The sequence below is a fragment of the Protopterus annectens genome, chromosome 10.part0, assembly GCF_019279795.1.
Source record: "Protopterus annectens isolate FY-2018-M chromosome 10.part0, PAN1.0, whole genome shotgun sequence".
NCBI classification, from domain to species: domain Eukaryota; kingdom Metazoa; phylum Chordata; order Ceratodontiformes; family Protopteridae; genus Protopterus; species Protopterus annectens.
In genome coordinates this window covers 352734197-352806285 of record NC_056744.1, presented here as the reverse complement: position 1 = coordinate 352806285, position 72089 = coordinate 352734197, and the positions used below count along the sequence as shown (strand labels likewise).

The 72089-nt window shown below is 41.9% G+C and overlaps 1 protein-coding gene across 1 annotated transcript; it reads right to left on the bottom strand.

The window, feature by feature from the left end:
- Positions 1 to 55397: 55397 nt before the first annotated feature.
- On the bottom strand, positions 55398 to 56875 carry LOC122814148 (protein FAM78B). The gene is made up of 2 exons (XM_044086760.1): positions 56865 to 56875; positions 55398 to 56736 (listed from the first exon to the last, which is right to left on the bottom strand). Exons 1-2 carry the CDS (start codon positions 56873 to 56875, stop codon positions 56211 to 56213), a joined length of 537 nt encoding a protein of 178 aa, XP_043942695.1. The 3' UTR covers positions 55398 to 56210.
- Positions 56876 to 72089: the final 15214 nt, after the last annotated feature.

The window sequence follows — 72089 nt, the reverse complement described above, 5'->3', positions numbered from 1 at the left end:
CTGTTTCTTGAGCTTCTGTACTTTCCCTTTAGTAAAGAATAATACAACAGTGATATGGAAAGATCTAGTAAAGTTGGGTAAAATCTTACCATAGCAGTAGATGTCCTGCTCTTCACTGTTGCAGTATTCGCTCTCTCCAACCCCCTCTTGTTTGTTCTGTTTTTTGTTTTTGATTCCATTCTGGCTAAGGGTCTCCCCTTTTTTCTTCTGTGTTTTCCCCTTCTGGATGTGCATGGACTGCTTTGTCCTATGCAGATTTTCTATTGGGGCAATTCAGTTCTGTATAACTATGTCTGTACATTGCTTTTACACCCTACGTCCTGTGCAGGGAGTGTATGCATGACATTATGTGCATATAAGACCATAAGGCTTTGTAATACTGGTTGAACATCATGCTGCCCTGGGAAGGAGTTGCCTATAAAGAATATTGTGACATCTGCTGTTATGGTAAGATTTTACACAACTGAAGAAAGTATCTTTGCACAAAATGACAAACCATGGGAGTAATCTAACAATGCCTGCTAGTGAGTCTGTGGGCAGTTTGTTTAGCAGTTGTCCAAGATATTTGGAGTTGATTTTTTCTGAAGAAGAATGTTGGGATGAATATTGCAGACTAAGGGTCTAGGTAAACCATATGAAGTGGAGGGAGAGGGAAGGGAGGTCTGAGAATTCCTTCAGGAACTGTAGGTTATATAAATCACCTCAGCAGGAAAAGACACTCCCCCGGATTCACGAATCCTCCGTGTAAGACTTAATAAGTCTTACTAGGAGGCTGCAGTTGAATGGTATGATGTCAGCGTGCCATGAATATGCATGAGGGCATGCTGACTCAACGGTAAGTCTTACACAGACCGTGTAAGAAAGCAGGGGGCGTGTCCGACTGCCGAGCAGTCTAAATGTCCACGCCCCTGCAAGTGTTGAAAATAAAAGCAAATAAACAAGAGCGAGTCCGCTCAAATGTCCCTGCACCCAACACCTCACTATCTGATATTGTAAACCCCCATCACAGTTCTAAAACGCATAACATTCATTTATAAATTCCCAAAATAGCTGCCCGTATTTGCGCGTGTGTGCGTGGGTGTGCCCATTGCTTAGCTGGAGTTAGCAATTCTGACATGGAAGAGCATAAAAAAGAATGTTTATGCAAATCACACCAAATAGCAATAGCGTAATGGTAGAGAGTCCGCACAAAGAAGAGGCATTCATGGTTCGAGTCCCACAACTCCCCCTTCATATTTATTTTTTATCCCACCACTCCCCTTCGTGTTTATGTTTTAAATCAGTATATGAAATAATACTTGACAAATATGTTCAAACATTACTAAAAAGCAATGAAATGGCCAATGTATCAGTGAACAAAATAAATATTTTAAAGGATCCTGATATAAAATTGCCTGCAGTTAAGCAGCGCTTCACCCAGTGCAATAGAGTTGCCCATAGTTTAATAGCGCTTCACCCAGCGCAATAGAGTTGCCCATAGTTTAATAGCGCTTCACCCAGCGCAATAGAGTTGCCCATAGTTGAATAATGCTTTACCCAGCGCAATAGAGTTGCCCATAGTTTAATAGCACTTTACCCAGCACAATGTGTTTGCACGGACGTGAGCGCCGCGCCAACCAGGGCACCGAGGAGCAACGTAAAGCAAAGTTGCTTAAACCCTTGCCTGTCTGGATAGTATGAAAATAAAATATATGACAAGGTTCGAACCCAGGACTCTGTGCATCAGAAGCAAAGTACAGAACCACTAAGCCATGACAACATAGGGGAAACAGCCACTATTAACATTCATATACTTACAAATGGTAGTTTAACCATTACTAAGCAGGTCTGCAGTCAGCCGAGAATTTTACAAAATGGCCAATCACAAAAAAGTGTGGGAAATGCAGCATATTTAAGCCCCACAGGCGGGAATACATGCCATAACTGATTGTAGCTCACATCTGCAGTTAGAATGTCTGGTGTCGGAGAGGGAACACGCTTCCGAGCGCAACGTTGGGGCATCGAGGAGTCCAAATACCTTGTCCACCATCATGAGTCAAGACTCCTGCAGGGCCAGTTCCAAGGGACGGAGTACAAGGCAGAGGCTTGGAACCGGTTAGCTCGTGACCTCACCAGTGCCACAGGCGTTCCTCGGACTGGTGAGCAGGTCCGTCACCACCATGCAGACCTAAAGAGACGAAAGCAGGACTGCCTGAACCAATGGATACAGGAGGCCCGTGAGATGCGGGATGCCCCACAACTGAGTATGTAGCCATGAAATGCAGTATGTAAGAATTGATAATGGAGTATGTATAACAGATAGGTATGTCTCAATATCCCTTCATTTACTTTACAGCTGCAGGTGACTGTGCTACGAATCAGCAAGCCTATGCTGATAGGCTGCACCACCAGGCAGGTTAGTGATTATTCTGCATGTATTGTTATATAAAATATGGGAGAGAGCATGAAAGAAAGTGTTGTAGTTCAATAATACAGCCATAAAATTGCCTGAATAAGTCTTCTGCATGTACTGTCAGACAAAAACGTCAGAGAGGCAGAAAAAGAGTGTAGTAACCCATTAAGAAAGGTAATATATGTCTGGAATAATATCTCTGCAGGCACTGTCATATAACATAAGTGAGTGATCCTGAAAAAAGATTGTTCTAACCTATTAATAAAGGTATAATATGTCTTGAATATGTCTGCCATATACACCATTAAAACAAATAAAGGAGTGAGCCTGTGGAAAAGTGTGTAATGTCATTAATAAAGGTCTAAAACCCAGAGTGTGTCTGTGTCACAGAGTCTGCAATGTTGTTGTACCCTTGCATTATACAAACAGTACTGTTTGAAAAGGTACTGGCAACCCAGAGTTATGCAGTCCCATATAAAGTGGGTGATGGAAGTGCTAGTAGCTGTGAAACATATATACAGTCCACAATAGTCAGTTACTGGCTGGCATGAATAAGTAAACCTGGCACACGTGTAGCATGTAATTTTTCCCCAGAAATGTGAGTGTGTGTCAAGAAATGCAGGGTTCTGTACAATTTGAAGTGAAAATGTCATGTGAAAACATCCCAGATATGTAGATAAAGAAGTATAAATGCAATCAAGAAATATGTAGCAGTAACATCTGCATCCTGGACAGTTAGTATGTCAGATATAGGTCAGGCATATATTGAACTAGCCAAACCCATTACACAACCTAATGTATGGTGGCAAGTGTAATAATACAGGTAGGGGATATACACTTGCAGTCACTAGGAATGTAATGTAGACTAAAAGGTCATTATAAGATGTTAACCGAGGTTTTTTCTACACCCTACTGTATGTGCATAAACCATGCAATTCCACACCTCAATGGGTATGTGTAATCTAAAATATTTGTAGGGACATATGTCCTATTGTTCTATAAATATTTGCATTCATGGTGATGCATGTGCCCTGTTTAAACACCACAATCATGGTGGCCTGTTGCTACCAAACATCCCTGCATGCTGTTGGAATAACCACTGTGGTTCATTATATGCATGTGTTATGCTTGCTGTTCAACTGTTGTACCCTCGGGGCTGTGAAGGTTCAGTGGTGACTGCCCATGGGTGGGGATCTCAGTTCCACTGTTACTATCTGTGGGCTCATGGGCTTGCGATTTCCAAACATCCGATCCCGTCAATTGTGTTCACCCACCCCATGTGTCATACACCACCCCTGTATGCGTCTTGTCTGTCTTGTCTGTGTACCTTCCCAACCTACCTCCCCGGACATACCTACTTCCTCTACCTCACTTCCCACTCTCACCTGACAAAAAAAAGGGCAATCTATACCCACAAAAAAATTATGCCCCATACATATCTGCCCATTTCGCACACATCTCCATTGGACAAACATGTAAGCTGATAATTAGAATTGGCAGTTCAACATACTTTGTTGTCCTCACCCCTCTCCCAGGGGTGGAAGGTTTCAAATTTCACTCCAAATTCATTGCATATGCACAGCTGTTGCTGTTAAAGAAATGGGCAGCTATGGACCTTCCCTACACCCGTCCTGCACATCCCGATCTTGTTTACTTACTGTGTGTCCCTCTTTGTGCCCCCTTTTTCACCACTTTCCTATCTCCCCATTTTCTTTTCTTTAAAAGAAATTAGCATGGGGGTTAGCGGGAGTAAGCACTTTTAAGCAGTAGTAAGCGGGAGTAAGCAAGTGTGTGCATGTGTGTGCTTAGCTAAGCATCGCTAAGCATCGTGCAAACCTACGCAGACCCGCTTACAACTGCTTAAAAGTGCCTTAGTCACTCTATGGCAGGGCCCTTGTTCTGCTGAGCAGCAAAAGAAAAAACCTCTGCCAATCTCGAACCCCAGACTATTGACACAATAGACTGCATGAATTACCACTAAGCCACAGCAGATATACAAATAACTTGGTTCTGAAATAAATATATCATGCATTACAATGAGGGGATGTAAATGGAAATTAGGAATGGTATAACACAAATCCTTTTCTGTGGGTCTTTACCAGCAGTGGTTGTGGAATTGCATTACATGACTGTGAAAGGAGAACCAGCCATCCTAGTAGGGAATAATGTTACAGTAGCACCTTTCAAACACCACACAGTATCAGACCAGGATTAATACTGGCCACAGGAATACAGCGCAATAGCCACATTTGTATGGCAGTTAATTGTGTAAGTGAGAAAAAAGTATATACTCCCATGTATCCTGTGTTAGCATTTGGAGGGGTGTGTACATGTCTTCACTGAGATGTGTGTACTGGAAGCAGCAACATTCAGGTTTCAGTACAACATGCATATAACTGGCTACAACCCTACCATCACATAAGAGACATATACCAACCTTCAGACTGACACAACGGTGTCCAGATCATACAAGCATGGGCCCCACCTTGAAAATCTGAAAGGGCTACGCCTACCTAACCTAGCATTTTATAGCAGTGGGCTGCAATCAAAGTGAGTAATGCAATCACCAAACAGCAGGCTGCATGTAATTACTGAATGATGGGCAGCAATTGGTGCAGAGGCTGTCACATGCACAAGTGCAGATACCTAGAAAAGCAGGCTGTACCTGCAGTCCACACATGCAATTATATCATTGCAGGTGCTGTGAGATAGAGAGAGGGAGAGCGAGAGAGAGACACAGACACAGACTGAGACAGAGACAGAGACAGAATAGAACAGAGTGAGAAACAGAGACAGAACGTTGAATACAGGGTGAAAACCAAAAGAAAAACACCAATAAAAAAAAAAAAAAAACTACAAAACAGTAACACACGGAGCAGGGAAATACTAAGGTAAGGTATGTAACTCACATGTATGTGCTGGCATGTTGTAGATGTTCCTGAAGAGTACTCTACACACTGCAAATCATCCGTGTGTAGCAGCAGTATGTATCTATCTGTATCTGCACAGGGACATACTGCAACTGTTAGTGAAGGGTGGACAGATATCGGTTAGTGAAGGTTGATATGTGCATATATCCATGTAGTTCATAGTGTGTGGCTTAGAAAACAACATGCAGTGCGCAGGAGCGGCCGTAGGTCAACTGGTGCCCTAGGCAAAAGGGCTCCACGGCACCCCCTACCACACTTCCTGGTACCCCCATCCTTGTCTTACTACACCACATAAATTGTGGAAAAGCACCCCTGCTACAGCGGTGCCCTAGGCGGCCGCCCAGTTGGCCTATGCCTAAGGCTGGCTATGGTAGTATTGATATATGTCATGTGGTGGTTAAATGCTGTGGGACAGATTTGTCAGATCTGCTGAGGCCTGCCAATGCTACAAGGGCTGCGGACACCCACATGCATTCTGCACAACACTGTGCAATTTAATCACATACCTGTACATCCCACAACTGTCGCATAAGTGATATCCCCACCATGAAAGGTGGACTGTACATGTGCCTATATGTACATCCATGTGTACAGCAATGGATGTGTACATGTATGTGTACAGATATGCATGTATATCATATATATATATATATATATATATATATATATATATATATATATAGATATATATATACATATAGAGTGAGAGAGAGAGAGAGACAGAGAGACACAGGTTCATATGTACCGCAACAGGTGTGACAAGTGTTGATACTGCAGTGCCATTCCACCTTCCCAAAACAGTGTACCCATTAACTACCACATAGGTGGAGATCTACCGAACAGTGAAGGTGTGATAAGGGAACATGGGACACAGGTGGACAGTAGCCTTCACTTTGATGAAGACAGTGCCACACTACACCTGTAATCTGTCTGTGTGGTATGTGTCATGACAACAGGTGTGTCAGCTATGGAAGTATAGGGTAGAGTTCCCCTCTACTCATCACAATGTCCTGTGTGGTATGTACTTCACATGACAACTACACCAGGTGAACAGGCCACAGACAGACCCCCCCAGAGTGTAATACTGGCTGCAAACAGATGCCCTATGCAGACTACTACACTGTATTGCATACTGGCCACACAGAGGTGACCTCTGCCAGACATACAGAGGTATGTCACGCCCATAGCTGGGTGACAACCACCATGGCAACATATGACAATCCCTCCAGGATACACGCTCTAGGGCCCTAAACCTTGTCAGCTCACTAAATGGCACATGCTGGAGGGACAGGTTCCCATCTCAGAGATATGCCATACACCGGAATAGACCACATAGCAATAGCAAACAAGGCTCCTCCTTAGCAGTTGTTATGAATATCCCTGATGATTGTGTGGGAGATTGGTAATACACCCCAGGAAACACCTCTGTGGTTCAGGTTGGCAGGGGCAAGTGAAATCAAAGTACATGTGTGTCAAAGGCCAGGGTAGCATATGGCTAGGCTGCCATAGGCCCTAGGGCCAATATCATATTACCTACCTATGACACTATGCACTCACACATGTACTTAATGCAATAGCTGCTATGTGAGGTTGCATAAGTGTAACGCTGAATGTGTGCAAGGTCTGTAAAGGTGTGATAGCTTAGTGTGATGTTGTATCTGACATGGTAGTGCCTATCCTAACTGTGAGGACAGCAACTGATGTGTAATGTACTGTTAGGCAGACATAGTAGTACGGCAGATGATGTGATGTAGTTCTCCGTTGACGAATGTGGTGTCTCATTGTAGGCTAAAGCAATACATGTATGCTTAGTGAGTGGTACTGCTGGTGAATCCATCACCAATATGAACTGTAGTACTACCTGAAGCTGTAGGCCTAAACAGCACAGTATGGTGTGTGTTCACATTGCTTAGAAACACTGTCATGTGTGTTTCCTGTAGTCTCCACAAAGGACAGAATGCAGACATAAGGGTGTGTAAGTAGTGGCACACAGTACCGTATGGTACACAGGTAATTCTCATCTGTGTTGGCATACAGTGGTGCATTGTATGTTTGCCTCATGTGTGTGTGATTATGCCTGTACAATGGCTGCAATCATATGTATGTTACAGGGTTAATGTGTGTATCCAGCAACATATATAGTCTGTTACAGCAGTATGCCACCTATAGTAACAACTGGACACATCTGTTAGGCAGGGCTATGGCATCAATGACTAGGGTGGTTGATTGATACTATTGTACCTGTACTATACATCCATTGCAATGGATGACATCTCTGTTCCTGCATTGGTGTGATATACACCCTTGTCTTGAGGTTGTCCAATGTGTCACAAACAGTGTGTCGGGTACTGTTGTATAGTGGTGTGATATATAGAGTCTGCCAGGCAGTGTTAGTTAGTTGTGGCCTGAGAACCAATAAGTGGTATTGAATGTGTGAAACCTCTGACAGACAATAGGATGGTATATATGGCAGTAAAGTGATATCTGTGGGTAAAGGTGTAAAGTGTGACACAGAACACTCTCACACATATTGTTCATATCTTTTTCATCCAGATGGACCACCACCACAACCCAGCGTATACAGCAGATGCAGAAGAGGTGATACTCGACAGCCTATTGCAGTGGTACACAATGCTCTTCTCCAGAAGCAGCCAGCACCAGCAGGAGAGGACTGCACTGTGGCAGGAACTTGTTAGTCGGGTAAATGACATTGGCATGCATAACCGGACATATGAGCAGGTACACCATCACTGCAGTGATTTAATTAGACAAGTCCGGCGGCATGCGTTTGATATCCAAAGACAGCAGCTTGCCACAGGTGGAGGGGTGGCCATTCATCCCCCCCTCACCAGAGCGGAGGAGCTGCTCCTAAGCGTGGTGGCTCCTGGACAACAGCTACAGCAACCACTGACATGTGTTGTAATGGAGGCCGGAGCCACCCAGCACATCCACCTGGAGCAAGCAGGTAACATGCCCAATCTGTAGACTACAGTTAACTGTATTGTTAGATTATGTGTACGTGAGATGTGTACTGTGTGTTTAGCAGTTCAGCTGCCTAGTGTTGTGCAATACGGATAGTTTGAATGATATCACTACACCTGTGACTGTTGACTGTTGTTGTACTGCAGTTTAGCATACCCACTGTAGCATTGCCACAGTTGTGGCCACTGACGAACCCTCCCATATTCTTGTAGGTCCCTCTGGTATGACAGCAGGGCAGCCGATCCATGCTGGTGAGTGTGTTATACCTGCAATGTTGGTAATGAAATATGCATATCATATGTGAGGTGTAGGCCATGTACACGTAACACACCTACGCATAATGCATGCCGTGCATGTTTGCTGTGAGACGTTGCACAGCTCAGTAATGTCAGTAGCTGCCTCACTGACATGCAATACACAGAGCATGACACACAGTTGTGGCAACCCCATACTGCACATTGGATAGGCATAGTTGCAACACCTGTACACAACATAACACATTTATCACATGCAGTACACAAACTCATGCTACATATGGCGTAACCACACACCCGCTGTAAGGTCACACTTCAGTATCCCACATGTCATCCACACACACATGACGTACCTCGGGGGTAGAGGCCTATCATGGGGCTGTGCAACACCCTTCAACACATAACACAGTCATGTGAGGCAATGCTCCCTACTAGGCACCTCATACACTCATGTACAAAGTGGCTGTGTAATAGTGAACATATCCATGGCACTGCATTTCAGGTACAGCATGCTAGGCGGTGGTCTGTCACACAGTAGTAGCCGTGAGTGACCACAAGATGCATGATGATGGCACATGGTACTACACCCCATCCGGTTACAGTGACCACAGTACTACACATAGCAGTCTTTGCTTTGCACCTCATTGTTCTGTGTGTGCAAACATATGCACCTATACACACCATGCATAGCATGTTGTGTGTGTGCTTACATATGCTAGTATACACATTCTGCACATCAATCGCCATCTGTACAAAGAGTCACATATATGTCCTGGAAAGCTATTGGGTGTATAAGTCACATGACACACATTGGGTATGTGTGGTGTTAATGTTGCAGTCATGTAGCATGCCATGTCGTGGCTGGCACTGACATATCTGCAATATGTCCCACACTCACCATAACCACTGTACAATGTCCATGTCGAGCATTGGGATTCCTTCACATCTACATGCACCACTCATCCCATGTCTGTACATTGCATGCATTCGCTACACCTGTGCCCACTATTATGTGCTATGGACACAGACACTGTCATCAGACATGGCAATCTATGTGTCACACAGATAACACATGCAGCCATGGTATGTATACCATTGAGTGATGGTGCACATGACATTGCAGAGCAGATAATACTTGCACAGCAATGTTGTGTCCATGTACACACTCTGTTCCAGGGTGTACCCAATCACTGAACAACTACACACATGCATCAAAGCCATGTATAATGTCATTAGATAGGGCTGTCTACACTTGCACTGCATCGTCTTCAGCAACACATATTCTGCATGCTGACACGTGTGTGGTGACTGTTTGCCTTGTGATACTGTCACCCACCATCACCCACTATTGTGTATGTGTTGGATTGCTGGTGTGTGTGTGTGTATGTGATGTGGTGAGCAGTGTATTTATGTGCATGTGTGCATGTGTTCATGAGTTCATGTGTGCATGTGTTCATGTGTGAATGTGTGCATGTCTTCATGTGTGCATGTGTTCATGTGTGCATGTGTGCATGTGTTCATGTGTTCATGTGTGCATGTGTTCATGTGTTCATGTGTGCATGTGTTCATGTGTGCATGTGTTCATGTGTTTATGTGCGCATGTGTGCTAAAATCACGTACAGATTGTAAAGTGTGTTTCCTGTCTTCCTTCCACAGGTGCTGAGTTAGGGGTGGCTGAATGCAGCAGGGAAACTGATGTCACCACCACTGATAGTGGAGATGATGAGACATGTATTGTGGAACAGGAAGGTCTGACAGGGTCTGTCGTTGGTCCACCAATCGACACTACACAGCGGTCAACCCCATCTATGCGCACACTCATACTGCCAATACATCCCTCGTCACCAAGGGAGAGTGTGGTACCTATGGCACGTGCATCCCCTCACAGCAGCCATAGCCAGATTACTGGAATGGTAACACATAGGCGGATGTCCAGGGGTTCTCGGGGGAGCACCATTGGTCGTATTGCCCCTGGCAGATGTGCCCCCAGAGGTATTACAACCTCCAATATGTTCTGGGCTGTAATGCAGGCACAGGCACGTATGGAACGGTACACCCGACAGGGATTAAGGGCGCAGAGGGCCCATTACACTGCTATCAATGACAGCATCTGTGACCTTGCCGGTGCCATCCGGAATTACACCGAGGTCATTGATAGCCATTGGAGGGAGACATTAGATGTCCTCCATGATGTGTTAGCCATGAGCCAGGACCGTCCGGGACAGATGGGAAGCCGACGTGGATGCATGCCAGCAACAGCATCAGCTGGCAGTCGTCGCGGATGGACCATGGATCACAGCCGCTCCCATAGTGGCAGTACCAGCCCTAGCAATGCTGGGGCTGGTCTGTCCATTGACCATCCTACTAGACCAAGTGCACGTGGCACTGACCAGTCCCAGCAGGGACATGGGTCCAGTCATCATACCTCTGCCTCTGATGACAGCACCCAGTCAGGGTTGTTACCTGATACTGCCCGTAGCACCCCTGCTAGGCACAGGTACCGTGTCTGTGGCCGGAGACAGTGATCTGTATGGCCTAGTAGGTACAGTCTGTGGCTGTCCCACAACTGCCCGTATATGGCAGCCACATGGTGGAGTTGTGTGCATGCAAACACACACACATTTACCATACAACTAGGGCTCACACATACACACACACATTACATCAACATTGGCCCATGCAGTACTGTTGTCCCTCACACACACACGCACACACAGACATGCCGATTGGATGGGTCAATGTCGGGCTCTGGCAAACCTACAACACACCCTGTGCATATGACACCTGTGCCACCTCCTGTCATCTGTAACATTGATGCAGGAACAGGCTAACATGGTTCTGATGCACAGGGTGACATTATAGCAGTGTAGCAATAGTAGCAAGTTGACAACAGGGAAATGTAATGATATCCTTGTAGGTATACCTGAGCAGGCATTATGCATCACAGCTGTGATAGTCATTGTAGCATTGTTTACACCAGGGTTAGTCCTGAGTATGTAATGTCCACCCATGTGCCACTTGGCTGAAGTGTACAGTGTTGCCAGCATGTGTTAGTGAGTGGACAGTACGTGTGTGATGTGTGCATTACAAATTAGCGGGTGTACATCTGTGAACATGGTGTGTGCGCACTGTCTGCATGTACGTGCATAGTGGACACCGGGAATCTGTGACATACCCTGTTCTACACATTGTTAACATCTCATGGTATCTTTCGATGGCCAGTATGCATTCTACTACAGATATGTACTAACATGGGTACACATGTGTGTATGACATGGGTTGGCACTATGCTGTGGGTGATACTGTTGATATCTGTCAATGATCTGCAGTCTGGTAGTATGTACCATCTCAACAGCATGACTATAACCAATCATTAGATGATGTCCTGACAAATGACTCACAGTTGTAGGGAACTCAGTAATAGTTGGATCCTTCCAGTACTATACAATAACAGTAACTAGGGGTATTGACCGCCACACATTCCTGGGACCACACCTGTGTGGCATATAGCCCTCTTAGGTACATGCAAATACACTAGGGATATGCCCATCAACATCTGGAAATGCATGCATTGGCCTACACTGCATTCCCTGGATGGGACGCATATCCTACACAAGGGTATCATACAGACAGATACCTGTTGTCCAATACATGCTGTATAGCAGTAAGCCATCTATGGCATATTCATCCACAATTACTATACATACTATCCCGACAGTACCACATAGGTGGTAGCCCTCAACATGTATGTTGGGTACCAATGTGTACAGACAGACACGTGCTATGTCATCTGTCCCTTGGTATCCACATATCCATAGGTATTGTGGGGTCCCTCAGTGTTTCACATCACACATTAGGGGCCTGCATGCATATCCACAGGGCTGGTGTACACCTATAATGACTGTCCGTTATTGCCAGTCGTTGTTGTGTATGAACATGTCTGACATATACCCTGGCAATTACCCTCACTCACAGTACACTATAGTATGTGTCATGGGTGTGTGTGGCAGAGATGTCCTTGGCCACGGATCACTACATTGGCCGGGCTTGACACAGACATACATATGTGACCTATGATTTGTGAAGCAGCGGCATAATCTGTCGAAGGTTACAAATGTATTCATGTCGTATGCAGGCCTCATACCTATGTACTGATTGAGGTCACATGTACACATATTTATTTGACACGCAGATACCCGATGTGTGCAATGCACATACTGTTTGAAACATATGTCATACCGTAGTAAAAGCAAAACCCACACTGCATTGACCACCTGAGGCACACACACACACACACACACACACACACACACACACACACACACTTGGCGTTTGCAGGACCCAAACCCCTACCTAACTATGTTATGATACTAGAGAGATACGCATTAACATGGCGCGCTATATGCATTACTGGGTGGTTTATGTTCTCCTTGAATATTTGTAGGATGCTGACATCATCAGACTTTCCAAAGAGGGATGTACCTCTTTTAATGTGTTTTCCCAGTCTCCAAAAAGGCTACTCCTCTCAAGGGAAAATACATGCATACATACACACTTGGCATTTGCAGGACTCAAACCCCTACCTATGTTATGATACTAGAGAGATACGCATTAACATGGCATACTATATGCATTACTGGGTGGTTTATGTTCTCTTTGAATATTTGTAGGATGCTGACATCATCAGACTTTCCAAAGAGGGATGCACATCTTTTAATGTGTTTTCCCAGTCTCTAAAAAGGCTACTCCTCTCAAAGGAAACCACACACATACACCCCCCCCACACACTTGGCATTTGCAGGACTCAAACCCCTACCTAACTATGTTATGATATTAGAGAGATACGCATTAACACGGCACGCTATATGCATTACTGGGTGGTTTATGTTCTCCTTGAATATTTGTAGGATGCTGACATCATCAGACTTTCCAAAGAGGGATGTACCTCTTTTAATGTGTTTTCCCAGTCTCCAAAAAGGCTACTCCTCTCAAAGGAAAGCACACACACACTCGGTGTTTGCAGGACTCAAACCCCTACCTAACTATGTTATGATACTACAGAGATACGCATTAACACTGCACACTATATGCTTTACTGGGTGATTTCTGTTCTCCTGGTATATTTGTAGGATGATGACATCATCAGACTGAACATGGTAATGTGTGTACACATTGTTTTGCAATCCCAGGAATGATCCATGTAGGTTGGCATGTATCAACAGCTTGTACAGAACCCTGTGAGTCTCACCTTGTGTGATCTATCTATGGACACATTGACATCCCTTCATATGTCAATACATATCTATGCACAGATTTTTGATTTTGTGAATACGACATGTGTCTGTGATGTTGATGAAGAGCTGTTCAAAGTCTATGTGGGACATGTGTAGCTCTGTTCCATGATGTATGTCCTGGGTGGCTGCCTTGCAGACAGTGTAGCATGCTTGGGAAGCATGATCTGCACATGAACATACCACAGTTGGTAGGGTTGTGTGTTTGTCGGTTTCCAATAGCTCTGTTTATCACGTCTGCCATGATGCACTCCATAGCCTTGCAGATCAGACTTTATAGGCTTACTGGACTATACTTCCCATGGTGTGTTGTGCACCCACACATGTGGGGAGTGCCTTATGTTGCTGTAACACATTCAATGGTTCCAGGTCCTGTGGAGTGGGTGCGGCTCAACAGACTGCTCAGGTGCAGGGTCTGTTTGTTCTGTAGTGCATGCATGACACATATTGGGAAACAGTGTAATCCAATTTCTGCCATGCTTTTGGCTTTGGCGGGAGCTGTTCAGCCATTCTACACGTGATATCTCCTGGTATGATGTCAGGGACTATCGTCTGTGGGAGGTGGGTATGTATACATGGGCCTGTCTGATAGGATGTTGACAATGCCAGTAAGGTACAGTTGTCCCTGACTCAGCACATATATGTGTGTACATTACTATTTATTACATAGCTGAAGGACATGTCATGATTCTCAGTCTGGACTCCTTCTCAGCTACTCTTTACAAAACACCAACAAACCTGAGCACTAATCCCGGTTATACTCTTTTACACACTTAACACCCTACTGATCCTTTGTGCTCAGGCTACAGAGTATGTCATCATAATACACTGGCATGTCCAGAGGTTGGTTTAATGTGTACTCTCCAGTCCAGCTAGTGAATATTGTGGTTATGACACAATGTCACATCTGCCTCATGTACACAGACAACCCTCTCCTCCTCACATCAGACTCACATATATGTGGGAGATGTAACAATATTGACATAAAGGACGCTGAGCTCTCCATGACTGGCATAGTCTATCAGGTGGTGAGGGTGAGCACACGCACCACATATCAGTCTCACATACACCGATAGTGACAGCACACAAACCACATTATCACACATACACATATTCGGAGGCTCTACATACACTCTGCCTAAGCAGCAGAGACCTCCACAGCAGACACACATACAACTGCTACCCCACTACAATGCTCACATGTCACACAGTTCACAATGTCAGTGTGCCACACAGTCACTGCCCTTTGGGCTAAACAACACACCTAATACACTTGTTATAGGTGACACTTACTGTAAAACATACTGTCATCCCACTCACCAGGCCAAACAAGGGAACAGTCACTTTGAGCTGTCTCTCAGGTGCCAGGATCCGCCACATAACACATGCACTCAGGTCACTCCAAAGCAAGTCCAGGACTGGCTCCATCATTGTCCAAGCTGGTGTGTACAACCTCAGATGTTCCTCCCTGGACCACATGACATGAAACATAGAGGAACTCTGTGATCATGTAGCCCAGCCCAGTATTACCCTGACCTTGTCTAGCATCTTACACTCACCAAGTATGATGTCACAGTATACCAACACACTGATCACGTTTAACAGTTGGCTAACATATTGGTGTTATTCAATGGGGATACAGTGTCTGTCACCCTGGGGTGACATGCTCGACATGCCATGTAGCTTCCCTATGGATAGCTTGCACCTGTCACCCTTGGACCTTTGAATACTGGCTAGGGCACTTGCTGCCACCATAGTGCCTTATTTAAGCGGAGCTCAAAGGACAGAACCACCTCCATAGACATTTAAGAGTACATGACACTGAGGGTAATGCTGCTCAACACCAGATGTATTACCCTCAAATTGCGCCCACTCAGGAATCTCCTCAGTATGGAGGATAGCAATATCTGTGCACTAACAGACACATGGTTCAGGCTCCCACATGCACACCAGCACTACCAGGTTGTATTTTGTACCATGCTTTCAGACCGCATAACACGGAATGGCCAACATAAATAGGGGGTGTATCCATATACATCACAGATACACATACCTCCGGGTTGGTAGCACTGCACAAAGCATCACAGACCATACATATGCACCTAACATTGTGCAAATCGGCAGTTTGGTTTGTTGCCTGCTACAGACCACACTCCCCAACTCAGCAACCCCACTCAGCTTTCCTGGGAACATTGGACAATATGAAGGTCTCCCCAAACACCATTATATTGGGTGACGTCAAATACCCACACATTGAATGTGGATAGTACGCAGGCCACAACACCCTCGATCAACAGTTGCTACTATTTCTACACTCATATGCTATGGCACAACCGGTCACCACACCCACACGAGGGGACAACATATCGGACATGATCATCACCGACATGGGGACTCTATGTTCCACACCTGCGATATACCCCTCATTGCTAAGGGCATAACATACTTTATCTCACTGGACATCCATATCCCATCCCCACACCCTTCCTGGGTAATGTTGATGAACCTCCCATAGGAAAACGTCACACTCCTCCAAACCATGGTGGTATCCTTCAGAAACGCTGGGTCAGTGGTAAGTATGGCTCAGACTGCTGTATCCTTTACATACACATTCTATGGACACCTAGTGGACCGCATGGATTGTTACATCCAAAATAACAACTGGACTCATTCCTGCAATGGCAGTGGACCTGTGTGGTAGACCCCAGCCATTCATATGCTTTACAACAAATGGAGGAAGCTACTACATGATAGAGCACAATCCCTGACAGGGAAGGCATCTGTGATCTGTACTAGCAGACAGCTACAATCACTTGGGTAATTGCACCAGACACGTCGGACACTCACAAGGCCTTCTTCAATCGATTCGGGTACCTGGCTGGACACTCACTGATATGCTGTGTGTTACTGCATACTGACTAAACATATCCTGAACCCACTGACATTGCCATCATCCTGGCAAACAGGTTCAGTGCAGATGTGTCTCCCACATCTCCCCTAAGGTGGTACTGTCCATACCAACAGAGTGTAACCTCCCAGACATCACGAGTAAACAGGTGAGTGCTGCCCTCCCCACAGCAGACAACACAGCATCAATGGGACCAGACGGTGTCCCAGCCTGTGTCGTACACAGCCTTCATGACAGACATAACACTCACATTACTTCACTGTTCGACATAGAAGTTACTGCAGCATATGTACTCACGGAATGGCGTACAGCGATAGTGGTCCCACTCCACTGAATACTACCACAACAGATCACAGGCAATATTGGCCTAAAAGGCTAATTAGCCTGTTCTGCAAAGCTATGGGGTGTATTGTAATGGGACTCATGCACATAGACATGGGAAACCTACAGACACTGGGTCCTACACATTACAGCATTGTTGTGGGCAGATCCTGCCTGTTGGACCTGTTCATATTCTTTCAATAGTTACCAGGTCCATCAGTGTTGGGACGGTTGTCCACACAGCCTGCCTGGACCTTGCACAACCCTTCAACACAATACCCCACTCGGCCATTATGCATAGGCTCCCCAGCATCAATATCGACACATATCTGACACGATGGATTGTTACCTGGATCAGGGATAGCACCCACATGCTCAGTGTTGCAGGTGCCATGTCTGACTATACACCAATTACACATGGCATCCCACAAGGTTCAGTCCTGGGACCTCTCTTGTTCAGTATATATTTGTGTGATGTACAGGCTATCACAGGAAGGTTATGGCTGCCCATGTTCGCAGATGACTGCAAACTGGGTGCCATAATCAGCTCTCCTGCTGGCACATGCATACTCATACAGGGTCTCACAGAGATAGGTTGAATGATGCCTGAGCCATGGCCCACGGCTACATGCCATTAGTTGCATAGTCATCCCCTTTGAGGATGACAAACTGCCCACACATTACCACATAGGTTGTAATCCATTACATACAGTAGTGGTTGTTACGGTTTTGGAGACACAACCTGTTCGTACTCTCGCCTTTGACAATCCTATTGCCATAGTGGTTAGACAGTACATCTACATAGCCCACCATATCCCACATGGTTTCACATGTTGATCACGTGTGGTCATTGTGCCCCTATACTCTTCACAACCATGCTTGGTTACTATGCCACAGTTGGGATGTACCTTACCTGACACCTGCAGCAACTGTAATGGCCACACATGTTACTCATCGAGCAGATGTAGGGACTCACACAGATGCCCTGCACAGTTTCAATACAGTAACTCCAGCTATACTCAGTCACTTATCACCTACATGGATGTGTTGTGTGCCTGTAGTTGCAAACAATATCTGACCCAGACTTACTGGACATGCTCCACCTCAGGATATCCGACTCCCTTGGAGCTACACACTCCAGGGACATATACCTCAGCACTGATGTTAAAAGGGCATGCTGGAGGGACAGATTATTATCAGAAAGCCTCCACTCACTCTGGAGTGTAGTCCTGGTTTTGCATAGGCAGAGCCACCCACTGACCACCTACAGGTGACATCTTGACATGTGGATGGGTGATCACATGTTTACCCATGGGATATCTTCTGGGTCCCTGCTAGACAGAGGCACAATACACTCAACATGAATGGGCTATCTTGTGTGACCTACTATTCAGAGGCACAGTGTTCTGATTAGACTGGGTTGCAGAAGCCAAACACACTCTGGCTATGCTTGTACATGCCCTAGGGCAGATAGCCTAGTATCAACCTCTGCACCTATGATAATTTTCATGATGCACAATGTTTATTGCTGATACTGTTTGCAGGTTTTTATCATCTTTACTTTCACACTTTCTATGAACCGTTTAGGTATCGGCAGAACATATTTGCTTATGGCAGGGTTCCACTATATTATTTACGTGTCTGTTGTCATATCAGTGTGTGCACAGGGCAGATTGCTGGGAAGTGAGAGGTTCCTGGGTTAACACATGCAACTGTCTGCTATGTGTGGCCCAATGCTGTACTCCAACATGGCCTAAGTGTGTGAGCATGCCCAGTTCAGACTGTCAGTGTGCTCTGTTGCCTGACATTTGTCTCATGTATTCAAGTGTGTGAGCATTCCCAGTGTGACCTTTCAGTATGTTGCTGTTTGAGGTCCACTACATTTGTTGATGTATGTCTACATGTTCAATATTAACATGTGTACTGTGTGTGTTGAAAGTCAGGTTCTATTCTTACTGCAGGACTCACCTTTGTGTCATAACTCGACAGGGATTATGCTGTGCCTGCAGGGTTTCCATGAAATACTTTGCATAGACTTATCGACATTTCTTCATACAGGCTAACCACTGCAATACTGTCATGGTTTAGTGGCTCAGCACTATGACTGTAGTGCACAGTATCCTGGGTTCGAGGCCCATCGCCACTTATATTTTCATACTGAGCAGACCAGACTGCTTAGGGGCCAGTAGAGCAAATATGAGCATGTTGGCTTTTGTTCAGCTATGCCCTACCTAGACCCAGCTTGTCCAATGTTGCTCAATATTAACCATCATTGCTGGACATTGGCCAATATTACTCTACATTGACCACATTTGTAGTAGTTGGTGTGTGCGAGTTTCTTTACATATACTTCATGATGGTAAATGCTGTTTAGCACTGCTTTATTTTGCTTAACACATGGCAATCATGCCTTAGGTGTTGATGCACGGCTGCCTATGTCGGATGCACATACTACACTCCCTATACATGTTTGAAAGCAGGTAGTGTCAACGTAGGCATCCCTTTTACTATATGTGCGGGTCAGAGAGAGGTATCATTTCCAGAGTTCCTACTGAGCCAGTGTATGTGCTATGTGTTGCCTCTTTGCCAAGGCCAAAGCATACTGGGCACGCCTCCTTCAGCCTACTGGGGCAGGCTCAGGTTGTTCCTCCTCCGAGTCATGCTCTGCCTGTGATGGCCTTGGCAATGGTGGGGGGCTGTTTGGCCCAGGCCTATGCTGGTCCTGCTGCAGCTGTTTTTGCAGGATCATATTATGTAGCATAGCACATACCATGACAATTTGGGTACATGTAGTTGGTGAGTACTGCAAGGCTCCACCAGATGTGTCCAGGCACCGGAACCATGACTTGAGCAGCCCAAACACATGCTCGATTACATTTCGTGTTTGTACGTGTGTCTCATTATAGCGTTCCTGTTCAGGTGTGTGTGCGTTTCTGATGGGTGTCATCAGCCACGGCTCCAGTGCATAGCCAGCATCCCCACTAGGTGACCATGTGGGATGTCCCCATTGGCAAATGTCTGGTACAGCTGCGTCAGATGCCAGATATGGGAATCATGGTAGCTTCCAGGGCAGCCAGCACACACATTCAGTATTATGCCCTGGGCATCACACATGACCTGGCAGTTGATGGAGGGGAAGCCCTTGTGGTTGAAGTAGACCCTACCCCGCTCACTGGCTGGTGCTTTGATGCATATGTGCGTGCAGTCTATTGCACTTACTACCTCAGGGTATTCCACTATTTGCTGGAAGAGACGCATATTGCTGGCCAATACCTCACGGGAACTGGGGAAATATACATGATCACCGACATGTGCTGACATGGCATCCAGGAACTGGTGCAGTACCCTGGATGCTGATACCTGTGATATCCCCATCATATCACCAGTTGGTCTCTGGAAGGTACCTGTTGCTAATATTCTTAGGCCAACACATACCTTAGTTTCCACTGGGATGGGCTCCCCTCTGTTGGTTCTGTGTGTGAGGCGTGGCCTGCACAGCTCAACAATTTGCTGCAAGAGGTCTCTGTCCACTCTATAGCGCTCCACTATCTCCAGCTCATGGAGCCCCTGGTAGGTAACCCTGGGCCTGTACACTCTTCTCCGTCTCCTCACTGTGGGTTGTCCAGCAGCATTTGCATTATTACCTCCCTCAGCATGTTGCATATGTCGCCTTATAACAGCAATGGCAGCCCCTAACATTTTTTGTCTCAGTGAAGCTTTTTCAGTTTTCACTTCTATTAGCTTACTGCAGTGTTGCAGTGTCTCTTAAGAGCAACATAATGGACTGTTGTTTGCAGAGTTTTAAGTGCTGGGCTGGGCTTGTGTTCTGCCTGCTTAATTGCCTGTTCTGATTGTTTTCACCTGCTAGCTCTGCTAGTACTCCCTGGTAACTTCCCACTATTTGGTGTGTTTCCTTTTTCCTTTCTGTTTCCTCAGGGGGGGGAGCGCCGCGCACACAAGTGCAAACACGTGCACAGCAGCTAACACACGCTCACACATGCTTACACGGACTAAAACTTGCTTATTCTTGTTCAAACACGCACACACCAGTGCAAACACGCTAACAACTGTTTACACAGCCTTACATATGCTTACTCATGCCTACACGCACGCACACACGGTTACACGTGCGCACACTGTCTTACTCGGGTTTACTGGCGCGCGCATGAATGCTCAGCAAGAAACTTTGGTGTTATCCATGCATACACCTTCGATTTCTTGACTTTACCTGGCCTACCTGTTGACACACCTCTTTCACTATTATGTGAATGTAAGCTGACACATGACACTCTGCTCCAATGAGCTTCACTCCTTTCATACATACCCCCCCTCATGATGTCACCTATCTTCTACTCTGTTACTCTCCTTATCCTACTCCTACACTCCACTGACTGTGCTCATTTGCTATGTAAACTTGCGATTCACTATCCTAACTCTCATTTGCATAGGATTGCCTACTTATGCTTAGTTACATCTCTTAGACTGAGCTTCACCCCTTAGCAACCTCTACTCGGTGGCCATGTTGTCTTCAGCCTGCCATTTCCTTGCATTGTAAATTCTTTTTAGCTATAAAATCCACATTTGTGGATCTTAATTATTAATTTTCTGCTTTTTAGGGCACATCACGTTTGCGTGGCGCTGTGCTATGGTTAAACCCCGGAGACTGGGATAAAAAAAGTTATTTTATTTTTAATTTGCATCCCTTCCTGTTGCCAATGGCCATATTTTTGGCCATTGGCATGCTTCCTCCTGTACATTCATGCTTTATTTCCAGCTGACACGGCTCCGTTTTGCTATTTGCAGAACCATACTCAGTTATCAACTGAGTACGTTTCTGCAAGTAACACTACTCCTACTCGGACAGGTTCGGGTTTCCTGGATCGCAAATTTACCTCATTTGCATAGCTTTCGCCTGCAATTGAGGTAATTTGCATATGCCAGTCCTGTCAGTGTAGGACTAGTTTAGAGATCTCAGTTGCACGCCCCTACCGGCTGTTCCTGGATCGCTCGGCGGACATGTTGGCTGCATGGAGTCTTACTCTACTCTAAGACTCCGTGCAAGCCTTCGTGAATCCGGCCCACTATCTTGTTGTTGGATATTGATTTAGTGGAGTATCCTGTTAAGTGCTTAAAAGTTTTCATAGTTGTTTTGGGAAATGAATGACTTTTGGGATTTTCAGAAGGAATATAATTTGCATGTCTTGGTGGCTTTTTGGCTAAGCTTCTTAGGATAATAATCAATGAAGCAATAATTTTTCCTTTTTGCCACGCTTTCTTCCTTTTTTTATATAGTGACTTTTAGTTCCTATGTGACCCAATGTCTATCATTAACTTTGAAGACCATAGTTATGACTGGGAAGTATCCTTTTTGTACATGACAAAGTGAGGTAGTGAGCGAGTTAGTGAAGACTTCAAGGTATGAGCTTTGAAGGAGGTGTAGCCATTTAACAATGGCAGCTCCCCAAAACGTTTGAAGAACCCGAGAAAATACATCATCTCTTTAGGCAAAAGGCAGCAGCAGACCCTGCTGTTTACTGTTTTCTGGTTGATGACAGATGATAATGCAAGTATGGCCAAATTACAGCAGGAGGGAAGACACAGCTAGCTGAGTATGTCAAAAAACATACGCAAAATGTTTTTCTGCAATGGAAATTTTGAAATTAATGGAAAATGCTGGAGGAGACTTCTTAAGTGGTGAATGTGTACCATTTTACATCTTGTGTAAACAGCTGGGGAGATCCAACCTTGGTGTTTACTTTTTTTCTATACAAAACAAAGTTCATGCAACAGCTTTGCCATGATAAAATTAAAGTAGGGCCCCTAGTGAGGCTTCTTTCAGTTTTGCTAGAGTACTGGAGCAATGTAACACATCCATCTGCAATTCTGGACTGGAGCGCAGACATACAAAATGTCTGCTTCAGTCTTGCTTCGTCTAATGACATGCAACATAATCGAGTTGCACCATGAAATGTTCATGCCCTGTAGTATCTGTCTACAAGTGACTAATACAGCATTCAAGTCCTCTGAATGCAGGAAGGTTTATCTTCGCCGGTAAATTACAATAAGATTCTGCATGCCATATTTATGTGCACTTAGGTAAAACAAACAGCAAGAGGCTTATAAAAATGAGTTTATTTTGGTGTTTAACAGTGATTTTTTATTGTTTTATTATAAACAAAAAAGTGCAAATGTTCATTCACAGACTGTCACGTAAACGCATGCAATGGAGCAAGATGCAGTATTCCTTTTCTAGTGGGCCCTGTTTGCTATACATTCACTACATTATTAATAAGCACATCTTGTAAAACATCCCTAAATAATTCTTTGTATTTTCAGGCAATCTGTCTTTTAGACAAGGCAGATTTTTCCTCAGCACACAGTAATAAATAAATAAATACGTACATACATATATAAATAGGATGAGGTTTACAACAACCTATACTTGCATGGCACTATCTCTGGCTACACACCTTTTATTCCATTATTCCATCTTTATAGCATTTTTTTCACTAAACATTTTTTTCTCATTTACACATTGCTTGAACAGCACAATGAAATTGTATGTTAAAATTCTTCAGCTTCTTAATGAAACTGATTGGTATTTGTTATAACTCATTTATTGTGCTTTTGTGTGTGCACCAGCTGAGCAGTGTCTGCTGTAATAACTTGTTTATTATCCTTTCTGAGGTTCAATGGACACATCAGCTGACTGGTGACATTTTTATTACAGACTTTGCTTCAGGAGTGAACCAGCTGTCGTTATTATTGTGCACTAGACAGCTGTCAGAAGTACTATTAAACATGAAGCAAAACTAATGATTTAAAAGGTCAAAAAAAGCATCATTAAATGCCAGTAACTAGAGATAAAAGACTGGGTATGTGTAAGTATAAAACCTGTGGATGTTTCAGACACATTCTGTGGTACCTCATGCCAGACATGTGTGGCAAATATTACTGCACATAACAGTCATATTCTTTTTCCACTAAATTTACTATCAGAGGCATCTATGTGTGTGTTAACTGCACAACTCCTGGGTCATAATGGACCTGGTACACTATCACTCAGCACCTAACAGGTATTTCCCTATCAAACATCTTCAGAGTGAAATACAACCAAGTTCATTTACCTCCCAATAAACATGAAAAAAAATCAAAACTGTAAGTCACCCACATAAGAAACAAGGGAAGGAGGTTTAGGCAATAATAGACAACATTGCAACTTGGTAGTATCCTTTGCATCTGTCAGAATGCTTCATTGGCATTGCAGTAACACTCTGACAGCTCCAGTGATTACACAGGAGCCAGTTTCCTAGCAACAAGCATCGTCAAAGTAACAGTGGCTATGTATACTGCAATGTGGTTTTAAGTTATTTCCATTTCTGAATGGAGGGCTGGGGCTTCCCTAAATCTCTCACAGTTTAAATGTTAAAAAAAGAAATATATCGATGCAGTGGGTTTACAGTTGAGTGACACCCCCTTACAAAATGGAACTAACTAAAAAGCAGATCACTTAATAATATGGCTCCTGCTCTTTTGACCACGTGAACACAAGTCAGTAGAAGCATCATGGCACTTACTAATCACCTGGTAGTCACAAGTCGTACTAGATTAAGGCAACAAAGACCTGTGTCAAAAATAAATAATTCATTAATTATGTTTAAGCTGATAAGTAAACATGGACATTAACACATCTTGAAATCTTTGCAGTCAAGAGTTGTAAAGCTCACATACTTTTGCTCAAATAAGTAGTGAGAGGAAAAATAACTGATGAGGTTACTGAGCTACAAGCCACTCTGCTCACGTAATTGTATCACCTGCTCTCATCAACTTGCACTTTCACAAGGTCAAGTGCACTCCATAATTAACAAAGTCTACACATTTAACACACTTTTCCTTCTTTAGAAGCAATTGTTAACTTTTTGTTACAGTCACTGGTTCACAGTTATTAAAACAATGACATTTCATTTTAAGAGGTGAAATTCCACTAAATATACCAGTAACTATCTCTGTAATTTCCACTTCTTTTGGTGGCTCCAACATAAGGTATCTAATATGTCATTATATAAGTGGAGTAAAAACACATTTCAAATACAAAACACTGAATATAGTAAGTTGACACAAGCAAAGCAAACACACAGAAAGCTAATTCTGGTGACTGAGTGAACAACGGAAAATGTTAAACACCATGAAATTCCTTGTTTTTGCTGGTACTCAGTCCAGCTTTCTGAATTTTGCTGGATTCTCTGGAAAAAACAGCAAAAAAGCAACAGCCGTCTAGATTATCTAGAAAATACATCTGATTCTCTTCAGCCTTGTTTGTAATGTGTTTTTACATTATCTAGAAAATACATCTGATTCTCTTCGGCCTTGTTTGTAATGTGTTTTTACATTATCTAGAAAATACATCTGATTCTCTTCGGCCTTGTTTGTAATGTGTTTTTACATTATCTAGAAAATACATCTGATTCTCTTCGGCCTTGTTTGTAATGTGTTTTTACATTATCTAGAAAACACGTTTGATTCTCTTCGGCCTTGTTTGTAACGTGTTTTTACATTATCTAGAAAACACGTTTGATTCTCTTCTGCCTTGTTTGTAATGTGTTTTTACATTATCTAGAAAATACATCTGATTCTCTTCGGCCTTGTTTTTAATGTGTTTTTTAGAATGTTATGCTAACGTATGTAGATTAACAATTGTCTACTTTGTAACTGTCATTTTACCAAGTTTATCACAATTCTTTTCAGAAAAGTATAGAATTTACTTAATACATTTTAGAACTATACAATTTCTTTCACTCTAGGAGTTAACTAATAATTACTTTTGGGTAACAAATTAACAAACCCGTGCAGAGTGTTACAAATCAGAACATTGTTTACAAAACCCTGTTTGCATGAATTTTATCCATTAAAAATTCTGTTAAAAAAATCATAAAACAATTCTGCCACATTTTATGGTATTTCAAAATTCTTAAAACAGAACAGACTGAAAGCTGTATTCCTTCTTAACAGAAGAAGCAACCTACACAAGTAGTTTACAAAATACTGTGCACTGAGATACATATTATGGGTAATTTCATGTGCCTCCCATGAGCTCCATGTTTGATATCAGATTCTTGTTATATGATTATTCTGAAAAATCATTAACATCTCTTTTAAGTTTACATTATTTAGTAGCCTTTAAATGATAAGCTTTTCACTTTTTACAGACACAAGACACAGGGTTTGAATCTGACATCAGGTTAATGGCTAAGTTTAAAATGGCCCTTCAGGACAGTTAGCCAAGTATTCACCTATGAACTTATGGGTTGGGGTCTGCATAATGGTTATGGTGTTCACCTCACAGACACATGATTCAGGTTTTGATTCTCAACTTTGAAAGGAAAATTGGCTAGGCTTAAAATGGCCCACTAATACTTACCTATGAACCTATGAGTAAAATGAATATGGGGCAATATGTAAAGGAAGAAGACACTTCTGCACATCTCCATGATGACTAACTTTTTATGCATTTTAGAAAACACAGTAATAACTGAAACACTAATGAATTCACTGAAGAATATTTTATTATAAAAGTTCCCTGTGATCCTACGTTTTTTAATTAAACTACTGACATAATAATGAATTAATATATATTACAAATATATAACAGCCCTGGTTTAGTCTGCAGCAGCCCAGTTAGAAAGTCATAACTACAGAAAAAAAGGTTAATTCTATAAATTATTAATAAGCTTTATCATATAGTCCTAGATTTCATTCTCACAGTTTCTGCTTGCATATTCTGTGACTCTAAGTCACTTAACCACTCAGACCTTCTGGGTCACCCCTGAAAACTGCCACCTTTACCAAGAGGGCTGACCTGATTAATTTAAGAAAAAGAATTATGTGCTAAAGCTAGTCTAGGTTGCTACATTGCCATCTTTCTGTCGATATGCTGTGACTGAGATGCTCATTGGTGTAATGGATACAGTAGGCTTGAGTACCTAATGTTAGAGCTTTGACTCTTGTCACAGTATATGTTTTTTTCCCACTATTGCTATTACATGGACATATGGACCCATTCGATAAAATGGCTGCAGTGCTGTGTAGGGACTGACTTTGTGCTGGACTTTTCATGCTGCACTTTGACTTTGTGCTTGAGAGGGACAAGTGTTTATTTTTTTATTTAAGATGAGAAAAATGTACTCATGCATTATTGTATGTGTTTATTGAAGTGATTGCCTATAGGTTCATACTAGGCTAACAACCACCAAGGCCTTTAAAAGCCTAGCCATGCAATGCGTGTTTATTAGGAAAGGGTATGTTAGTTATGGTTGTGCAGTGACGGAAACCTGGTTCAAGGCTCAAGAGAGCACCCCAGCATTGCCAGGTTATAATTCATATCATACCTTCCGGCCTCAGTTTCCGGATCGCAGTACAAAGGGCGGAGGTGTATCCATATTCATCAAGGATACCCATATCTCCAGGTTAGTAGCACAGCATGATGCCCCAGAGTTCATCCATGCACAACTATCAGCAGGCAAAACCACATTTCAAGTCGTAGCCGGTTATAGATCGCCCACCATATCCCAAGATGCTCACTCTGCATTCCTTGAGACATTGAAAAATATAAAGGTCCTACCCAACACCATAATCTTGGGTGATTTCAACTACCCTGGTATAGACTGGGTGAACTACCAATGTTCCAACTCCTATGGTCAGCGATTCATAGAATTTATAAATTCAAATGCCCTTGAACAACTAGTATGTTCCCCCACTAGAGGGGACAACATATTGAGTTTAATTGCCAAATTCGCCACAGGGGCATCCTACCATAGTCACCACTGTCTCTCACTTGTTGAACTGGGCTGGCTTGAACTCCCTCACCTCCTTCAATGGTATCAACTCTCACTCGCCCACAAACTAGTAAACCATCCACTAAATGTCCCATCCCTCCAGCATCTACTCCAACCCTATCGCACCACCAGACCACTAAGATCCAGCAACAAAAATCACTTGCAGATCACTAAAGCCAATAACTCTGCTGGTGAAGCACTATTCTCTTGCACCATAGCCAAATTATGGAACTCCCTCCCACCCACAATTACCTCCGTACCATCATGCACCCACTTCAAAACTTTACTAAAAGCGCACCTAAAAACATGTTGGCTATGCCCTTGCAACTCCCACTCTAATATCACCCACCCCATCCAACCACTACCTTTCTTTCCACTCCACTAACTACCTTGATTATAGCAAGCTCAGATGCTCATAAGTCTAGTACTTATACAGCAGGAACTTCTTATTTTAACATTTGTTAATGTCTGTTATGTATTTCACAGATAAAGATTCTAGTTGTCTACTAATGTACTATGTTCTTCATCTGTAAATATGTTGTAAGCAACTGCTATGTAAATTGTTAATCGCTATGCAATCCAATGTAACTACTGTCTGTTTATTTTAACTGTGGAGCTTTTCTCCCCGGGCCTCCACTGAAAATGGACCTGCGTCCAGTTGGACACTCCCGGTCAACAAATACAAATAAAATAAATAAATAAATAAATTTAATCATCACAAATATGGGTGCCCATTGTACCACACCCGTTATCACTCCCTCCTTGGTCAGATCCGCCCACAAACTGATAACCCTGAACATCCTCACCCCTCCACCTCCCCCAGTCAAAGAAACCATAGTCAAAAACCTTTCCAAAGCAAACTTCAAACTACCTGCATCAGAAGTGGAAAGCTTCACTATTCCCTTGCAGAAGGATAATGATATCCAGGATGCAGAATCCTACACCAAGGCACTTTATATACATCTTCAGGATTGCATGAACCGTGCTATCCCAAATAAAACCAAGACTCCTTCCTCAAGCAAGAAGAAACCAGTCTGGTGGACCCCGGCCATAAGCAAACTATACAATAAATGGAGGAGACTTATACAAAAAAAGGCCAAATCTCAAGTAGAAAAATCATCCCTGATCAGCATTAGTAAGAAATGGAGGGCCCTCATCAAGTCAACTAAAGCTAATTTTGAAAAGAAAGTTGCCAAGGATGCTAAGGATAACCATAAGGCCTTCTATGGCTATGTCAAAAACCTAAATGGCAATGCTCAGGTCTGTTCTGAGCTAGTACAAAATGGAACAAAATACACTGACCCTTCTGACATTGCCAACATCTTGAATGACAGGTTCAGTGCAAATCCCCCCCCCCCCTCACCACCTACAGGGCCTATTACCATTCCAGGGGATTGTGTAAGTCCAATTATTACTGATACGTTGGTTAACAAGGCTCTATCTAAAGCTAAAAACACTGCCTTCATGGGACCAGATGGTGTCCCAGGCTGTGTCATATGTGAGCTCCAAAAGGAATTAACCCCGCATCTTAATACCCTGTTCAGTCTCAGCCTCTCCACAGGATATGTGCCCACAGAATGGCGCACAGCAACGGTGGTCCCGCTACACAAGGGTGGGGCCACAACTGACCCTGGGAACTACCGACCAATAAGCCTGACCAGTCTGATCTGTAAGGCTATTGAGCAAATCATTATGAAACTCATAAATGGAGAGATTGGGAACCTCCAGTCACTGGACCCCACACAGTTCGGCTTCGTCAAGGGCAGATCATGCCTCCTGAACCTGGTGGATTTCTTTGAGACAGTTACTCAGGCTATAGATAAGGGAAAGGAGGTACACACGGCTTACCTTGACGTTGCTAAAGCATTTGACACCATTCCCCATTCAGGTATTATTGAAAAGCTCACCAGCCTGGGCATAAACCCTTACGTCACAAGATGGATCGCAAACTGCTCTCAGACAGATCCCATAAAGTAAGAGTAGCGGGATCTATGTCTGAATCCAGACCAGTAACAAGTGGTGTGCCTCAGGGCTCTGTTCTGGGGCCCCTCCTATTTGGCATATACTTCTCAGAAGTACAGGCAAGCATGGAAGGGCTGTGGCTGACTAAGTTTGCAGACGACTGCAAACTGGGTGCTATAATAGAGTCTCCGGCCGACATGGAGATCCTCCAGGAGGGCCTAAATGAGACTGATGCATGGTGTCAAAGCCATGGTCTCAAGCTAAATGCAAAAAAATGCGTAGTAATCCCCTTTGGAAAAAACAGAGTACCCACAAACTACAACATAGGAGGTAATCCCCTGAAATCTGAAGAAGAAATAAGGGATCTAGGGACCCAAGTAGATAGTCAGCCTTCCTTTGATAACCATGTTGCCAAAGTGGTTAGAAAATCCTTCTATGTGACCCATCTGATCACAAAAGGGTTTGCATCAAGATCTAAGGATGTAATGGTGCCCCCTCTACTCTTCCCACATCAAACCTATTATTGAGTACAATGCACCAATTGGAATGTACCTGGCTAGACATCTCCAGCAGCTGGAGAGACCACAGTGGTACCTAACCAAGAGTATTACTGGCCTCAAACAGTTGACTGTTCTCTGTTGCATACCGCTTTCTCAGGGTTGATCTCTAACGTACAGAGCCATGTCCAACCCAGAATTGTTGAACATGCTCCATCTTAGCAAAACCAAATCTACTAGAGCTACATGCTCTAGGGATATAAACCTCAACACAACAATGAATAGAACATGCTGGAGGGATAGATTCCCTTCGCAGAGACTTCCCTTACTATGGAACAGGGTCCCGATCTACATAAGACAGAGCCGCTCACTATCACTTTTCAAGAGGAACCTTGATGAGTGGATGGGTAACAGAAAGTTCACATCGGGGATCAGACCAACAGCACTACTAGATAGGGGCCAAGGGTACTAGCTGCTAGTATAAGGGTCTAGGGAACTACTAAAGGGCGATGAATACCACACAACGTGGCTGGGCTAATATATGCCTTCGGGCAGATAGCCCAGTGCCAACCTATGAACCTATGAAGTTACAGGTTTATAGGTATATGCTAGGCTAATTACCACCAGTTGTAGTTATTGTTGATGGTGTACTTATGTATTTATTTATTTATTGACATCTGACTACCAAGAAAGTCAGACTGGGTAGGAGCCCATTTTCAGCAGAGGCCCGGGAAGAAAATCTCTAAAGTATTACAAAACATTTTAAGAACAGAAATAATTTTACTGTCTTTAAAAATAATACAAAAACAAATATAGTTTAAATAATTATACAAAATTAGACATAACATTAAAACATTGATTAAGAATAGATACAAGTTATTTGACAATGATGTAAGTTAGATACATTTTTGTCAGTTTATAGAGAAATTAAAAGCTAGCATAATGCAAACAGGAATTGCAATACAAAGTGAGAGAAAAGCAGGCTTATGATACATTTAGAGAGAAATCCAGGGAAGAAAAATTGATAGAAATAAAGAAGTGACTGAAGAAAGGAGAGTATGGAGTTGTACGGTGTGAATAGGTATTTGTTCACATGCAGAGATATCGTTTAGCCTGATGTTGAGCAGAAACAGAGCAGGCTTTTTGCTAGGAAGTCTTTCAGGATGGTTTTGAAGGATGGGAGGGAGGGTATTCATCTGATGCATAAAGATAAGAGTTCCAGGTCTTAGCAACGTGGTAAGTGTACAGACAAGGTCCAGCAGATTTTATAGGTTTGTAGATATGGGATTTTGGCCATTGGATCATAATGACCGACTAGGAACATAGTTGTATAGCTTACATTCCTTCTACATGATTTTGTTGCCAAAGATTTGAACATTCGACTAATAGAATGATCGACGGTAGTTTCTTGCTTATAGTTGTGTAGGTTACATTGCTTCTACTTGATTTTGTTGCCAAAGATTTGAACATTCGACTAATAGAATGATCGACGGTAGTTTCTTGCTTATAGTTGTGTAGGTTACATTGCTTCTACTTGATTTTGTTGCCAAAGATTTGAACATTCGACTAATAGAATGATCGACGGTAGTTTCTTGCTTATAGTTGTGTAGGTTACATTGCTTCTACTTGATTTTGTTGCCAAAGATTTGAACATTCGACTAATAGAATGAACGACGGTAGTTACTTGCTTATAGTTGTGTAGCTTACATTGCTTCTACTTGATTTTGTTGCCAAAGATTTGAACATTCGACTAATAGAATGAACGACGGTAGTTACTTGCTTATAGTTGTGTAGCTTACATTCCTTCTACTTGATTTTGTTGCCAAAGATTTGAACCTTCGACTAATAGAATGATCGACGGTAGTTACTTGCTTATTTTCTACTTGACCTCCTATCACTCGAAAAGAAGTTAGGAAGCTATCATATCCATCTCTCTGAGCCATAGATTCCATTTCGTAGACTTCTGTGGCAAGGACTTTACTCATACTGCAAGAAGCTTCACATCGGGAGGAAAACAAATACAAAATATATCATGTCCTTTCTAGTTTGACTTAGAACTTATACAAATCTAAAAGCCCACTGTAAATGAAACACTCATCATTTTAGGAAGACAGTTTCTGCACTAACACTAGCCCTAGTTTTTATAAATAAGGGGAAGATCAGACTTTAATAATTTTTTTTTAATGGCATGTTAAACAGTTTTAATGAATGCAGCACCTTTCCATTTCTTCTCTTTTTAAATTGTTCACATTTGGTTAACAATTGTCAAAATCAGTGTCATACCTCTACTGACTATTTACCAATATATATATATATATATATATATATATATATATATATATATATATATATATATATACATATATATATACATATATATATATATAGGTTCATAGGTAGGTACTAGGCTATCGGCCCTAGGGCCTATACAAGCTTAGCTAAAAAGGTACCCTGGCTTTCACCACCCAAGAAAATTATTTTCCTGTGCCCCTGTCAAGCAGAGCCACAGAGGTGATCCTCGAGGAGAATTTTCTATTTCCCATCCAATCATCAAGATTTTTCTTGAAGAGTGCTAATGAGGAGCTTTCTTTGATATAGATAGGTAGCTTGTTCCAGAGTATGGGAAGTCTCTGGGACAGGAATCTTTCCCTCCAGCATGTTCTGTTTATTGTGGTGACAAGGTTTAGGTCCCTAGAGTGTGTAGCTCAGAGGGATTGGGGTTTCTTTAAGTGGAACAAGTCCAACAGCTCTGGGTTTGACATAGCTTTGTATGTTAGGCAGAGATCGTCTTTGAGTAGGCGATATGCAATGGAGTAAAGCTGGAGTATTTTGAGATCGTCCGTGTAGGGCATCTGTTTGAGGCCAGTAATCCTCTTTGTGAGGTATTTCTGCGGCCTTTTCAGTTGTTGTAGATGTCTTGTGAGGTACATGTCAAAAGGGGCATTGTACTCTATAATGGGTCTAATGAGTAACGAGTAGAGAGGAACAATGACCTCTTTTGCCCTGAATGAGAAACCTTTTGTGATGAGGTGTGCCACGTAGAAGGATTTCCTGACTACTGTGGCAATGTCATTATCAAGGAAGAGACTACTGTCCACCTGTGCATCACACCTTCAGTGTTAAGCAGACTACCACCTATGTGGCAGCTCATGGGTACAGAGTTTTTACCAAAGGGAATGACAATGCAATTTTTGCATGGAGCTTGAGGCCATGGCTTTGACACCAGGCATCTGTCTCAGGGAGGCCCTTTTGTAGGATGTCCACATTGTTAGGAGTTTTGATTATGGCTCCTAGTTTGCAGTCATCTGCGAACTTCATTAGCCAAAGACCTTCTGTGTTAGCCTGTACTTCAGAAAAGTAGATACCAAACAGGAGAGGACCCAGGACTGAACCCTGTGGTACTCCACTTGTCACTGGTCTGAAGCTGGATTTGCAGTCTGCTACTTTCACAGTGTGGGTTCTGTCAGTGAGCCAGTTGGCAATCCATCCTGTCACATAGGGATTTATACCTAGTTTGGTGAGTTTATCTATAATTCCAGAGTGGGGGATGGTGTCAAAAGCCTTGGCGAGATCTAGATACGTTGTGTGAACCTCCTTACCCTCGTCTACGGCTTTGGTGTCTGCTTCAAAGAAGTCTATCAGGTTTAGGAGACATGATCTACCTTTTACAAACCCGAACTGGGTGGGGGTCCAGAGTTTGGAGATTACCAATGTCTTTGTTTATAAGTTCCATGATGATATGTTCCATGGCTTTGCAGACCAGGCTCATTAGGCTAATGGGGTGGTAGTTCCCGAGGTCTGTGTTGGCTCCCCCTTTGTCGAGTGGGATAACTGTCACTGTGCACCATTCAGTGGGCACAAAGCCTGAGGTGAGGCTATGATTGAAAATGGTGTTTAGGTGGGGGTGACAATTCATTCTGTAGTTCACGTAGAATGCAGTCTGGGATGTTGTCAGGTCCCATGGATGCTGTGTTCTTGGCTTTGGAGGGTGTGGTTTTTACCTTTGTAGCCGTGATTACAGGAACTTTGCATTCTTCTGGTATAGAGATGGGACCTTTAGGGGTTGGGGTGGGGGTAAAGTTAGCAATGAACCTATCTGCCAGGATGTTGGCAATATCAGTTGATTCTGTATATTTAGTATCATTGTGCTGTAACTCAGAGCAGATCTGAGTGCTGCCATTGAGATTCTTGACATAGTTATAGAATGCTTTGTGGTTGTCTTTACAGTCAGTGGCAATTTTGTTTTCATAACTAGCTTTGGAGGATTTTATGAGGGATCTCAGCTTCTTACTGAGACTGACCAGGGAGTTCTTCCAGTCATGAGATTTAAGTCTTTTTTGCAACAGTTTCTTTTTTCTGTTGTAGAGTTTGTTTATGGCAGGGGACCACCAGATTAGCTTCCTTTTTTGGAGGATAGCATCTTGGTTCTGTTAGGGATAGCATGATCCAGGCACTTGTGTAAGTGCTTATAAAGTGCATTTGTGTAGGATTCAGCAGTTGTACCTCTACTGTCCATCTGCATGGGTGTTGTGAATTTGCCACTTCTGTCTTAAGAAGCAGGAAGATGGCATTGGAGAAATTTTTTACGGTGGTTTCCCTAATGGGGGTGGGGTGGGATGTGGATGTCTAGGCTAATTTGCTTGTGGTCAGATCTGACCAATGAGGAAATGACCTCTGTTGTGGAACACCAGTTACCAATGTTGGTAATGACCAGGTCTAGGATACTGCTGCCCCTGGTGGTGGTGTGGATAAGTTGACCCAAGATGTTGGAATGTATGAATTCCAAAAAACGTTGAGCAAAAGAGTTGGCACATGAGTAGTTTTCCCAGTTAATGGTGGGGTAGTTGAAATTTCCCATTATTAGGGTGTTGGGTTGTACCCTAATATTTTCCAGTGTATCAAGAAATGAGGAGTGGGAATCCTGGGGCATGGTGGGGGATGTGTAGCAAGTTACAATTTGGATTGCGGTCTTGCCCAGAGTTAGTTGCACTTGGATAATCTTGGATGCATTATGCTGAGCAACTAGCCTGGAGGTGTGGATATCCTTAATGAATATGGACACGCCTCAGCCTTTAGTGTTTCGGTCCAGGTTAGGTGGCCGAAAGGCGTGTTATGAATTACAGCCTGGTAATGCAGGGGTGCTCTCTGGAGTCTTGAACCAGGTCTCTGTCAGGGTACAGATGTCGATGTTCTCCATTTTAACGAGTACCTCGAGTGAATGCATTTTGAGGTTTAGACATTTAGCATTTAGTAGCATTAACCTCAGATTTTGCTTGCTTGTACCTGTTATGGTGGTGAATTTATCATTTGAATCTTGCCTAAAAAAGACACTATAGGGGTGATAAGAGCCTTAGCCAGTATCCAGAATCCCAACGGCAACAGGTGCAGGCCATCTCTGGCAAAGCATCGTGGTCTGTCAATCATGTCATCCCAGGCAGAGGGATACTGGATCCCCTTAGAATGACACCAGAAGCTTAGCCAGTTGTTGAATTGAATCATTTTGTCCTTGTACTGTGGTATCATTCTGGGTGATGGCAGGATGCTAATCAGGGCCAGGGTCATACCTGTCTGGGCTACAAGATCAGAGAGCTCCTCCATGTCTCTTTTCATGTAGTCCAGGGAGGTATGTCTCAGGTCATTCACACCAACATGGACAATGACAGAGTCATATTTGTACTTGTTGTGGAGTGACCTGAGTGTGTGTGTGTTATGTGGCGGATCCTGGCACCCGACCAGCAGCTGACAGTAACTTTCTCCTTGTTTAGCCTGGTGAGTGGAACATCAGTGTGCCTGATTATAGCGTCACCTATGACTAGAGTGTTGGGTACGTTGTTATGCCTTATGGGCTGTGGTTGAGTGGCACACTGAGTTTGTAGGCTATGTTTCATTTGGGTTGTGTTGGGGGGTGGAGGTTGCATGTGTTTCTGCTTTGGAGGTCTCTGTTGTTTGAGCAGATTTTTACTGAGAGCCTCCGCAAATGTAGGAGTGTGTTTTGTGTTGCTATGTGTGTGTTTTGGTGGCATAGGTTTTGAGGGACTATGTGATGAGTGTGGTGTGGTGCAAGTGTTTACCTTCTCCTCTTGACTGTCTAGTCCAGTCTTGGGTGAGGAGAGCTTTGCTTCCAGTTTGGCTATATAAGTGCATCTCTCCAAGGTTGTAGTGCTGGGTGGTAGGAAGAGAGGGTTGTCTGTGTACGAGGCAATTGCTGCATTGCCCCAAGATGCCCAGATTCATCATGTAGACAGGAGAAAACACCAGGAGCTGACCCTTAGACATGCCTGGATAGGTGCTTATTTATTAAGTACTAAAAACTGTTTTCCTCTAGACAAGTGAGGAAAGTTGAGTGCTGTAGTAATTTGTAGCTTATTTAGTGCTTACAACGAGTTCTGAACAAGTGCTGAGCACAAAGAAACAGATTTGAGTGCTAAAACTAAAAAAACTGGCTAGTTCTAAGGGAAAATTTGAAGAGCAGACTTTATGGGGCCAGGAATAGTTTAACCCTAGCTAAGCAGCGATGCATAAAGTGCATTTTTTTATATAACAGTAGCAAATGAGCAAACTGATTTAAACAAATTAACCAATAAAAAGCTAAAACCTGAGCTCTGTTCCAGCAGTCTTCGATCAGACAAGTTCTAACTGCACACTCCTGCCACTAGGGTGCAAGGGAACCTTCTCCAAAAAAGATGGTCTGGATTAGTGCTCAAGTTATCCAAACAAAGCTAGATTCAGCAGGTCTGAATTTAGTCTATATTACAGCAAACATGGCATACCAATTTCAGAAAGAAACAGTTCAAATAAGCAGGCACAATAAGCCTTTAACCAGAAACTCCCAGCTCAGAAGGGCAGAATCTACCTTCTCCTCCCACAAGAGTGCAGACCACACCTTCTTAATATAAAATAACTGGCCCAAAGCCCAAGTGCTTCAACCAGAACTAATACACTCTTAGAATAACAAACACTAAGCCTTCGGTCAGCAACTCCCAACTTGGAAGGATGTAAGCTACCTGTCCTGCCACAACAGTGCAGACCACAATCCTTAATGTAAAGCAACTGCTCTGAAGCCCAAGTGCTTCAACCAAAGGCTTAGAATAGCAGTTACAATTTAATTAGGCTACTAACAACCAGTAATAAATGCAGAAGAATAAATGCAATAAAGTAGGAAGAAACACAAATACAGTAAAACAGATGAATAAAGTGCAATTTTTTTATATAACAATAGAAAATGAGCAAACTGATTTAAACAAATGACCCAATTAACCAGTAAAAAAGCTCAAAACTGAGCCCTGTTCCAGCAGTTTTCAATCAGGCAAGTTCTAACTGCACACTCCTACCACTAGGGTGCAGGGGAACCTTCCCCAAAAAAGATGGCCTGGATTAGTGCTCAAGTTATACAAACAAAGCTAGATTCAGCATGACTGAATCTAGTCTATACTACAGCACACAAGGTGCACCAATTTCAGAAAGAAACAGTTCAAATAAGTAACCACAATAATTCTTTAACCAGAAATTCCCAGCTCAGAAAGGCAGAATCTAACCTTTCCTTCCACAAGAGTGCAGACCACAAACCTTCTCAGTGTGTGTGTGTGTGTGTGTGTGTGTGTGTGTGTGTGTGTGTGTGTGTGTGTGTGTGTGTGTGTGTGTGTATGTGTGTATATATATATATATATATATATATATATATATATATATATATATAATGAGAAAGCACTCTTTTTTTATTGCTGACTCGATACTTTTTATCACCTTTTTGACTGACTCATTGACCCCCCCTACCCTATCCCTGTTGTCACATTTGTTGGGACTACGTTCCTGGAATGAGCTCACCAAGGCCTCTCCATCTCAGCTCACACTGGACCTCTGGCCAGGCGAAGGTCCTACAAACCATTCAATTCCTGCCTTTCGGCTCACCAACTTTCCAATTTAAGGAACAGGTTGGAACCATCCCCTTTCTAAGGTGAGACCCATATGGTTGAGTTTGCCAGTCTTGTCCCTTCTGAGGGATTGGTGATAGGGAGCATATCAGTCCCGGTGATATGGGCTACCCCTTTCCTGGAGCTCCTAGCTCCTCTGAGCTGCAGTGTAGCTGACTAACCTCAGGGAAGGGTGGATGCCTTCATGAGCATGCCACTACCTGGGCTTGGTATGTGCAAAGCATCACAGAGTAGAGTATACTGAACAGGATCTTGCCTCAAGGGTATAATACCTAGAGCTCCTTGTAAATGTTACTCAAGTGACATTTCACAACTGCCTCCCTCCTCCCAGAATGGGCAAGCTGTCAATGGTTGCTAACTCCCATCCTCCCTAGCCTGCACCCTCCAGTGCCTGTGCTGCTAACTGAACATTGGTCATCTTGGCCACAGACAGGGCTTCATCTCTTTGCAATGGGGGGATGGCGGTTAGAAAAAACATGCATTTAAACAGGCTTGCATGTTGAATAACTTATATTTGAAGAATACTCCTGTTATTGTGTTTCATCTTAAAGTTACTTGATTTGTTTAATAAAAGTTTAAAACATATACACCTACAACCATTTTGTGAGAAAACTCATTTTACATGTGCACTGAGTCTTTTATGCAGCCGGTAGCCAATCAGACTGTTACAGCGTATTTCATACAGAGAAACATTTTGTAAGAGTAAGTTTTTCAATATGAACACGATGTAGTTCTGTCAATGAAGGGAATAAGTTTCATAAAGAGTATTGAAGCTGTAAGTCATGCTTACCTCCAGAGTACCAGATATAAGTGCATCTATCACCTCCCCCCACTAACTCAGTTTATACTTTTTTGTATGTTGTGATTATGCAAAGTTTTTTTATGGGAATTCTCGGAAGCAGTACTAAAGACTTTCATGAATGGACTTCAGGCACACAAATACAAGGTAAGTATATATATATTTTTTTGCTTTATTTTATTTAGCCTTTGTTTACCGGGTTAGTCCCACTAAGATCTTGCCATTGTATGCTCTACTAATGTCCTTTGAGGAGTTTGTTTACTTTATTTCTGAGTTCTCCCATGTCTTTTTAAAAATGCTGGGAACCACTTTACTCTTTTTCTTTCTGTCTGTGACACTACCTAGCTGTGGGGGATCCCTGAGTTAACAGGGCAAATTAGAAGTGTTTTATGAGCAACAGCAACAAAACAGGGTATCTTCACAGTTTTGCATGATTTTTGTGAGATTTATGTGATTTGTAAAGATAAATATATTTTTGTGATTGAACTATTAGGCAGTAACAAAATAAAATTTGTGTTCAGTGAAATAATCCTAAGTATGAAGTAGAATGTCTGTACTTAATTGTAAAGCTGTTTGACAATTGGTTAATGTCAATATGTTTAACTCAAATATATATCACTTATTGGGAAGAGTTTATTTGTAATTACTGAATGTTTACTAATGACATACTGCACTTATGTAAACATGGTTCAGATTTCATCTACAGTAAATTGGTTACTTTGTTAAAAATTTTGTTTAGGAATACCATTTCTGATAAACCTAGGGTCTCAGACTACCAAAGAACGAATAACATTCTAAAGCTATGCTGTCATCAAGTACTAAGGAAGCTGAAGATTATTCTAACCCAGAATCTATTCTGAGTTAATACTATGTATGGATTTAGTAACTTGAAATAAGGCATATAAAACTCATATACTTCTTTACTGGTGGAACAGTGAGCTGTTTCAAATATATAAAAGAATGAACAGACTCTTTCACAGATTAAGGAAAAAACTAGTTTATATATTAAATCTAGATTAAATTTTATCACCAACATTTTTAAGGGTTTATTAAATAGTGAAAAGCTTGCATTTGAACACCATTTATCATCTTCAATAGCAAATACAGAGTTTTATACATATATTAATTCGGTTAAAAGGAGTACTGATTCTAATTCATCATTCTCTGTGGGTCTATATCATATATAATCTTTTAAACAACAACTTTAACTATGCAATGTTTCTGGATTCCACATTTGCTCAGTTACATTAAACGTCATGTACTTTTAAGATGACAAAAAATAAACTTTTCGACAAATAGAGTGTTCGATTAATTGGGTTTTCGCTTAAAAATGTTTAACGAAAAGGTATTCGCTAAAATAAAAGTTCAATGAAATGATATAGACCCATTTTCTGTAGATGGGGAACTGACAACTGATCCTTATAAGTTTAATATTTTTTTTCTGACTTATCACATTCCAGGTATATAATGGATAATTTGGACTTGGTTTCTACAACTAATAAGAATTGTCCTACAATAAATATTGAATTTATTTCTAAAATATTAACAAAGTTAGACAATAAAACCTCTGTGGGTCCAGGCAGCATTCCAGTGATGATAACGGATGGCTTGAGAAATAGTTTTTTGCCAGTGTTAAAGAAGATGTTTAATACTTTGCTACATAATAGTATAGTACCTTCCATTTAGAAAAACTCAATTATTTCACCTGTTTATAAAAAGGGAAATAAAATGGATTTGTGAAATGACAGTTTAAGTTTTACATCTATTTTATGCAAGCATTATGAAAGAGTGCTACAAAATGTACTCTCTGACTCAATGAATTAAAACGGATGTACTAACTTACATCAACATGAGTTTTGTCCTGGTGGGTCAGCTCTCACAAATTTAGTGGATAACTTGAGCTCTTAAGTATTTGTTAACAGTTCTATGTGGACTTGGCTAAGGCAGTTTATACAACTGCAGATATATCAATAATTGACACATTAAAGACTTACAATCCATTTTAATCGAGTGGATTATTCTTTGGTTGCCTGGTTATTCTCAATGCGTAGCACACAAAGGGTGTCACTTCAGCTTTTTGCCTATATTGTCTGGAGTACTGCAGGGCTCTGTGTTTGGCTCCTTTCTTTTTAATTTAGCATTTTGTAGTAGTACTAGAAACAGTGTTGGCAAGCTAAATATGCCAATGATTGTAAATTTGAATTTATAATTGAAAAGGATGGGTTCCTCAGCATTATATCTGAAATTCTGGGATAATATTCTTCTTGGGCAAACAATGCAGGACTGAAATGCAGCTCTGATAACTGTAAAATAATGTATTTTGCCAATCATGGGATAAGACCAAATTTGTTTTAAAGTAATACACTTTTATCTGAAACTGATTACTATAAGGATCTGGGTATATAGATATTGTCTGATTTTTCTTTTTTATCTTATGTAACTATTAAAAAAGTGAATTATTATTTATGGGATGTATGTTTATATCTTCATCTATATGAGATGAAGAAGGACTGGTTAATTTATATAATATGTATATCCAACTCGTTTTAGAATGCAATAGCACATTTTGCCAACAAAATAAGCAGCAATTAGGAGTAATGAAGTCTGTTCAATGACATTTACAAAATAAATACCCTAATTTCATCACTTATCTTATTCTGATAGATGCAAAACTCTAAATGTATTTATACAACATTATAGACTAACAACAGGAAAAGCTATAAGTGCATATAACATTTTTAGAGATCAATTGCTACAACTTGTATATATATCAGTATTTCTGTTAACATGAGAAGACACTGATATGAGAATATCAATTGTAGTGCTTTTTATTGTAAAATACAGTTAAGATAGAATTATATACTGCTTTTCAATCTATCTGCAAATATACAGAGCTGAGTATATATTTTTTTTGGTTTTAGAGTTTGTTAATTGTTGCTTAGATCTCTGTTGAAACTATTGTCTCCCTGTGCTTTCCAATCTATCTGCAAATATACAGAGCTGAGTATATTTTTTTTGGTTTTAGAGTTTGTACTGTTAGTTGTTGCTTTGATCTCTGTTGAAACTGTTTTCCCCACCCCGCCTATTTTCTGCCATGTCTTCAGTTGGTATAACTGTTTTTTTACAGCTTGTGTGTTATCTAACTCAAGGATCACTTGCATAAAATTAGACCTGTTAGTAACAGCCTGCGTTTAATTGCTGGAACCTGTGTTCTGAGAGACTGCTTTCCAATCTATCTGCAAATATACACAGCTGAGTATATATTTTTTGGTTTTAGAGTTTAATTGTTGCTTAGATCTCTGTTGAAACTGTTGTCTCCCTGTTCTGAGAGACTGCTTTCCAATCTATCTGCAAATATACAGAGCTGAGTATATTTTTTTGGTTTTAGAGTTTGTACTGTTTGTCGTTGCTTAGATCTCTGTTGTTTTGTCTCACCCACCCTCTCTATTTTTGTCTTGTAGTTTAAATTTGGTGGCTTTTGCAGTTGCCCGCCCCACTGTAGATTTGATCTGGGACACTCCCCCAGTCCCATCTCTTTACCACATTCTACCTAATAAACTCTTTCTGTACTTGCTTTTAGTCCTTTTTAATTTAATTGCATTTTTAAACTGTGTTTGGTCTAATATTGCTACATACTCAAGTGTGCTAGCTTGCACTGCATGTGAATTGTTTTTACTACTGTTTTTGCTACTTTTCTGTAAAAAAAACAAAAAAAAAAACTGTAAGCCTGTTTCCTACCTTTCCTGTAACTAGTGTTCCAGATACAGATTTGCTGTATCCAGGACTGTATGTAAGCTTCTGAGCCCCCCAAGCCTTTCTGTGTTGGAGGGAAGCCTTCTAGCTTATCAGTGGGAGTGGTAAGCACTAGGTAACCTGTCTACCACATAAGGAGTGGTCCTGGCCCAGAAATTGCAGTTATTGGTCGTTTGGGCAATCTCTTCCATCTCTCTCAACTTTTTGATTTGAAAGCCTGCATTTGCACTTGTTTCTGTCTTGTAACTTGTCTAGTGCAGATACAGATTCTTAGTTTTAGCACTTAAATTTGCTTATTCGTGCTCAGCACTTGATCAGAACTTGTAAGCACTAAATAAGCTACTAATTACTATAACACTCAACCTTCCTCATTACCTAGAGGAAAACAGTTTTTGTACTTACTTTTATCACTTGCTTAGAGAAAAACAGCTCTTGTACTCACTTTCCTCACTTATCCAGAGGAAAATATTTTTTTTTATTCAGGCATGTCCAAGGGTCAGCTCCCAGTGTTCTCTCCTGTCTATCTAATGAATCTGGGCATCTTGAGGCAATGTAGAAATTGCCTAATGTACACAGACAACCCTCTCCTCCTACCACCCAACAATACAACCTGTGAGAGATGCACTTATCTAGCCAAACTGCAGGTAAAGCTCTCTCCAACCAAGAATGAACGTGACAGTCATAAGGAGAAGGTAAACATTTGCATCACACCACACTCATCACATAGTCTCACTAAATCTACACCACCAAAATCCACACATAGTAACACAAAAACATTTGCAGAGGCTCTCAATAATAATCTGTCTAAGCAACAGAGACCTCCAAAGCACAAACGCAAGCAACCTCCATCTCTCAACGAACATCTCAATGGCAACACCCAGATCTGCTCTGAATTACAGTACAACGGCACAAAAATTACAGAACCAACTGATATTGCCAACATCCTGGCAGATAGGTTCAGTGCTAACTTTACCCCCCTATCCCCTAAAGGGCCCATATCTATACAGGAAGAATCCAGAGTCCCTGTAATCATAACTACGCAGGTAAAAGCTGCACTCTCTAAAGCCAAAAACACAGCATCCATGGGACCGGACAACATCCCAGGCTGCGTTTTAACACGAACTTCAGAATGGACTGGCTCCCCACTTAAGCACCATGTTTAATAATAGCCTCGCATCAGGCTTTGTGCCCAATGAATGGCGCACAGCAACAGTTATCCCACTCCACAAAAGGGGAACCACCACTGATCCCGGGAACTATCGACCTGTTAGCCTGACAAGCCTGGTCTGCAAGGCCATGGAACGCCTCCAAACTCTGGATCGCACCCAGTTCGAGTTTGTGAAAGGCAGATCATGCCTCCTGAACCTGATCAACTTCTTTGAGGCAGTCACCAAAGCCGTAGATGAGGGTAAGGTGGTTCACACAGCCTATCTTGACCTCGCCAAGGCTTTTGACACTGTCCCCCATTCTGGAATTATAGCTAAACTCACTAAACAAGGTATAAATTCCTACGTCACAAGATGGGTGGCCAACTGGCCCACTGACAGAGCCCACACTGTAAAAGTTGCAAACTCCAAATCTGACCTCAAAGCAGTGACAAGTGGAGTACCACAGGGTTCCATCCTGGGACCTCTCCTGTTTGGTATCTACTTCTCTGAAGTACAGGCTAACACAGAAGGCCTCTGGCTAATGAAGTTCACAGATGACTGCAAACTAGGAGCCATAGTCAAGTCCCCAAATGAAGTGGACATCCTACAGAAGGCCCTCACTGAGACAGATGCCTGGTGTCAGAGCCATGGCCTCAAGCTCAATGCCAAAAAGTGCAGTGTCATCCCCTTTGGTAAAAACGTTGTACCCATGAACTACCACATAGGTAGCAATCTACTTAACACCGAATGTGTGATAAGAGACCTTGGGACCCAGGTGGACAGTAGTCTCTCCTTTGATAGTCACATCGCCACAGTAGTCAGGAAGTCCTTCTACATGTCACACCTCATCATAAAAGGGTTCTCATCCAGCAGCTGGAAAGGCCACAGAAGTACCTCACAAAGAGGATTACTGGCCTCAAACAAATGCCCTACACTGACCACCTCAAAAAACTCCAGCTTTACTCCGTGGCATATCGCCTACTCTGCGGTGATCTCTGCCTAACATATAAAGCTATGTCAAACCCAGAGCTGTTGGACATGCTACACCTAAAGAAATCTCAATCCCTCCGAGCTACATGCTCTAGGGACCTAAACCTTGTCACCACAATAAACAGGACATGCTGGAGGGATAGATTCCTGTCCCAGAGACTTCCTATACTCTGAAACAGACTACCCATCTATGTCAAGCAAAGTTCTTCATTAGCACTCTTTAAGAAAAATCTTGATGAGTGGATGGGAAATAGGAAATACACCCCGGGGATCACTTCTGTGTCTCTGCTCGACAGTGGCACAGGAAAATAACTTTCTTGGGTGGCGTAAGCCAGGGAACCTTGTTGGCTAGGCTTACATAGGCCCTTGGGCCGATAGCCTAGTACCTACCTATGAACCTATAAATGATTCCTAGAATATGGAATCATATACCAACTGACATTAAGTTGTCACCTAGTAATGAGTGTTTTAAAAACAAATTTGATCACTGGATGGGAGATAATATGATTGCAATTGATTTTAATGAGTCGGTGTTCTTTACAGCCTAAGGGCCCACACACTGAAATAAATCTAAGAAGCCTTTTAGAAACCACTGAGGCTAGTAGACTCTTTTCAGGAGAGACCTGAGGTAGTATTTATACTACTAGGGGGAATTTGGCCAGGATATCAGGGAACTTCCCCTACTATTTTTGATAGGTGCCATGGGATCTTTTAAATCCACCTGAGCTACCGCCAACTCAGACTTATGTGTTTTAATAGGATTTTTTTTAATTGTTGTTTTATATTTATGTTTTTTTTTTGGGGGGGTGGTATTTTCCTGACAGGTTGTAAATGCTTATTTGTTTAATGCAATATTTTATTTGTGTGTGTTTTGGTACCATTTTAATGCTGCAGGTTTGGTGTCTTTTTTCACAAGTTTGTACTTCCAATTTGGTTAGGGTTTAGTGTTTTTTTCAAAATATTTCATAATGTAGTCTGCACTTTTTCATACTTTGTAAATGTTTTTGTTCTTTAAGGTTTTAGTGTACTATCTGTATTAAAATGAAAGGGTGAACAGTGTTTTTTTACTTCTCATTAAAGCTAATTAATGGCATGTAACTGTGGATGCAGATGAATTGTAAACACTGAACATTTGATAAAATAGGTATAATGTTATAATGTAAATAACTTGTTTGTGAGAATGGTGTATAAAATAGCTGGTATGTTAGCTAGGATATGTGGTGTTAATCCACCCTTTATCTACCAGTCTGTCAGTCTGAGCATTTATCTCTTTATCTATCTATCTACATTGCTATATACTATACTGTTATTACTAGAAAGTAAGACCTTAATCTGTTTGCACCATCTTTCCTATTACAGTAATCATGGTACTTATGTTTTCGGCACTCACAGTATAGTGCAGCACAGTGCTATCACAGGAGTTCTTTATCTAGGAACATCAAATCCCTGTCTCTGGGGTGATTCTGCCAGCTCTCCCAATAAATCACATCGTTAATTACACCACAGGCTAAGTTGTTTTTAACACAGTTGTCAGTTTTCATTTCCCAGAATGCATTAGACTGAAGACACATAGTTCAAGTCTTCATGCACACAGGTCATGTTGTTGTATGTGTGTCTGGCCCAGGACATTCTGTACAAGAGACTGGCCTTTCAGTCCACCTAGGATGTGCTCCCCAAATGCACCCACCCCCTTACTGTGTCCTTTCCCTGCGATAAGGGTGCTGCTGCTTGCTGTTCACTGCCATCTCACCCACCTGGTACTTCTGACACTCAGGTTCACTAGTCAAACCTAGGCCAATGATGACATAATATGAATGCCACCTCAAAGTGCTGCCATGGGGGTGACTACATCACAGCTCATAATTTTTGTCATGGGGTGACTACATCATAGCTCATGACTGTCTTCTGGATCTTCTTTCAACTCCGCTTATATGTTTTCTAAAGAAAACCCCACGCAGTGGGAGAAAAATCCACAAATATTGCCACACAAAGGAAATTAAAAAATATATATTTTATAGTGAGTCTGCAATTTTTTGACTTACTGCCCATACTCTGATCTCTCTTTCTACCTCTCGCACATTCTTCACACTTCTTTCAGCCAGCTTTTGTCATCATTATTCATGTTAATACTGACATTCTTGTGCTGCCTTAGCACGGTGGGATGCAGTGAGGCCATTACCATGCGATACAGATGATAGGGGCGTGTCTTCTTAGTAACCCGTTTGTATCAGTCTGCAGCCATTATTCTCAGCCTGCAGCTCTAGTTTGTCACACAAGCAATCTCCATGCTGTGTTTCATTCTTGTCCCCTCTCACACAGAACCAGTAATGTTTACATTTTGTTTTAAGTTTGTACTTTGTTGAAATTCATGGGACCCACAATGCTGTATGTCTGTGTTTTTTCAGTCTTGCGTAACCAAAATTCAAACCATGTTCCCAGAATGTGGTTTTCTGCATCACATGACTAAGCTCTGTAATTCTGAGCACAATGAATCAACATCTATTAGGCTTGGCTATTTTTCAGGGAACTCATGATGACTCTACAAAAGTAGTTTCTCTGAGTGCCAATAATTCAAAGCTGTTATATCAAAAACAATTTTCAGTGAACTATAAACAAAGCTTTTTTTTCAGGGACAAGACACCTCAGCACCCCCCATGTGTGGTGAGGAACCCCTGCTTCCTCAAATACATAGTGTAACTCCACGGTTACACAACTGTAAGGGAAAAGGACAAAGCCATGGTTTTGTAAAAGTGTTTTTCCAGTAATCGTTTCACACTATTGACAAATGACAAAGAGTTATCACAGTTCCTTTTCTGTCATGTGAACCTGACTCACTGGTCTGGTCTACTAAGACACAACATAGGCAGGGGTCACAACATGCTGCCATCGGTTTACTATTGTTTATTCGAACGGAAAAACATTTTCCGTTCAAATAAATGGTAATACCGAAAGTAAAAAAAACTAACTTTGACAATGTTGAACCAAATGCTCGACGCATTTGACTCGACATTGTTGTCGAAACCACCACACGATAGCCGTATAGGAGCTGATGTAAATCAAACTCCTATACAGGTATCACGTTTTTGCAGGAGGGCAAGCCCTCCGCACCCCCTGACTTATATATTCTAACTCCGAGATCGCACTACAGTGGGGATGTGGATGAATTTCCACTCCCCACTGTGCCGCGATCTCCGTGCAGATAGTCGATTTACACTTATGCAAATGCAGTTGTGCATTCGTATAAGTGGAGTCGACTATCTGGTGCAAAACTGTTTGTGCATTCAACATTCTGATTTTTGATTGCATTGATAGAATGTCGTTCGCACAAACAATAGTAAACTGCTGCCATCTTACCTGTGTGGCTGTTAAAACTGTGGCACTTAATGAAGTGGAACTAAACTGCATCATGAAAATGTCATATGTTGGTAACATTGATTTCATCACTTGCATTTTCCACAAATCACATTTTTATTACCCTGTAGTGAAATCTGTCAGGATATATAAAATTTCTCGGCCAGTACAGATGTTCATAAGCTGTATTGTCAGGGACAATGCATTAAAACCAGCAGTCAAGCTCATGAATTAGCCTATAATTACAACCTGTACAGCTGTTTATAATGTGACCCCCCACCCAGTTCCATGAGTCAGAGCTAAGATATTGCTCCATATTCAAGGACTGTACTCTTAACCACACGACCCCCATTATGAACAGCAGTCCAACCAGACAAGCAATGCTAGGCTCTACAAAGTCTAAATTTTTGGTTTTGTTAGTTGTGTGTCATGCCAATTTTAGCCCTGGGGGCTACACCAAACTCAAAGTTTACAGCATCTCATCAGCTGAGCCACTTCATGGTCATACCCTCACTTACTGCAAGTCTCACACCTGGCAATATCTCCTCTGTCCGTGTCATGTGATGTTGGGGGAAAATCTTTGCTTCTCCTTTATCACATGACTTCAGTTCTGCACTCCAGTACTTACATCAACCTTCTCCCTGGTCTCCTGTATAAACCAGTTATTCACGTGACCCACACGCTAAGATATTACCCTGGCCTGCCCAACTGACACTGCATGATGTAAGCATCATGACCTCAATCAGCAATGCTGGTTTGCTAGTCATGTGACACTCATGTGACACTTCTGTCATCATCAGAATATAAGTTCCTATGTTATGCTCTCGGTACGAACCATGAATCTACACTATGCCATTCCTTAAATGACCTGTTACAAACTCCTAGCCAATAGCAATTTATTAGTCATTTAAATAGCCCATAATGCTCTCTACTCTTCAGTCCTGCTCATTCTTTCTAAAATCCTCTTCTCAGCAAGGTCATAAAATGGCTGGGCTTTAACCATACTCTTTGCAGTAACTACTGCTATAGGTGCACAACTCCGATTTCATGTTGTTGCTCCTTTTAATTTAGCACCTTTGTCATATTTCTAAGGTCTAGCTTTTTTTTCTGAAATCTAAATGTAGTACTAACAGGAATCTAACTCACATGTATTTGCCAGTTGCTACCTGTGTAACCGTGGATCATCAACTACCATGTCAGGCCTCAGTAATCAAGCACTGATGGCTCTGACCTATCACCACTCAGTAAATGTCAGGGCTCAGTAATCAAGCACTGATGGCTCTGACCTGTCACTACTCAGTAAATGTCAGGCCTGAGTAATCAAGCACTGATGGCTCTGACCTATCACCGTTCAGTAAAAGTCAGGGTTCAGTAATCAAGAACTGATGGGTCTGACCTATCACTACTCAGTAAATGTCAGGCTTCACTAATCAAGCACTGGTAGTTCTGACCTATCACCACTCAGTAAATTTCAGGCCTCACTAATCAAGCACTGATGGCTCTGACCTATCACCACTCAGTAAATGTCACGGCTCAGTAATCAAGCACTGATGGCTCTGACCTATCACCACTCAGTAAATGTCAGGCCTGGGTTCAGGCGCCTAGGCAGTGAGACATTTCCCTGTGGTACATTTGTCTGGGGACACATGGCTGAAGTGACATTCAGCTGCAGAGAAATATGTCTGTTTGCAAATTCCATGTGGGCAAAGAGAAGCACACACTGCCATGCTCACAGCTTTAATAACCAAATGCATGGTGGCAGAAGAAGTAATGAGTGTTCTGCTCAGTGTACAGCACGTACTTATGTAACTATAACATGTAGAAGTGTGCTACAGCATGGAGGAAATCCTGTAGACTACTACACTTCAGTATGTGTTTTAGGTAATGTTCCCTAGACACTGTGAAGGGGGTAGTGGTCCACACACTCCAATTATAAAGGCACTGCCCATTGTGCACTGCATTTTTACTGCCACTGACATGCCTTCTGGCCATCCAGCTGCTGATGCCTGCTACATTGTCTGCTGTCTCATGTTCCCTTGGGGACCATGGGCATTGTTTTCCCCCTGTGCATATGGTTATTGAAGTTGTGGGCATGGCAACATATTCTTCTCTTTGCCCACAGGGAATTTGCAAACAGCAATAGTTCTGTGCAGCTGAATATCACTTCAGCCATGTGTCCCCAGTCAAATGTACCACAAGGAAATGTCTCGCTGCCTAGGTGCCTGAACCCGTCAGGCCTCACTAATCAAGCACTAATGGCTCTGACCTATTGCCATTCAGTAAATGTCAGGGCTCAGTAATCAAGCACTGATGGCTCTGACCTATCACCACTCAGTAAATGTCAGGGGTCAGTAATCAAGCACTGATGGGTCTGACCTATCACCATTCAGTAACTCTGCTTCTGTTACACAGACATGTGACATGTTGCTCACTTCTCCCCATCTTCTGAAGAGTGACTATAAATAATGCAGTAATACATTTCTGCTATTAATATATGTTCTTAAAAGCAAGTGCAAATTGAGTGACACCCCAAAACACACACACACACAAACATACACACACGCACACTCCTACCACAACACACAAACATATACAATTCCACACAACACAAAAAACATGAAATCAAATGTATGCTCACACACACACACACACACACACACACACACACACACACACACACACACACACACACTCCTACAGGAATAGCCATGATTAAGTAAGGCAGAGTAGAATGAAGACTGTGATATTGGGGGGGTTGTACCCTAATGCCACAAATGTTAACACATTTTTATGTGTGACCTAAATCTTAATGTATCAATACAGTTTTTATACCAGTTCTCTTGCTAAAAAAGCTACCAGCAATTCCCAGTTTATCTTAATCATTCTCCTTTATTCATTTAACAAGTTTCACTGATTAACTACCCGACTTCCTTAAGCTAATACTGTTATATTTCACCCTCTGAACTCTAGGCTTCTTTCTTTCATACAAATATCCTATAAAGCTGTAACTTCTGTTCTGATAAATGTTAACATATCCTTGTAAAACTATGGGTTCTTCAAAATATTTGTCTTTGCTTGGTGAAAGTAAGGAATATTGTTCTGTTATAAATATTTCACTGTATATTCTACATTGTACTTTGAAATGTTTAAACATACATGCATTGTTATAGTCTGTCATTTCTTCTCCATATTTTTGTTGTAAAGTATCAGACAATATATGCATTGTGCAAATTATATCTCACTATTCTGGCTTTTCTCCCTGAGATGCTGCTGAAAAGGAACTGTTTTGTCTATGCATAGCCCAGTTGACCCAGCCTTGGTCAACAAACAAAACAAATGAATGAATGAATAAAATAAATAAATGTGCTACAAATTGTTATATTCTGGCCCAGACTATCAACTACTGGCTCTAAATAGCAAAGGACAATAAAAATTTCAAACTTTCATCTCTAAGTATAAGCATAAACAAAAGTCTGCAAATAAAGTTTTGCTGGAACCAGTGAACAGAAACCCAATAATATTGCAGGTAACCTCACAGACTCTGAAAGTCCACAAGTCCAAGTTACACAGTTACCTTATTGAACTGTAGCTTGGCAGAGAATAAACCACAATCTCACCAATTCTCCACATAAGAAACCAAACAGAATCATATATGTATGTTCAGGACTCCCAGAGTGAGACTTTACAATCATAAGCAGACATAACTACTAGGAAATGCCAGAGACTGACATTCAGGAAGCCCATCTGATCCTAACCCAGACAGCTAAAGTTGCAATAATGCTTCTCTCCCCCCATTTTCTATCTACATATTTCAAAACAAAATTAATGGAATGAAACGCATTACCCACTCTCAAGAAGCTGATTCATGCCTGACTAAATAGATATGGTCTGCACAGGCACTTTCAGTAATATTTCACATCTATACAGTCTAACACTTGTAAATACAGCCAACACGCATTTCACATTTCTGCATCTCAAAACATACTCGTCATCACTAAACACATACTAAAACATACTTTTGTACGATCCTATTTACATTTTTAATGTTTACAATTATAAAATCTTAAAACATTTACATCATATATATTATTAAATCAAATATGTATTTATTACTCAATAAACGTAACACATCACTGGTTTCTAAACATGACGAATGTTAGACTATGTGCATATCCTTATGGACTGAGGCTGTCCCTTATGGACAGAGACCATCAATAAGAAAAGTATTATCCTAACTTACACACCCTCTATAAATCCTTAGTTACTTCCCTAGTAAAATGCCCCTCTCCTGTATAGATGCCCACAATACTCAGAACCCAAATGGTTTGGGGTGTGCGGCCAGGCTTGTGAAGCCCCAAGTGGTTTTTAGCCTAGTAACAACCTAGGAACCTACATAAATTAAAACAACCACTCACATCTACAAATCGATCTCACCAGGAACAATTAAAATGAATCATGTTATAAACACACTAACATACATCTGTTTTGGAAACCCAGCCCAAATCCCGCATAAGAGTCAAGAGAATAAAATGGTCTCTGCAACACTTTTAAGTTCACTTCTATATGCTGTGCTGTATTCTGTAAGGAATGTTTTGGTACCAGAGTACAGTACATAGAAATAACTTTTTTTACAGAATGATGATTTACTGTGGGTTTATACTACTACCCACCCCAGGTGGCATGTTTGTTGCCCTACCCACCTTCAATATCTGAATAATTAATTCTTAACTTGGCTGTTAAATCCACCTAAAATTCCAAGGACACTGCCCCCAACTTCTGTTTTCTCTGTTTTATTTTCTTTACAGCTTAGAGATACACTGCTCCACCCTCCCTCAGTCTAATTTCATCTCCTTTACCATACAATCTTGGAAGGACGGCATCATTATACCGTCATTTAATGGGGATCAGTCAAAACAGTCTCTCACCAAAGTAATCAGTTCATGATGGATGGCACACCTGTCGCTTTGATGTTTGTAGCCATGTGTTTAGGTTAATAGTTTTCAAGTACTATGTTACTGGCTATGCAGACTACTGCCTATTGTGTATATTTATTTACCAGGTAATAACTTAGTTGTTAATGTACTATGTAATATGACAAAGGTTCACATATTATGATGACAAATAAGAAATGTCTGGTCCACTTGCTCTGCTCATGTCTCTACCTTTTAGATATGTCCCATGTTACTTATTTGGAAGGTTACTTCTACTTTTTCCATTTTCCTAGATTATAAGAAATCATGCACCGGTCATCAACCACCCTCATACTGCTCTCTGTCTTGGGTATTAACCTCTGCCTCTCCCCTATAATAAGACCACTGTCTCACTGTGGCATCTCACTTAACAAATGCGATAAATAAACTGATGCACACCCGATAACAACAGCATGGATTGTCACACTGAACTTTTTCAGCATTATTACAGGAGTGCTGGTTCTGACAAAGGCCCTGTCAAAAAAAAAATATATATAAATATATATATATATATATATATATATATATATATATTGTTTCATTTCATATACTCGAAAGGCTGAAATCCCGAATTTCAGTGTTTCGAGTGCATGAAGCCAAAACTTTAGAATAGTGAAAGTGCATAAGCACGAATGTGAGTATGTTGAATCCACGCTTATGCAGTGACGCTACTTTACAGGAAGTGTTTGTTTGGGACGTTTGTATTCAGACTTTCAGGTGAGTGAGTGTATGTGAGAGTTTTTGTAACGTGTGTGTGTGTGTGTGTGTGTGTGTGTGTGTGTGTGTGTGTGTGTGTGTGTGTGTGTGTGTGTGTGTGCGTGCGCGAGGGACTATAGAATGCATGTGTGTTTGAGTTTTGTTTTTTTTCTGTGTTTGTGCGATCTTGGAGTTAGTATATATAAGTGGGGGTGTGTGAGGTGCACGGCCCCCCACGTGGGGGGTGTAGGGGTCTTTACCCCCTGCTTCTGTTTAGTGTAGGTATGTGTATGTGTGGTATTTTGTTGTGTTTTTGTTTTTTGTGGTGTAGGTGTGGTTTGTGTGTGGTGTAGTGTATGTGTGTTCGGGTTTGTGATTTCTGGGGTTTCGGTGTTGTGATGGTTTCGACTTCATGTACTCGAAATGCTGAAATTCGGGATTTCAGCATTTTGAGTATATGAAGTGAAACCGTATATATATATATATATATATATATATATATATATATATATATATATCAAAACCATAACACATCGAGGCACCACTCTGTCCAAACAGAATGCTATTTACTAGTATTATGGTAGTCCTGACACTTTCTTATTCTTTTGTTCTTTTAGACAATATGCTAATAAATAGTTGGCACATATAGGAAGGGAGCTGTGAATTATTACATTCAAGCAAAACAGAACTTGTACAGAACTTCACCTGGCTGCTGGCTCAACCAGAAAGTTTTCAAAAAAAATATATGATGAAAATGCAAGAGATGGAAACTGAAATAAAAACCTGTTGTTCTAGTGTCATGCCTTTGTCTTGGAACACACACGTTACCTATAACAGTATTTCTGCCTTAAAGCGTGGCATTAGTCACTGCTAACTCATCAAAAGATGAAAACTTTATTTTCATGTCCTGTCTTTTATGTGTAGCCAGAAACACGTACCTCTGAAATTCACAGCTGTCCCCATCTTCCCTCTGATATTCATCCTGAAAAATAATCCCTACAGCATTCTGTTTACCAGTGGAACTCCATATAAACAATACTGTAGTACACTAGCAGCATGAATCCAAAAGGCTTATTCTAAGGAAACCCCAGTGATACAGAAGACTGCTCTCTGTAACTGCTTCAGTCATTAAACACTAAACAAGCAGCAGCTGTTTTAAAAGCATTACATAAAATGAAACATACTTGAAATAAATGTAAACAACTGAGACAGGAGTTTGGCAAAAAGCAATTACATGACACTTCTTTCACAATACACTGTAGCTTTAAATATGTACTTGTGCTGTAAAAGAAACCGTATTGTATAAAGGAATACTGCAGCTTGTGTGTTAAGTACAATACTGCATGATGTAACCCTTAATCTCCACTCACAGCATACAAGGAAACAGAGAAACCCTTTAAAATTATTTACTCTGAAACATACACAGATGCATGCAAAACCTCAAAAGTAAAATCTCCTGAAATGTATTCTTTGAATAAAAAGGTGTTCAGGTGAGGCAACTGTTTCTCCGTGCTGCGACATGTCAGCACCTTGGACAGCGCTCTGCTGAACCTGGACTCCCTGCCTTCAGAGGCCACTAAGCAGAGCTGCCTCATGCTTTGAAAATGACTGTAAACATTTCCTGAAGGCTTGCTAGAACCTCAGATCTGTTCAAATGCATAGTGTAAACTTTACTGTGAGTCCTCTGTAACACACTGTGATGGTGGAAAAGATGAGTTATGATCAGGACCAGTGCATATAGTTGTACTTCCATTTTTTACATAGTAGGAAATTACTTCAGCCTGAGGCACTATCAAACACAGAGGAAGAACTCCGTTACTAATATGGTTTTATGGGCAACCAGTTTTCAGAAAGATCATTCACTTTTATTCTCTTTTTTGCATTAAATTTTAAAAACATCTGCTTGCATCACAATGTGTGGATTCTGTTACAAGACCAGCTCATGCCTCTTGCTACGTTATTTTTGATTCCTAATGGGAAGATCTCCTTAGAAAACTCTGTCATGTTTCTCCCAGTGCTACTGACATGTGAGTACCCATTTTTCAGACACTTGACCATAGTGCCTTTTTACTGAAAGGAAACCTCTTCTACCTCTAACATAACATGCAGACAATAGTTGCTGTCTGTTAGCTTCAAACAATGCAAGTAATATGCACCAAAATGCTACAATTCAGCTCCTTAAAGTGATCCTTGTTGCTGTATCTCACTGCTTTGGTGGGATTACCACCAATGGAGGCCCTCTCTTGGGTCTCCACATCAACACCTGTGCATCATTGGCATTTGGTTTCACCAGTGCATTGGGGGGGATGGGCTCCATTCTAGTTAAGAGTTTTGGCTGTTCTTGCTGACTTCTCCCAACAAGCCTTGCACGCTGACCCAAAGGCTTTGTTGGGTCCACCTCAATGTCTACTCTCATTCGCCATTTTATAGTGTGAAGAATTAGCTTCTCTTTAGTGCCTGCATTCATGGCTACTAGCCATGTGGTGAAGCTTTGGTCTCTTTTGATACGAGTCAGCAAAGGTTGGTTGCTGTCACTTACTGGAACTGCCCATGTCACACTGGGATAAAAGTTATCATTCATGCTTACTGAGAAGCGGGAAACTTTATGTGTAGGGCCAATCAAAGTCACTGTCTCTGTGGTGTTCCCATACCAAGGGTAGCTCACTCCATCAGAGTCACTGATAGCTTTGACTCTCCCTTCTCGCAAGTCAGGCAGTTCCCAGCTAGACCTAGAAAAAGAAGCAAAAAAAAGTACATTTTAATAAAATATAAAGATATTTAACAACATGTTCACAAGCACAAACACCAGCAAATTCAATTGATCAGAATATAACTAAACAAATCACATCTCATATACCGTGCTTCCATTTATTTCGCTATGAACATTAATGGAAACTGGATTCGTTGGGGAATGAGAAGTGGAATTTCACAGTGTACTCTTGGTAAGCAGCTTGCTGAGTGAAATAGCTGGAGTAGTAGTTGTCTGAATTCAGGTACCTCATCCGTCGACAATGCATCTGTCACATAGTTACTGCTCAGTGTATTATCAAACACGACTTTCTCCGCTAGGACCATCTTCTCAAAAGCTGTCTAATTTGCCATCGATAAGTTAACATATTGCAGTTTGTTCTTTCTGTGGTAAAGCTAGTTTACATTTTTATTACTGTCTGGATACAAAATGTGACCTGAGCCCATGATCAGTTGAATTTGATTACGTGTTTATTATACTGTTACAGTTATGCAGCTAAAACAAAGGTTTCATACCACTGGTCCCCAGTCTGTAGAAATCAGACATATGACTTATCTTTCACATGACTGCCTTTTATTATGAAGGCATTTTCAAGTTCAGTTGACTTGTTTAGGAGGGATTATTGCTTCAAAAACATCTTTATGCTCTATTCTTAAATCAGACTGAATGACAATGCACAAAAAGGAATATCGCTCACAGTCCAGATGGACTGGTCACATCTGTAACAGCATACTGCAACTGAGAACAGAGACCTTCAAAGTACTGCAGAAATGCAGGTGATTCTCAGGGCAGGTTCACCATTTCTAGGGAATCAATCTTTGTCTACTGAAAAATTAATATCATACCTGTATAAGTCCTATTCCTTGTAGTGCAGTGCATGAAAGCTGATGGACTTACTGAGCAAGCAAAAAGAGGACATAAATCTACACAAGACCTCTACGACATTGTCACATGATGCAATGAAAAGTGCAAAGATAATAACTTTGCTTCTGTGGAATCAGTCCTGGAAACTTTAAAACAGCTGACTGAAAAACAACAACCTGGTTCCTCTTGGAAAAAATACGGACTGGCAAGTTTAGGTGTAATCCCAATACAACCCTGGAAATTCCTCCAGCTATGTGAGGAACATGTGCCAATCTTCTGTACCACTACTATCACAATACTAAGTACTATGCACACACCATTATCACGACAGTAAGCACTGTTTATACTCCATGTTCACAACAAAGAATCAGTAAAAAAGTCTCTGTTCCTTTAAGATGGTGAGAAAAAGCTGGTAAGAATTACCTGCTAAATCCTAGAAGGTCTAACAACACTGAAATACTAAACATGTAAAAAATTACATGTGACCTACCTTGCCTACTCCCCCTTGGTATTTAGTAGGTTAGGGTCTTCTTAAAAGCCATTGTGGGTCCCTCTTCAAAACATCTGGTATTTGAATCTGTAGCAAAAAATGCACTGTTTTGTTCAGGGAAAAAAGAAGAAAACTTGGAGCCTGTCGTGGTTAAAATGCTTTATTTGTAAAGTAAAATTTAAAAATAATTCCAGGCAGATGAGCATAGCTCAGTTTGTTCAAATTACAAGCCTGGTGTTGATTTTTTAAAACAAAACATTAGAGGAATGTAAAACATTTGTGCGACACCCAGTTGGGAGTGTTAATTGATTGGCATTTACGTAAATAAATCTGCAAAGGCTCCAACTTAGTGGCATCTAGGTGTACGTTTAACATTAAATTAAGTTAATAACAAACCAGTCACTCAAGTAAAGTACTTTCTAGCTTTAAATACATTATTAAATCTTATAAACCACAATTTCCATTAGAAACTCATGTTTGGCTATGAATGAATGGAACAATACAAGTGGGGGAGGGAGGGGCTTATAAATTTTATTACAGTACATGAATAGAAGTTGCAGGACCTTAAAGGGGCTGGAGAAGTGGAAGGGGATGGGGGAACTGTAGTGGAATAATAAAAACAAACATTTGTCACGGGTTTCGCTTGGTTTGGTCTCTAGAAGGAGGAGTATGTATTTTTATACAAAATAAGTTAATTAAACACTTGTCATCTGTATAGTTTCAATTCTAAAATAAAAAAAAAGAACTAAAGCCTTCTCTTTTCATACGCTTTCCCAAATACCTCATCAGATATGCCTGAAAACTTCTTGTGGGGACAAAAGTATAGATACAACTTATGAAAGAAAAAATAATAGATAAATATTGGGGGAAGTAGATCTGGGAAACTGTAGCTTTAAAGGAGTTGAAATGAGCTGCTGGTTAAGGTTAGAGTGGGTGCTTGTAATTGGGTTTAAAGCTGGTATATTTCAAGCTGTGATGTTATTAAAGGACAGAGTTGAAATACCAGGTAAAGAGTGATAGAGTTGATGTGAAGCTAGTCTGCCTTTAAAAAGTGAGAAAACATACAGATCAGCAGTATATGTGGAGCCAGCAAGTATAAATTCCCATAAAAATATATTAAAACTAAACGTCAACCAAGGGGGATGTGATCTGGAGGAAAGAACAGATGTGTCTTAACTTACACAGACGTGCATCTTACGTTACACAAGTGAGGAACGATAAGATGTTGTATGGTGATTACAAATGCATAGCGATGTCACAGAGGTTTTGGTCAAAGTTACCAAGCAAGATATTAAGGATGTAAAAATGAGGGAAAAAACACTTACAGCATATGGAAGAAAGTTGATTTAGTAATAATTGTGGTGGTTCAGCTTTCTAAGGTTTAAAATACAGTTAATAGAGATTGTGGTATTAAATCCTGGGGGGTTGTTCGCCATCTGAGGGATCTGCCATTCAAACTCCTCCTTCTCAAGTCTGTTACTTGTATTTCCTTGAAATGGTTCATTGATGATCCTATGATGAGAGAATGAAAGATAAGTTAAACTGCTGCACAAATCCACATTCCAAAAAGAGAGGACGAACAGCACCACGGTTCACTTCAGTAGGCTGAAAGGCAGTGCAAAATCAATGCAGAATCCAAGGTTAGTAATAATGAGTAAAATCCTGACTATGGCCCAAACAACCTGAGTTTGAATAACACTTTGGGTGCTTGATGGCAAATAGGAATGCCAGGCATGCTGATCCTGGTGTGGAGTGGGGGTAGATCCTGTCTAGCTTACAGCACTGCTCCAGTGACAGAGGCTCATCTGGAGAGTATAGCCTTTCTGTGATGCAGGGAGCTCATATAGCAAAGACGTGGGTGTTGCTTTCCAAGCTGGTGATGGCAGCATTTGACACATGTGGAGAAGCATGCATGTGCCAATGCAGGCGCACAGTTGGCCCTTGAATGACAGAACTGCTCAAATCATGACTGGGGAGGGGTTAAGCAATAAATAAAAAATTCTGTCACTGCCAGGATGCCAGCAAAAGCACAAAGCAGTCTCATCACTACCTGAAAGATAGCCCTCCTCGAACTGTGAACTCTCTGATCAAGAAGATGCTTAAGGACTGTTAGGCATGGGGTAATAACTACACAAAAATCTGTCCAAATTGGGACCGTCATAGGATCATAGATCATAGGATCATAGATTAATACTAGGCTAACTGTCCTCATGGGCCATTTTAAGCCTAGCCAATTACCCCATGTGAGAATCAAACCCTGCACCTTGTGTTTCTAAGCCAAGCACCTTAACCATCACAACAACCTCCCACCCCCTCATCAGAGAAAGTAACTAGGGAATCAACTTTTCATCTGAGTCCTGTGGGAAGTCTATATTCTTCCTCTTGCCTTACCTCTTCCCATGCTCCAACAGTGTGGTCTTATATGGGGATGAAGAGGCAGATGAAAATTCAGAGTCAGCAATCCTCTTGTGTTTCTGACTGAAGCATTCAGGTATTTTGTCCTGGTATTGTGAAGCAATGAGAGGTTCAGAAACAGGTCAGAAATAGTCTCAAGTCAAAGCCAGATGAGTAACAGACCAAAGAATGCACCCACAGCAAATAATGTAGCACTGAGCTGGGGCTCAAACTCTGTAGCAACACTGGTACGGCTCTGGTACGGAGGTCCACAGCACTGAGCTCTAAAAGCACAGATGAAGGTGAAACACTGGCACTAAGCCTCAATGGTAAGCAATTATCAGATGTTTATATCGATTTTGATGTGTTCAGCCCCAAGGACTCACAGGCTGAACACTCTGACCTTGACACCAGTGCAGACAAAGCAGAGACATAATCTGGGTCCAAATCACTGACCTAGAGCTAAAGGCTAAAGAGGCAGCTGGCACAGATGGTACCAATGGTGGCGCTAACAGGTTAGTATAAAACCACGCTGGTGTAAAGAGTGCCAAAACAGGGACCACCGAGGAGGCTGGAACAGATGAAGGGAATGGACTATCCTGATCTTCCCCTGAACATGAGGGGGAAATGAGAGGAGACCCAAACCCAGGTGAGCCTGCAACACTGCCTTTAACAATTTCATACAGTTTACGACTGAGAAATGGATTTATGGGAAGAAATGGTATGTAAATATCCAATAAAAGGGGATTTAGAATGGGGGCATTGTTTCACGGGCAAATACAGCTAAGAAGCAGAGGAAAGACTGTCTATTATTATTATAGATTTCACTCAGTGAGGCCTGGGAAGATGATCCTCAACAGCACGGGTGGACTGCCAGCTTTGAAACCCCCTTCCCTACTCCCTAGCTTCTATACAGAAGGTTTAGAAGAGGGAGGGGAACTATCCTTAGAAGCAGAGCGATCTTATCTTTTCTTTTACAGGGATTATTCTTAGACTTCGCTCTAGAGGCTTCATTAGCAGAACTCAACTCTGGGAAGTGTATGCTTTAGAAGCATCGTCTATGAGTAACATCCTCTTTAACACTGCTTGCTCTTTCGATCAGTTGGGATATGTATGTCAACTTTTTAACAGGTGACACAACCTAACCGTAAGTGAGCTGCACCCAAGTGGGCTGTGCATTTTATGTGCCTATCTTGTAGCCTCAAACCTCCTACTTTTTAAAACCGGTAGGTTTCTCCACATTTTAATCAGCTGGCACTTGCTGAAGTAGCAGCAGTAGTTACAATGAAGCTAATATATTAAGCACTCTACCACAAAAAAATACTTCATGAAAACAATGGTAGAAATGGCGCAATTAAGAACAAGTGCTGAGCAGTCTACCCTTGTTAACAACAAGCTGTAACAGCCACAAACTTTAAAACAGCACATGCACTAAGCATTACTAAAGGCAATAACCACAATAGCCGCAAAAAATAAGTACTGAAGCACTGCGCAGTTTATCAGAGTTACCGACTGCAGCAAATACAGAACCATTAAGCTCATGAAATAAGTCAATAATAGCACCAGGAACTGGCCATGGACCAAATAGGCAGGAGAACTGCAACAGCTAGCTAATAATATGATAAAACAAAATCAGAATTGTCACCAATCTGGAGGAAGACGATAAGCAATGTTAGAAGCACCAGAGACCACAGCAACTGCACTAATAACCCAAAATTCAACAAGGCTTGGGGCTGTTTGAGATTTAATGCAAATATAATGAGTGGAAAGCAAGTCTTGGGCAGTAAAGGAGGAGCAGCTCAGGGCATTGTGGGTAAAGGGGAGGAGCTAAACCATGGGAAAAGTCAGAATGAGAATTGGTGCTTTAGTCCTAATGGGGAAGAGAATGGAACAGGCTGTGACAGAATATGTCATCAACAAGATGTGACATCAGTAATGGCAGCAGATGTTATGAGGCTGAAAAGGGGATATGAGGATCAGTTTGCTCTGCGTCTTTGCTTTCTGTATGAGATTGGGCATAGTGTGGGTTGTAAAGTACATCAGTGAATCCCTCGCTGGTCCTAGCTATAAAGGTATGACTGTGCATTTAATGGGAAGGCCAAAGGATCTATCCCTGGCTGACCTTTCTAGTGGAAGACCCTGTTGGCTATGATTTGGTTAAGGGATAATTTGTGTAACAGGAGAAGATACCTGCTGAGCCTGCTGGCCAGTGTGCTGTTCTCTCGCAGGATATTAGCAGTCATTAAAAAGAAGTATTGACTGTGTTCCATTTTCAGAGCTGTCTGGCTTCTCTGAAGATGGGTTACCCCGTCTAGTGATGTATCAGATCACTCTTTGTCTATATGGACTACAATGGTCCTTTGTGGAAGAGTATCCCAAGGTCAGCTGCACTGCTCTCAGTTACAGGATATCTGTCACGAGGAAATATTCTGATGTGGTTCTGTGATTCTTTTGGGGACCAAGATCCTTGTATTGTACCATTTTCACCTGGAAATGCCACATGCACTCTATGGCAGACACATCCCTATTAACTGTAAAACTGAAGGTGGAACATTGGAAGGAATTTCTGACACTGTTTGGAGGTACTGCTATCAGTGGAGGTAGTTTATACATAATTCCATCATGATGACATGCTGGAAAAGGGAATCTTCCTGTTAGTTACATTGCTGATGTAGTAGCTATTGCAGGGCAGTAAAGAATTGATGCCATATAATCTAGAAGCCTGGGGCAGAACTCCTTAATGAAGTGTGATGAACACATATTTCCCCTCAAGATGGCCTGCAGAGTCTGCCTACTCCCTTTTGGTAGGAAGGCACCACAGACGTGGCCTGCAGAGTCTGCCTACTCCCTTTTGGTAGGAAGGCACCACAGACATGGCCTGCAGAGTCTGCCTACTCCCTTCTGGTAGGAAGGCACCACAGACGTGGCCTGCAGAGTCTGCCTACTCCCTTCTGGTAGGAAGGCACCACAGACGTGGCCTGCAGAGTCTGCCTACTCCCTTCTGGTAGGAAGGCACCACAGACGTGGCCTGCAGAGTCTGCCTACTCCCTTTTGGTAGGAGGGCACCACAGGCATGGCCTGCAGAGTCTGCCTACTCCCTTTTGGTAGGAAGGCACCACAGACATGGCCTGCAGAGTCTGCCTACTCCCTTTTGGTAGGAAGGCACCACAGACATGGCCTGCAGAGTCTGCCTACTCCCTTTTGGTAGGAAGGCACCACAGACATGGCCTGCAGAGTCTGCCTACTCCCTTTTGGTAGGAATCACCACAGATACTGTTGTCCAACATGCAGCATATGAAAATAATACATTTGGTTGGTTGTAGTTGTGATTTCCAACACTGCTGTAATGCCCAGGGATTGAAATGATTCCATTAGAGACCACCTGTTGTGCTAATTCAGCTGTATATAATGCAGCAAGGAGCATGTTGTTCAGGTGCAGGAAGGAGTAGCTCTCTTGCAGCACCTGGTGGGCTGCAACCACAGTCCTATACTTGGTAAGCACCCTGGGGACTGTGGCAAGCCTGAAGGCAGGTTCTTGAATTGATGATAATTGACTCTGACCCTGAAGTGCAAGAAGTTAGAATAGGGCAGTCCTCTTCCACAAACAGACCAGTCACTAGCAAAGTTCTTCAGGGGTCTGTGCTGGGTCCATTCCTATTTGGCGTCTACTTCTCTGATGTCAAGGCCAGTGCATACTGGGCGCACTCATAGCATCCCATCAGGACATTAATATTCTCTAAGAAGGGCTAACTCAGACAAATAACTAGCACCACAAAATGTCTAAAACTCACTGCAAAGAATGATAACAGTATCTACTGTGAGAAGCAGGGTTTCAATGGCAACCACCTCATTGATAACGCACCCCTAACAGTAGTTCCAGCAGTCAGGGATTTGGGGAGGCATGTAGACAGCAACCTGGCCTTTGACCACCATGTGGCTACGGCAGTAAGGAAATCAATGTATGCTGCACAACTTAAAAGCAGTGGTATGGCATCTAGATCCAAGGATGTCATCAGTCCACTGTATTTGGCCCTCATCAGACTGATCATTGAATACAATGCCCCCTTCGGTATGTACCTGACCAGGGATATGCAACAAATGCAACATCCGCAGATGTTCCTCATAAAAGGATGCAGGCTATAAACAACATGTAATACACAGATCACCTCAAAGCCCTTTCCCTGTACTTGGTCTCTTACAGACTGTTGAGGGATGATCTATGCTTCGCATACAAGGCATCCTTGTTTCACACTCTGAAGGACCTTCTACATATCTGCAAAACAAATACTATCAGGATTACTCGATCTAGGGACTTAAAACTTGCTTGCAACATAAACAGGACATGATGGTATGACAGGCATGTATCTCTGAGAGTAACCCTTCTCTGCATCCTGCTTCCATATGAAGCACAGTTCTTCCCTAACCTGATTCAACAGTAACTTGGACCAGTGGATGGGGGAATAGGAAATTCATCCCTGTTCTGCCACCTATTCCCTAATAGAGGCAGTCTGTACATGATTAACCACCCAATCCCCAGCCTACATATACCCTTTACAATAATCTTAAGGTTCCTAAACTTGTCAGATATATTTAGGATGCATGGCTAGGCTTAAAAAGGCCCCTGTAGTTGTTAGCCTAGTATACACCTATGAAACTATGACACTCTCAGCCTCCTTTTTGATTGTGATATATACACTGACACCCTGGATGTCCAAAGAGCATATCTAATATTGCTACAGGTAAGGTAAGATGCTTTGCATACAGATCATTCAGAACTTCTTTTGCAATGTAGTGGGTTAGGCCATAGAGATCCAATACAGGTGCAAGATTCTTTGTTTTATTTAGTACCCCAAAAATGTGGAGTAAAATCCTTGTCATCTCTTGGTTGGATCTCTCCTTTTTCCTGGATGACGAATACCTTCTTCCTTTTATACAAACTGTCTAAGAGAAAATCTCCATTGTCACACACATTTGTGGAGAGTGAAATCTGTAGCAGGCAATGCTGCAAAACTTGTACTTTCAAGTCTTTAGCCCAACATACTCGTTACGCTCATGTGGTTCATGTGGCCATAAGAAAGTGGACAGCAAGACAGACAGATGCAAAACAACCCTTTCAGCTGAATTCATTTGCCCATTGTGTGACTGAACAAGTCACTTAACCAGACAGTCCACTGGGAAATTGGCCTAGGCTCTTCAATGGTCTCTTGGTCAGCATGCTTATTAACAATCCAGACATACAGCTTTGTCTTAAAGAGGGATGTGCATTTCATGTATTTGTTTCATGTCATTTATCACTTAGTTTCATTGAGACAATTTTTGGTGACTAAACCTTCAGAAACAAACTCTAACCCTAAAAACCTATAACTGTTTATAGAATATTGACCTAACCTAAACAATATATACACAGGAAGTAGGAGAGACCCAGACAACTCAGAATAAAAACAGGTACATCCTGTAATTAACTTACATTGGGGTAGATTAAGGTCACTTTTGCAGCAAATAATTCTTTTGCATTTGTTTGCTCATAAAGTCTGGGAAAAATTTCAGAGGAGGTCCTGTGAGCAAAGCTCCAGAAAACATCTACTCAAATGTGTACAAAATGTACAAATGAAAATGTCAAAATACACTAGTCTTACAATATGTAAAAACATAGGAAAACAACACGTGCATAACATACTGATGATGTAACACATAGTAATAGTACATAGAAAGCGATATCCATGCAATACAAGCATGTTTTTGCTTTGGACTCTGGCATGAATACTTCTAAAGGGCTCATGGTAAGTCAAAAGTTAATACATTTTACCATCCAAAGATGTCCCACTAATTACCTAGGAACTGTTTTAATTTGGACTATTAATTGTGACAGCTACTGCAGTAGGTGTCCTGACAATCTGTGCCCAAGATATAACTGTGTAGCTGACAGTTTCTGCTGAATTTTGTTTTAGGTGATAGTTAACTATACAAGAGGGCAACCATCTGGGCACACATTGTGATTTCTTCTTGACAAACATAAGCATTTATCATAGTTAGTGTGGTCATTATAAATGTGTAAATTGTTATGACTATTGGTAGCTGCAGTCAATGTACAGGGGCTAAACTTAAACGCACTAGAACATTTCTGAAATCAAACTCCTGAGTTCACTGTCTTCTCAGGGATTCTGTAAGACTGAAATTACTCCAAACTTGTTGAGTCTTTCGGCTTTTCCTGGTTAGGGGTCGCCACAGAGGAATTCCGGTCCGCTAATGATTGGAATTTGATTTTTACGTGTCGAGTTACCAGCCCTGATGCACAACCTTCAATGAAGGTACACCCATTCAAGCATGTCTCCACACAGAAGACGCTCTAGCTGAGAATCAAACCAGACAGCATCTTACTGTGAGGCGACAATGCTACCGCAGCACATTACTCCAAACTAATGTTCACAAATGCTCCACAGTTTAACTTAAAAGGGCCAAAATCTACAACTGTTGTACATGTAATGTTTGATGAATTCCTACAAAATGTATCACACCCTCACCTATAGATGGTACTGAAGTTGCCTGCTTTTTATTTTTCATGTCTGTCACAGTTGTACTGGAACAAATCCATACCACAGACTATCCCACTGTAGGACCAAAAAGCTGACGTATATTTACAATGATTGATTTGTTCAGAGCACCGCTTCTGTAAAATGCTCTTTTTCCCTGACACAGTGCAGACTCAGAGGTAGATATATTTAGAAAACAGGTACATGGGGTATGGGGGGTTGCCCCTTATCATAACTTTCAAGGGTATCTTTTTCCCCAGTCTTATTTTTGCAGTGTTTTGATGTATTGTTGAGAATGTTCATCAGTATTACAACTTATATCCATAAGGACAGCCCCCTTGTACTGCACCACAAGGGTGTTTGACAGCAGGTGGCCCTAATCCCATGGTGTTTGGTAGCAGGTGGTACTAATCCCAGGGTGTTTGGTAGCAGGTGGTCCTAATCCTAGGGTGTTTTGTAGCAGGTGGTCTAAATTGCAGGGTGTTTGGTAGCAGCTGGCCCTAATCCCCGGGTGTTTGGTAGCAGGTGGTCCTAATCACAGCATGCTTGGTAGCAGGTTGTCCTAATCCCATCGTGTTTGGTAGCAGGTGGTCCTAATCCGATCATGTTTGGTAGCAGGTGGCCCTAATCCCAGGGTGTTTGGTAGCAGGTGGTCCTAATCCCAGGGTATTTGCTAGCAGATGGTCCTAATCCCAGGGTGTTTGGTAGCAGATGGTCCTAATCCCAGGGTGTTTGGTAGCAGGTGGTCCAAATCCTGGGGTGTTTTGTAGCAGGCATTCTAAATCGCAGGTGTTTGGTAGCAGCTGGCCCTAATCCCTGGGTGTTTGTTAGCAGGTGGTCCTAATCACAGCGTGCTTGGTAGTAGGTTGTCCTAATCCCATCGTGTTTGGTAGCAGGTGGTCCTAATCCCAGGCTGTTAGGTAGCAGGTGGTCCTAATCCCAGGGTGTTTAGTAGCAGGTGGTCCTAATCCTAGGGTGTTTTGTAGGAGGTGGTCTTAATTGCAGGGTGTTTGGTAGCAGCTGTCCCTAATCCCAGGGTGTTTGGTAGCAGGTAGTCCTAATCTCATCATGTTTGATAGCAGGTGGTCCTAATCCCGGGGTGTTTGGTAGCAGGTGGTCCTAATCCCAGGGTATTTAGTACCAGGTGGTCCTACTACCAGGGTGTTTGGTAACAGGTGGTCTTAATCCCAGGGTGTTTAGTAGCAGGTGGCCTAATCACAGCATGCTTGGTAGCAGGTAGTCCTAATCCTAGGGTGTTTTGTAGCAGGTGGTTTTAATTGCATGATGTTTGGTAGCAGCTGGCCCTAATCATCCCAGGGTGTTTGGTAGCAGGTGGTCCTAATCACAGCATGCTTGGTAGCGGATGGTCCTAGTCCCATCATGTTTGGTAGCAGGTGGTCCTAATCACAGGGTGTTACATAGCAGGTGGTCCTAATCCCAGGGTGTTTGGTAGCAGGTGGTCCTAATCCTAGGGTATTTTGTAGCAGATGGCCTTAATCACAGGGTGTTTGGTAGCAGCTGTCCCTAATCCCAGGGTGTTTGGTAGCAGGTGGTCCTAATCCCATCGTGTTTGATAGCAGGTGGTCCTAATCCCAAGGTGTTTGGTAGCAGGTGGTCCTAATCCCAGGGTATTTAGTACCAGGTGGTCCTAATACCAGGGTGTTTGGTAACAGGTGGTCTTAATCCCAGGGTGTTTAGTAGCAGGTGGTCCTAATCTCAGGGTGTATGGCAGCCATGGCCCTAATATCACGGTGATTGATATGTAAATCTTCTAAATTAAGCTGTAAAGGACTCTGTTTCCCTGTCATTTAGTAGTGTACTCAGGTCTGCTGCTATTTTTGACCACACTGTTAGCTCTTTATATGGGTGCTGGTATCACTCCTAAACCTTGCAGAGCTTATTTGTTTATTTGGGGGTCTGGGGCTGTAAATCAGGTTCTAATGATGCATTACTGAAAACATCCCTAGAAGCCTTGGGGGATACCCAAGGAATGAACAAGGATTTCAGCTGTTCAGTGCCCAGTAACTCAACAGACCATTTTTTTTGCAATGGACAAGGTCTTAGTCCCATTTAAAATGTTCTTTCTTAAGGCTAAAGGGTACAGCCAAAGCTGACATTACCTGTTGGGGAGCCTGAAGAAAATGAGTCCTCATTATCAGTTTCATGACTCTGAGCAGTAGAGAACAGCCCCCCCCTTCACCTCACAGTCAAATTCAGAGGAATGTACACAGGATGAAAGCCATTTCTTCTTTCTACACACCGATTCATAGGAGCAGAAGTGTCCAGGGTAAGACATTGTGCTTTGGCTGAATTGCAGATTGTAGTCCCACGCAACAGTTTTAAACAATCAAAAATAGCTTGCAGTTCCTCCGACATCATTGATGCTACCATTTATTCAGGAGACATCCGGGCCTTGAACATCCAATCATCTATTATTGTTTCCTAGTAACTAGTTGTGGGAAACTCCTCATACATCCAACGTACTGAGGCCTGGCCACTGGATGACCCTACAATATTAGCTATCAATGTAGTCTCAATGGGGGGGGGGGGGGGGGGGGCTAAAGTCTTCACAGCAAGGCCTGAAAAAAAATACCTGCCATAGAAACCTGAGAAATGGTGTTTATCTGCAGCATGGCATTTTCCATAAAAATAAACCTAGAGTTAGAGACCTGAAACTCTGCCGCTGCCCCAGCTAAAATGTAGTCACTTCTGGTGTTTTGGAAAGTACAACATCACTAAGTGCCTTCTCTGAAATAACGTGGGCCTGAGCTAGAGCATTAGCAATCTGAGGTAAAGCCTTCTGGGTATGGAGAGAGAGGGAGAGAGACCCACTTGGAGGGGGGTGGGGAGAGACCCACACTCTCCATATTCACAGGAGAAGGTCTGGGGGATGTCTGGCTGGGTCATTAACACCACATCCATCTGTCCTGCTTTAGTATTACTATCTCCTGCACAGAGTAACTTTGAAGGTTTTTCCATTTTGCTTTGCTTTTTATGGTGCTTTGGATACTCCTTCTGTTTCTTTCTCTTCTAAGAAGAGGTAGATAAGGAGGGTGTTCGGTTTTGGACAAGATTGCCCCACTTGGGTAGAGGTGGACATTCTTTATGCTAAGGCCAGAAGGTTACAGTATTCAGTGAAAGCAAAGACATTTCTGCTTCAAAAACAGTGTTTTCTTACAGATAGTCTTATAGTGTCTGAGTGCACCAGCATCATCATTTTCTAAAACAAACATTATAAACAGCGGTCTTACTGTTCTGGCACCTGGTGCACAGGTTGAAGTTGAGAACTGTAGTTCCTGTGGTACAGGGTTTGATTCCCACAGTCCTTATGTGCCTACTGTGTCCCTGAGTCAGTCACTTAACCAGACATTTCTACAGGGTCATCCTGAAAATGGACCTTTTGTCCCATGGGCCTACCCAGTTAACAAACAGGTAGCATTATTATGAAGAACCTGCATCTCATAAGAACATTTGTTTCTTTCTCTCTCCCTTGCACATACAGGGTAACTGATGGCTATACCCTCACACGTGTCTTCATACTTGAATCACTCTACCACTAACACCCACACATCACTCCCACAAAAAATGCAACTCATCTTAGGATTTCTCTTCCTCACCCTCACACTCCTAACCAACATCACATCCCTTCATGCCAACAACTCAGTAGAGAACACAGTGTTTCATACAACACCTACTTCCACAAAAACAAACGCACACATAAACTTCACTATCAGCACATTATTTAACGACAGCTCAATATTACACACATATAAGATTCAAATAACAACATCTTATACTAGAAAAATATCAGTTACATCCAACATAGAAATAACACACAAAATTAAACACATATTGTGTATAACAAAAAGACTTCTTACATCAGGAGACATACACCCAAATCCAGGACCAATTAACATCCTACTCCCAATCAAACAAAGATCAGACTTACTGATTATTAACATAAATACCAGAAGTATATCAAACAAGCGTCCAGACCTACATGCATTTATAACCCACTACTCCCCAGATATATTAACCATTACTGAGACCTGGCTAAAGCCTAGCTATCAAAATGAAGAAATCTTCCTACCAGGGTATAATATCTTAAGACAGGATAGAACAGGCAGTAAGGGAGGTGGGGCGGGCATTCTCTTTAAAAATACACTCAAGATAACTCCCCTACAAAACCTTTTACCTAATTTTCAAAATGCTGAAATGTTAGGTTCAATTCTATCCATAAACGACACCAAAAAAAATCAACATTATCTGCTGTTATATCCTACCAAGTAATAACTCTCCCACCACTGAGGAAATCCTACAATGGACCTGAGACAATCTCCCACAGGAAACCATCCTACTAGGAGACCTAAACACTGACTGGTCAACCTGTAATTCCAACAACCCCACTTACCATATCAATCTCTTCGGTTTCTCCCAATTCATTTAAGAACCCACCAGAGTAGATAAAAAAAAAAAAAAAAAAACATAAACAATCCATCCTAGATTGGACGTTAGTCTATTTCCCTAAGCAAAACTATCAGACAGGATGCCTACCAGATGGTCTAAGTGACCATCTCCCCACATTACTCCTACGTAAACGGACCAATCTTTCAAACCCTATAGTCTTCAGACAAGTCAGAGATGACCACAAACTAATATACAGGATCTTAACAATATTCTAAGGCAATGTAAATGGGAACCACAATTTACACTACATTTAGATCAAGCCATCATATACTTTAACAATACTCTCACTAATGTCCTTAATATAGTCGCACCAATTGGGAAAATCAGGGTCAAGGCCAACTACGCACCATGGTTAAGTAGGGACACAAGAGCCCTACTAAAAGTTAGAGACAAGGCTTGGAAAATCAGGATGAGGGATAACACTACCTCTTCCAAACAATATTACCAACAACTAAGAACCCAAGCCAAGAAACAAACTAGACTTGATAAACAGAACTATTTTCTCAGTGCCAAAACAAACACGCTAAACATCCTCAAAAGTTATGGCATGCCATAAACTCCTTACTAAAACCAGGCAAAATTACCACT